This window comes from Ranitomeya imitator, chromosome 2 (assembly GCF_032444005.1).
Source record: "Ranitomeya imitator isolate aRanImi1 chromosome 2, aRanImi1.pri, whole genome shotgun sequence".
Lineage (NCBI taxonomy): Eukaryota > Metazoa > Chordata > Amphibia > Anura > Dendrobatidae > Ranitomeya > Ranitomeya imitator.
In genome coordinates, this window is record NC_091283.1 from 77,827,438 (window position 1) to 77,899,526 (window position 72,089).

Below are 72,089 nucleotides of genomic sequence, written 5' to 3' on the forward strand. Positions count from 1 at the left end.
CAGAGATGCGGCCACCAAAGTAGCGCGGCTGCCACGCGTGGGGCCAATAAGGCGCCAACCAGGCCAAGGCAGCCTGGGGAAAAACTGCGCAGCACTGAACTAGGACTGCTCCAGTGACCACCCCGGATTAGTGGAGGCTCTCAGGCGGAACAGCATGGGGGGGGTATGTGGAATACTCACCTAAAATATCCCACGCCGTTCTGACTAACCTCAATCCGGGGAAGAAATCAGACGTCCAGGGAGCTGATGGACGACCTCGTCTCCTCCAACCGACAGGCTCTGGTGGGCGAGTGGGTGGGGGACGGAGCCAGGACCGGACTTCTGAGCACGCTTGTGTGCTAGGATCTTGGTCCTGGAGAGGGATCTATGAGGATACGGGGTGGCAGTACACGCCGTACTCATAGTCCGTATTGTGGGAGTACAGGTGTGACTGTTCACCCTGTATCCCTCCGGAAACCTGAAAAGAAACGACGCACATTGAGGTAGATAAGGGTCTAATGAAAGACCCGTGTCCACCTCCTACTGACACTAAGCTAAACTGAATATCCTACTTCCTGTCGGTAGGGTGTACACTGCAGAGGAGGAGCTAACTTTTTTATTTGCATAGTGTCAGCCTCCTAGTGGCAGCAGCATACACCCATGGTTCCTGTGTCCCCCAATGAAAGGCGATAGAGAAATTAAGACCACACCTACATCCTTTCAAAGGGATAATTCTTCACTTTGAGACTCCACATGTCAAGGTCAGTCTGCAAAAAGTAGGGGAAAAAAAAAAAGATTTTAGGATGGATTTTCTGCAATATGGATTACTGTGACCCACTATCTTTAGAGAACTTGTTCACATTTAGACCACCTATTTCCACTTCATTTTCCTATTAAATCCGCATTTAGTGCCATAAAGCTATTTTCCCATTTGTCCGTAGAAAAAATAAAATAAAACATGCAAGGTAAAAATAAAAGTTTTGGGTCTGAATACCAGACCCGTCCGTGTGCCTCCTACGGACACCAAGAACTGGTTAGCAGAGAGTCAGCAGGGGGGGTATATATTGCAGGGAAGGAGCAAACTTTCTTTGTATCACTTAGTGTCAGCCTCCTAGTGGCAGCAGCATACACCCATAGTCTGTCCCCCAATGAGGCGAAGGAGAAAAAAAAAAAAAAAAAAAAACATTTAAGCTTTATCAGCATGTATGGAATTTTAGAAGCCAAAGTTGTAATTAACTGCCTCATTTCTTTAACTATTACTAACAGGTTGTAAAATCAGTTCACATTTCATTGAACAGACTGTCACCTTATAAACTCTAAACTCTAGTATAAACCAAGATTTTCAGCTTTTTTTTAGGCTAAAAGTGCTGCTCTCTGCTTATACTCTAGTCACTGTCTCAGGGAGGTCAGTGGCTGTCACATCATTACGCACCTGCTGCCGGCACGGTCTCCGACACCCGCAGCTCTTCATGTGTTCAGCAGTCATGAGGTACCACTCATTAAAGTAATGAATATGGATGTGACTCCACTCCTATAGGTGTGGAGCGCATATTCATTACTTTAATGAGCGGTACCATGTCACCACTGAACACAGGAACAAGCTGCTGGATACCAGAGAAGCAGGGACTTGTAGAGACCACCCCAGAAGGGAGTGTATGAGCCATGCGATATTCACCTGTCCCACTGCCACTCTGTCTTCTGCATCCTCTGGCTGTGACGTTCAGGTCAGAGGGTGCAATGACGTGTTTAGTGCACGCCCTCTGCCTGAGCAGTCACTGCAGAGACAACACATGGCGGTGGGACAGGTCAATATCGCAAGTGCCGAAGGCATATTGTGCTGGTGTCCCTGCCTGCTCAGGACCCCAACACTTAGCCCACAGTGACGAGAGGCGAGCAAGTCTTTTAATTGCAGCAGCATATGGGGCATAATATTCTATGGAGCATCTCCTGGGGCCATCATGCTTTTATGCAGGATTATATAGGGCATATTTTAATATGGAGCATCTTATGGGGCCCATCATGAACTTTATGGAGCATTATATGGGGCTCTTGATTAAATATGGATATTCAGAAACACCTACTGATGTCTCAATTTTAATTTTATTGGTACTTATTTTTATAATTTACCAGTAGCTGCTGCATTTCCCACCTTAGGCTTCTACTAGAGTCAATAAGTTTTCCCAGTTTGTGGCAAAACTAGGGGTCTCTGCTTATACTCTAGTATATACGGTAAGCAGTCATGTAGCAGACACTGTCAAATCCTGTATTGCAGAGGACTGCAATCTGATGAACATGCAACAGTGTCCATAAAAATCCAATTAAAAAAAAGTGATCGCACGACATTTAAATCCAATGAATTGCAAAAAAAAAAAAAAAAACACAACAAACTGCCGCAGTAAAAAATATAGCACATCAGAAATTATGTCAGTTGGGGGATGGGGTAAGGGACACCGCTGTTGAGCAGAAGCTATCAGAAAAGCACCACAGGACAAAGCTGACTGCAGCTTGATGAAAGCCCTTCAGCTGAGTGCTTCTGCCCTTCAGCCATCAGTTGTGAAACAGGTTCCCATCTAGAAGCTGAACTAGGCAGAAACTTTTTTGTAGCAATAGTGCACCAAATAAAAAAAAAAAAAAAATTATAAAATCATACCTTAAGTACTCCAGGATGACACGAGGTCTGTTCACATAACCAGATGCTTTCACATATGTTTAACCTGTAAGAAAACCGTTATAAGTGGGTGTTTAAAGGCCACAGCCCCAAACCAAGCACCCCTATCTGTAGCTTCAAATGACATCCAGGAGCCACTTGTTTGGAAAGGAACATTGGGATGACTTAAACACGTAGCTTCCATTGTGCACATGATTAGCTTAGGCGTTTTTGTAGATCTCCAGTATATTCAAGTTTGAAACGTCAAAAGTTGATGTGTCAAAACATATACATGTGGCAATAAGCTGCTTTTTTGGTTCAATTTTTTTTTTTTTCTATTAAACAAATCTAGGCGGGCGCTGGTGCTTGAACTTCCGAGGCTAAAGGAGAGAGCCAGAGAATTTCACTGCTATATCATTAGTTTAAGTGAAATCTCTCCTATTGAAAAAGCTGGGGTCCATTTCCACACTAATTGATTGGTTACTCCGAGCATTACAGGGTTTGTATTTAGTTATCCAGCAGTGCCTTTCCAGGTTTAATTTCCATAATGTAAAGAACTCTGTACCATGAGACAAATGCAGCGCAAGTTTGACTTAAGACTGAAAAACAAAAAGGTGTTTGTCTTTGCTTACCCTCAGCAGTCTCTCAGGAATATGGTGGTTTACAGTGGAAAGATTCACTTGTTTTAGGTTCTCATGTTCTTTGAGAAGAGACATCATTTGGTTCTTCATTAGCCTTTAGAGTCAATCCTTTAAAAAGTGACACTACAGATTTGCAAACAAATTGAAACAGTAAAAGTACATTTGGTTTGGAAGCTTCTTTGAATGAACGGACTATGTTGTTTAACCGTGTGTCAAATTCATTAGGGTGGGTGTGCAAGGAGTCCGTTTGTTTGTTTGACAATTGTTGGCAAGCTGGGTATGCATTATCCAGGCTTAGTGTATATCTTAAGATCCTTTATATACCCATTTGACATTAGTTTGGAGAAACAGGGTTTGTCGTGTTAGCAGCACTCCTTTACAATTATACAGATGAGCTGCATTATTTCTTATTTTGTAGTTTCCATTGCATCTGGTGTGTGCTCAGATATGGGGGAGGTATGAAATACGCTGAGATGGGGGAGTTTCACTGAAACTTTACTTGTTGAAAAAAAAATTACAACACTAATACACAACTTTCACTACACATTGTACATTTCAGAGAAAGGCTAACAAAATGTGAAGATTAAGCATTTCAACTTCCTCTAATGAACACAAGATTCATGGGAGGATGGGAAAAAAAAAAAACTTACAGGTTAAAAAAAAAAAGTAAAGATAAATAAAAACCAAACAAACTCCTTTATAGTCGTCCGCTGGTGGTAAAGGCAAAGCATATGCCACATGTCATTCAATAAAATGTCTTTGGTCCATTGTTTAGGATTAGTTTTTACTTTAATATCGGCTTCTGCCACCTCCTCTATCAGATCTGCTTCCACCTCGCCCGGCACCACGGGGGACACCGCGACTTGAGCTGCTGTATGAATCACGTGGAGGTGGGTAACCTCTATCCATTGGTGGTGGCATGCCACGTTCCTGTCTGCCAGCTCGTTCCCGTCCACCACTTGAGTAGATATCATTTCTGCTGCTGGAGTAACTGTCTCTTCCTCCGTATCCATCTCGAGTGCTGCTGTAATCATCATAGCGACTGCTGCCACCATATGATGGAGGGGGGCCTCTGGCAGGTGGGGCACTACGTGAGTTACCTGCAGGGTCAATGGTCAGGCAATAGGGCAACTTTGTTACATATCACATAGAAATTTGATATTTGCAGCTTATTTACGTTTGCTTGCAATTTTTTTTTTTAGTAGTTTGACTTTGCATTGTCTGCCTGGTTCAGGAAATTTCTATTGAATAGAACTGAAATGTGAATAATTTAAGGTTGCACATAACTGTAAAGGCACAAATCTCATTTGTCCCCTCCTTCCCCCGCATGTCTCATGTCCTGCACGTCTAACCTTTGTCCATGGCACATATGTGAATAAAGGACTTTTGGATTTATCTTCATGCTGGTGAGTGCTACACTTTTTTCCTTATACTGTACAAATCTCATTTGGGCACTGATCTCCAGAGCTGCAGCTCAGATTGCAGATTCTGCCACATGTTATCCTTTGAGTTGTTTTTGCTTCACAGATTTATTGTAAAAATTTTTTTTTAAATCTTGCTGTAGAGCAAATTGGCCTTCCATGTGGGAGAGTATAATTTGACTGCCCCAAAAGAGACTAGTATTTGTTTGTTCTTAGTTTTATCTTCAGCATGGGGCAATTATGTATCCTGAAAGAGAGCAATGTGCAAAATGACACCTTACCGTAAGGCTCATAAGAGTCTCTGTATGAACCACCACTAGCATGATCCGAATAATCTCTATCTCGACCCCCGTATCCATCACGATCACTAAACAAAGTGAAACAAAGTTAACTTTCCATGTTAAAATATAAAAAAAAAAATTATATAAAATCTGCAAATATTATCTACGTAAACATACCCATATCCTCTGGAGCCATAATCGTCACGGGAGCTCGAGTGGCCATAGTCCCGATATGCATAGTCTCTTGGAGGTGGTGCGTAATCTCTGGAGTCCCTGGAGCTTCCATAATCTCTGCCAGAGTAACTAAACAACAAGTCTCATTACCTGATGTGTGAAGTTTTGTCAGTCTCTAACCCAGGTATAACAAACCCTCTCTTACCCGTCATACCGGTCTTTACCACTGTAGCCATCATCTCTTGGTGACAAGTACACATCTCTACGAGATGGCATAGAGTCTCTACGAGGAGGTCCTCCATAGCCGTCTCTTTCACGTGATAGCTGAGCTACAAAGAACAGAGTTTGTCAATTTTGTTTTACTACAAAAACGTGAAGAAAAATATGTAGTGTCGTGGCCAAAAGTGTCAAAACCGACACGTGAGACCTAAACATCCCCCACAAGATAAGCTTCTCAGAACAAGTTCGGAGCAATTTGCTCAAAGAATGTCCCTACTTCACCCTGTTTAAAACCAACACTAGCCAGCTGGCTGGATAGATGACCCATGTGTCAGGGGAATCTATACAGGGAATATAGGACTTACATGGACTATACAGTATAAGCTGAAACATAAGCACCAAAATATACAGGCAAATGCCCAACTGCTAGGTGGGTGCCAAGTTAAAGCAAATTGGCATCGGGATTTCAACAAGTAAACTACAGGCACTGTCAGATTGGTGTAGTTACATTGATTAAAATGATAACCGGGTTGAAGAAATAGATTCTGTGGTTCTTGTTTAATCTGCGTTCGCAGTTTCCAGTTAATTAGATGCCACATCACTGAACCTTCAGTGACCTGCCTCCCATTTTATTTTACAAAATTGCACCAGCAAGGACCACTGCGGGAGGGTTGCCATATTCTGTAACTACCATTTCCTCTTGTGCCTACTCCTGCACTGGTTTTTAAAACAGTGGGTGTAGTGTGCAGATTGAGAGCATCGCTTGCCGATAGATGCAATGCGCTGCCATTTTGAAGACCAGAATATTAAGTGCACAGATGCAGTATTAAAAAATAGGAGGCAAGTTACTGAAGGTTCAGAGACCTGTTGCGCAAGCACAGGATGATGTGACTAGAAAAACAAAACAAAACTGATATTTGTGTCAGTCTCAAGACTTTTGGCTCCGACTCCACATGCGTTTAGTAATTGTAAAACTAAAATAGAGTAAAAACAGGCACTTCATATACTAATATAAAGTCAAAGTTTGGACATGCATGTAGATAGCCGATGAAAGAACACAATTCAAATAAAAAAAAAAAAAAAAAAAAAAAAAATACATTTTATTAATAAATATTAAAACATAATAAAATTCTCAAAAACAGAGTGCCCAGAAGGGGGAAGAACCAGTCAATCTGTAAATATTAGGTAGGTTACGTAGTAATAAAAGTCCCAAGACCTGATCAGACCTGCTAGCGTACTCTATCAGGTCTTAGGACTTCTATAATACAAACCTACTTCATTTACAGATTGGCTGGTTCTTCCCATTTTGGGAACTGTTTGAGAATTATTATATATTTGTTATTTTAATCTTTATCAATAAATTACGGTTTTAGATTTGAGTTTTGCGTTAGCTTCTTCAGCGATCTACATGCAAGTCCGAACTGTGGGTAAAACAGACAGACAAGCAAATACATACTTCTTCCACCCATGCCACTGCTTCGAACAGGACCAGATGGTGCAGATCTCTTTGGTGGTGGACCTCCACTTCTGGGTGGGGGCCCTCTTTTCAGAGGCATTTGCCCCCTTGATGACCCACCTATGAAAAACCCCAACACACCATGAAAGCTTGTACTACTGTTCACAATGATGAGAAGGTACAAACTGCCCACTTCACAAAGGTCTCAATTATTCAGGTACACTGTACTACTGCTACAGAAATCGGGCCACAAAATAGTTACTTTCAGTTGCAAGCTCATCTCACAATGCAATGCCATACAACCTGTTACACTATTTTGGAAGCAGTGTTTCTGGATAATTCACTAGTTTGGAACGATGGTTACAGCAACAGATCTACAGGTTAGTAGAACATAGACCTGATTCAGCACTCAGTTATGTCCTTATGAGAGAACATTTATAGGGAATTTGTCACTTGATTTATACTGTACAAACCACACGCAGCATGAATCAGCCCGACATGATCGCAGTCCGGTATATTTTATGAAACGCTCAGACATATTTCAAGGACGTTAGAGATTCAGCAGGGAGACTATGGCCAGAATACAGGCTAGTCAGGCACCACCCTCCACCAGCTTCTCCAGATGCAGCTGTTGAGAGGACTATAGTGAGACCCATCAGCTCTAGCAGCAAATTGATTTTTTTTTTTTTTTTTTTAACATAAATTTTTATTTACAAATTGTGTCAAGCATTACATCTTATTGACATTAAATTCTTAATAATTAACACAACGTTATGGGGATTAGGGAAGGGAAGAGGATAGGGGAAATGGTGACATTACAATAACTATCCAATCACATTCTCTATATGCAAATCTGCAAAGTCATTTAAGGATTTTTTTTAAGCCAATAAACTTTAAAATGCTAAGTGTTTGAGAAAAAACTACCAGATTGCAATCATGCAGCCAGGTTCTGAATCATGATGCATGGTGTAATCCAGGGACAGCACACAATAGACTCAATACAAAATGTTTAAGTGGATAAACCCCTCTTCATCCTAAAGGTACCTTCACACATAACGAGATCGTTAACGATATCATTGCAACGTCACTTTTTGTGACGTAGCAACGATCCCGCTAACGATCTAGTTATGTGTGACAGCAACCAACGATCAGGCCCCTGCTGGGAGATTGTTGGGGAATGATCAGGACTTTTTTTTGGTCGCTGATCACCCACTGTCATCGCTGTATCGGCGTGTGCGACGCCGATCCAGCGATGTTCACTTGTAACCAGGGTAAATATCGGGTTACTAAGCGCAGGGCCGCACTTAGTAACCAGATATTTACTCTGGTTACCATTGTAAAAGAAAAAAAAAAAAAAAAAACAGTACATACTCACATTACAATGTCTGTCACGTTCCTCGGCGTCAGCTTCCCTGCAATGACTGTCAGCGCCGGCCATAAAGCAGAGCACAGCGGTGACGTCACCGCTGTGCTATGGCTCTGCTTTACGGCCAGCGCTGACAGTCATTGCAGGGAAGCTGACGGCGGGGGACGTGACAGACATCGGAATGTGAGTATGTAGTGTTTTTTTTTTTTTTACTTTTACAATGGTAACCAGGGTAAATATCGGGTTACTAAGCGCGGCCCTGCACTTAGTAACCCGATGTTTACCCTGGTTACATGGGGACTTCGGCATCGTTGAAGACAGTTTCAACGATGCCGGAGTCTTTCCCCTGATCGTTGGTCGCTGGAGAGAGCCGTCTGTGTGACAGCTCCCCAGCGACCACACAACGACTTACCAACGATAGACTTACCAGGTCGTATCGCTGGCAAGTCGTTTAGTGTAACGGTACCTTTAACCCCTTCATGACCATGGGATTTTTCATTTTTCCGTGTTCGTTTTTCACTCCCCTCCTTCCCAGAGACATAACTTTTTTATTTTTCCGTCAATTTGGCCATGTGAGGGCTTATTTTTTGCGGGACGAGTTGTACTTTTGAACGACATCATTGGTTTTAGCATGTCGTGTACTAGAAAACGGGAAAAAAATTCCAAGTGCGGTGAAATTGCAAAAAAAGTGCAATCCCACACTTGTTTTTTGTTTGGCTTTTTTGCTAGGTTCAATAAATGCTAAAACTGACTTGACATTATGATTCTCCAGGTCAGTACGAGTTCATAGACACCAAACATGACTAGGTTATTTTTGATCTAGGTGGTGAAAAAAAAATTCCAAACTTTGCTAAAAAAAAAAAAAAAAAAAAAAAAATTGCGCCATTTTCCGATATTCGTAGCGTCTCCATTTTTCGTGATCTGGGGTCGGTTGAGGGCTTATTTTTTGCGTGCTGAGATGACGTTTTTAACGATAGCATTTTGGTGCAGATACGTTCTTTTGATCGCCCGTTATTGCATTTTAATGCAATGTCGCGGCGACCTAAAAAACGTAATTCTGGCGTTTCGAATTTTTTTCTCGCTACGCCATTTAGCGATCAGGTTAATGCTTTTTTTTAATTGATAGATCGGGCGATTCTGAGCGCGGCGATACCAAATATGTGTAGATTTGATTTTTTTTATTGATTTATTTTGATTGGGGCGAAAGGGGGGCGATTTAAAAATTTTTTTTTATTTTTTTCACATTTTTTTACTTTTGCCATGCTTCAATAGCCTTTATTGGAGGCTAGAAGCAGGCACAACGCGATCGCCTCTGCTACATAGCAGCGATCTGCTGATCGCTGCTATGTAGCAGAAATGGAGGTGTGCTGTGAGCGCCGACCACAGGGTGGCGCTCACAGCCACCGCTCATCAGTAACCATAGAGGTCTCAAGGACCTCTATGGTTACAATGGAGACGCATCGCCGACCCCCGATCATGTGACGGGGGTCGGCGATGACGTCATTTCCGGCCGGATGCGGTAGTTAAATGCCGCTGTCTGCGATTGACAGCGGCATTTAACTAGTTAATAGGTGCGGGCAGATCGCGATTCTGCCCGCACCTATTGCGGGCACATGTCAGCTGTTCAAAACAGCTGACATGTCCCGGCTTTGATGCGGGCTCACCGCGGAGCCCTGCATCAAAGCAGGGGTTCTGACCTCGGACGTACTATCCCGTCCGAGGTCAGAAAGGGGTTAAAGGCAAAGTGTAATCCCTATGCCCCCAGCAGTTATCACTGCATATGTAAACACCCTGCTAAACAGTCACTATTACACAAACAGCTCTTTAGAAAAAGCACTTCTAGAGTGAGTGAATTAGATTAGGAGGGCCACATATTTAAAGGGAACCTGTCACCCCAAAAATTGTGGGTGAGGTAAGCCCACCGGCATCAGGGGCTTATCTGCAGCATTCTGTAATGCTGTAGATAAGCCCCCGATGTTACCTGAAAGGAGAAAAAGACGTTCTATTATACTCACTCAGGGGCGGTCCCGCTGCTGGTCAGGTCGGATGGGCATCTCTGGTCCGCTCCGGCACCTCCCTTCTTCATTCCAAGACGTCCTCTTCTGATCTTCAGCCACGGCTCCGGCGCACTTTGCTCTGCCCTGTTGAGGGCAGACAAAGTACTGCAGTGCGCAGGTGCCAGGCCTCTGACCTTTCCAGCGCCTGCGCACTGCAGTACTATCCTCTGCCCTCAACAGGGCAGAGCAAAGTACGCCTGCGCCGGAGCTGAAGATCAGAAGAGGACGTCTTGTAATGAAGATAGGAGGCGCCGCATCCGACCTGACCAGCAGCGGGACCGCCCCTGGGTGAGTATAATATAACGTCTTTTTCTCCTCTTTCAGGTAACATCGGGGGCTTATCTACAGCATTACAGAATGCTGCAGATAAGCCCCTGATGCCGGTGGGCTTACCTCACCCACGATTTTCGGGGTGACAGGTTCCCTTTAAGATCTCCACTACGCCAACAATGCTAACGTTTCCACCTTGTAAAATAAGAGCTACGCTCACCTCCACTGTCAGCACGGGCTCATCCAGGGAATACCAGATCACCACCCCATCCCGGCACCCAAATGGTGCCATTTTCACTCTCCCCGCCTTTGGGCAAATCCCATACATCTAGAGGAAGTGAGGGAGCAGCCACAACTCTTACATGAGGAAACATAGGATTGAGAATGGATTGTCCAAGTAGTGGACAACCTCTTAAGATCTCAGATTAAGAAGCTTTTGGCATTTATATTTCAAGTACATTCAACAAGGACTAGCCAACCATGTGGAGGGGGGGAGCAGCATTTTCACACACCGTATACATTTTAGTCTTGCATTAGAAAGCAGTCAAGTAATTATAGTATAGGCATGGCTTTAGTATTTTAGCCAAGAGTTACCTCTAGACCCTCTAAGACCTCTGGGAGCACCTCTGCTTTTAGGTGGAAGGGGTCCTCTCCTACTGTCTGCACCAAACGATGGCTTAATGGCTTGTTCAACCTTAATTGGCTTTCCATCTAAAGCCTAGAGGGGGAAGAAAAAAAAGGAAGATCAGAAAGGACCAAATGCAGCCATGCACACAATTAGGGCAAAATCCTATTAACAGCAGTGTCCTTGGGAAAGATGGGAGGAGAGCATAAACTGCTGAAATCTGGATCTGCTCAGATAAAGATTTAAACCGAAATGTGTCAGTAAGCACAAATGTCAGGTGGGAAAACCAAAGATAGTGAGCCACCAATGAGGCTGGTGCTGGTCGAAAAAGCAACTGCTCAGAAACTGTCAAGCTCAAAGCACTTGAAGGAGGCAGTCATCAGGATTTTACTATTATCTGAGAGCAGCATAATAAAGGGAAGTTCCAGATTCCAGCAATGTGTCACTACTGTTCTGAGTGAGGACTTATTTTTTTGCGTAACGAGCAGACTTGATTTTATTTGGAGTAGATACAATGTTTTGATTGTCTGTTATTACATTTTAATGCAATGCTACAGAGAAGAAAAAACCAAAACATTTTGGCCGTTTGATTTTTCTTGTTCTGCCATCTACTGATCAGATTAATTCTTAACAAATTGACAGATTGGGTCATTCTGAATAAGTAGTGCATTTATTGTTTTATTTTGAATGGGGCGATTAGAACTTTTATATTTTTAATTTTTTTTTTTTACTTCACACTTGCTTCAATAGTCTCCAGGGGAAAGCTGAAACCTTGCTCTAAGGCTACGTTCACATTAGCGTTGCGTCGGGCGCAGCCGCGGCGCCGCATGCGTCCCTATATTTAACATGGAGGCGCATGGACATGCAAAGTGTTTTGACTTTACCCAAGTCAGACTTGTCTTACAAAGCACATGCAGTATGGCAAAGCCCACCCATCAATATCAGAATTTTAGGGCACAAAAGTCAGTAATTTCAGGTGAAGATGCACACCAGTCTTGTAAAATGCAGAAAATCCATCAAGAATGCACGAGTCAAAGAGAATGTTACCATATGAAAAGGCACCACCTTTCAGCCGATATACAGCATACTAATATGCTGTGTATGTGCCCCAAATCAGGCCTGCAAGAAAAACACTACTATAATGCTCACCTACGGGGTGGTCCGATGGGCGTTTCCATCTTGGTCCACTGCATTTTTTGCAATGCTGTGTTGTGTGCATGACTTGTCCTACATCATCCAGTGTCCAGCATAACGCGCTCCTGTGCAGGTGTACTTCTCTGCCCTGACCTGCCTGTGCCAAAGGGCAATGCCAGGGACACACTGGATAACATAGGACATATCCACGTGAAGCACAGGACGACGGCATCGCAAGAAGAGAGGAAGCACCGGACCAAGACAGCAACGCCCATCAGACCACACAATCCCGTAGTGGCATACACCAAAAGCTTTTTCTTGCATGTTTTGCAGGCTGGAGAGGGTACATGCATCATATTAGCATGCTATATATATCAGGGCTGATTAGTACTGGCCTCACCTCATTTGGGACAAACCTGGCGACAGGCTCCCTTTAATGAATTTGGCACATCTTACAACAGCAGTGTCCACAGCACAGTCATTAGCAGGAATTCACATGGGCCAAGCACTTGGCGCATAAAAGATAGCAAGTGAATCCCTGTAAAGTGATGTAGAGAATCAGCACATTACCAGAGCTCACCTCTGGGACCTTACAGGGGTTGTCCACTAATGGGTATCCCCAACTGGCAAGTAAAACGAAAACGGATACCAGTCTCACACAGTGGTGTCATTCCTGCACGGACTGATGCTATTCTCAGCAGGACAGAGCTGCAGCTTTCATTATTCCATCAGAGCGGACACCTGATGTTGTCATGTGCCCATCACAGGCCATCCCTACTCTGTGTGAACTAGAGAATAGCAGCACTGATGCTGCAGGAAAAGTGCATCTACTTTTTTTTTATGGGGCACTGAAGTGACTAAGGGTTGTCCAGTAGTACACAATCCCTGTAATAAAACCTGCAAAGCAGATAACTATCCCAATTTTAGATACATATGCCTTTAGGATATGAATCTCACAAGCACCGCAGAAGCCCAGGCATTAGCAGATTGCAATTGATTTATCTACCTTTCCATTCAGTTCCCTCGCTGCGTCCTTGGCATCTGCTGGGCTCTCAAATGTGACAAAGGCAAAACCTCTGGACTTGTTTGTCTCCCGATCTTTCATCAGAAGAACTGGTGGGGAGAGAATGCTTTGTTATTCATGCTTTTAGGAAGGCCCCATTTATAGATCACCACTAGAAACGCTCAGAGCTTCTTAGAGGACAAAAGGCTTTATCAGCTCAAAACTTGATCACAGCCAAAAGAGTTCATCACAGCGCTTTCAGTCCCATCGAATACCACATGTGGAATAACTCACCTTCTACAATGCGGCCATATTTCCCGAACACCCCTTCCAGAGCCTTGTCTGTGGTCTCAGTGTTCAGACCACCAATGAAGAGCTTGCCGGGGCGATCTGCTTCAAACATTTTCTAGCCTAATATAAGTATTACAAATCAGTCAAGTTAACAAAGTCATACAGGTGAAATTCTGCAGCAGGTATCTGTGCAATTGTTTAGTTACAAACACTTATATCAAAAGCTTGTAGAGCTGTGATAAAAGGGTCCTTGTGTGAAAGCCTGAACAGAGGCCTAGGAGCTAGAAGAGACCTCTATCCAGTCTCTTTAAGGGCTGGCTTCTCCCATTGTGCTGATCAGTATCACAGATGCTGCTCTTTTTTGGGTACATGCCCATGATCTGGAACAGCAGCGGTTTGGACGCAGCTCACTTGCACTGGAATTATAGTAATCCCATGCCCACGGTGCTTCTATTTGATGCTGTGTGGTTTTACAAGACGCAGCATGTCCCAGTCTCCTTAAGCTGCTTTCACACTAGTGTCGGCCCGACGTGCGTTGTGAAAATAATGCCCGACGTGGGCAGCGGGAGCAGTCTTACGCTTCCCCATTGTAAGGTCTCGGGAGAAGGGGGAGGAGTTTCGGCCACGCACGCGCAGTCCAAAATAACAGACAACGCACAAAAAAAGTTGGGCTTTCACACTAGCGTCGGAATCTCCCCGTCGCAATGCGTCGGGCAGAGACTCCGACGCTAGCGTTTAACGCATTGCACAATGGAGGCAGCGGATGCATTTCTCCAGCGCATCCGCTGCCCCATTGTGAGATGCGGGGAGGTGAGGGCGGAGTTCCGGCCGCGCATGCGCAGTCAGAAAAAGCGGTCCGTCAGGAGCAAAAAAAGTTATATGTAGCGTTTTTTGCTCCCGACGGTCCGCCAAAGCACGACGCATCCGTCGCTCGACGGATGCGACATGTGGCAATCCATCGCAAATGCGTCGTCAATACAAGTCTATGGGGAAAAAACGCATCCTGCAAGCACTTTTGCAGGATGCGTTTTTTCTGCAAAACGACGCATTGTGACGGATTGCAGAATACGCTAGTGTGAAAGTAGTGTGGCCATACGACGCAATGTGTCACTAATGTTAGTCTATGGGGAAAAAAAAAACGCATCCTGCAGACAACTTTGCAGGATGCGTTTTTTTTCTCCTAAACAACGCATTGCGACGTACAGCCAATAGAATGCGTTGGATGCAGTAAATCCACACGGTTCCGTGAACACATACGTATATACCGGTGTGATAAGAATGCAACAAATAGAGGTTGAATCCAAAGCGCTGCTGCTTCCTGATGAAGGAAATGTAGCCTTGCACACGGAGGTGAAGGGTTAATCGCACCCCGTAACCAGTCACGTGACTGCACGCCGCAGGGCACCATGAGTGCCAGGCTCGGGTGTAGCGCCCATAATTCTCACCTAAATTATGCATTTACTGCCCAACCTAACAATTAGGAGTCCAGAAATGTAACAGCCTGACAGGCCGCAGAACAGAGAGGATATCTGCACGGAGGCGCAGGCTGACAGAAAATGCCGCAAAATGGCGGCTGCGGGGCTGGTGGGCGGCTAGACTGGCGGGAAAAGGCCTCAGGCGGGCGGAGGCGTCACACCGTGACAGAAATTAGCGGTAAAGGCTCCCGAGATGCCCCAGTCCGGTACACCGCCATCCGACCCAAGCACATGGTCCACCAGGTCTCACAGAACGGGGAAGCTGCGCTAAGATGGTCACCACGCGCCGTCACAAAATGGCGGCTGTAGCCCTCAGACTCGTGCGCCGCGCTCACTGAGGCGGGAAGAGGCGCAGCCGCGCACACGAGAACAAGGGGAAGCTTCTAGAGCGAATATGAGCCCTAAACCAGCGCCGAGCGAGGCCCCGCGATATCACTCACCGATGTGCAACCAGTCCTCACGCTGCTTCCGAAAGAAAATGACCGCGGACAAAGACAGCGCCCCTTTTATATAGCTCTGACGTCACCAAGTCAAAGCGAGGCAGCAGTGCCCGTATGTTCCGAGAGCCGAATAGCAGAAGGTCACGTATAGTGACGTGACAGTCTGGAGTACAGCGCCGAGATTCGTTTATCGTAAAGTGGTGGAAATTGCTGTAAAAGTGTCGTTCTATGCGGGAAGAGTGCAGGGGACGCCATGTTATTGGTGGAACGGCTGGCAATAGCTGAAATAACAAATCCCCAATGAGTGAGCTCCAGTAATGTTATGTACAAGGTCTCATGTGGCTGTATGATCACATTGGTGTCATCTGGTTAAAACGTGGTCGTGATTTATTGGACACTGTAATGGTGGGGAATGGTGGCTGCCCATTGGGATAGTAATGTTATGTACAGAGAGACTGCGGGGCTGGTAACCAGGACGGTCTCCAGTAGGCAGCCATGCTGGTCTATGAGAGTGAAGATATGGCGGAACAAGCACTGGATGGAAGTGGCGCCACATTCTAAAGCTACTTTCACATTCCCATCGGGCACTCCCCGTCACAATGCGTAGTTTTGTTAAAAAACTCATCCTGCAAATTTGCCCGCAGGATGCGGTTTTTTTTCCCATAGACTTGTATTGCCGACGGATCGTGTAAACACGTTGCGTCCGTCGTGCACTGGTTGCGTCGAGTTTTGGTGTTCTGTGTTCAAGGGAACGTTTTTCTGTGCGTTGTATCCTGTATTTCCGTCTGCGCATGTGACGGGCAACTAGCGACGGAAATGTGAAAGTAGCCTTTGTCTATATTCACACTTTGTGGATTTTGCTGCGGATCCGCAGTGGATTTGACCGCTGCGGATCCGCAGCAGTTTCCCATGAGTTTACAGAACAATGTAAACCTATGGGAAACAAAAAACGCAGTGCACATGCTGCAGAAAAATCCGCGCGGAAACGCTGTGGATTACATTCCGCAGCATGTCACTTCTTTTCTGCTTCTTTTCTGCTCCAATAGAAAACTGCAGATGAAAATCCGCAGAAGAAAACGCAGTAAAAACCGCGATAAATCCGCAGTAAAAACCGCGATGGGTTTTCACTGCGGATTTTAGAATTCTGCTGCGGAAAAATCCGCAGTGGAATCTGCAAAGTGTGAACATAGCCTAACACGTCAGACACAGTGAGAGAGAAAGGCCTCTCTGTGCCATATGGGGCAGGTTAGGCCACACCCACTTGTCAGATAAAGAGCAGAACTTGACCTAGCTCACATTCACACCTTCAGTATTTGTAAACCAAAACCAGGAGTGGGTGATAAATCCAGAAGTGGTGACGTGTTTCTATTATACTTTTCCTCTAATTAACATTAGTATTTGTAAGAACAAATACTGACCAAAATACTGAATGTTTGAATGTGGCCTTAGGCTACTTTCACACTTCCGTTGGTACGGGCTTGTCGCTATGCGTCGGGCCGACGTACCGACGGACGTTGTGAAATAACTGCAATAAGTGGGCAGCGGGTGCAGTTTTTCAATGCATCCGCTGCCCATTCTGCAGTTCGGGGAAGAGGGGGCGGAGTTTCGGCCACGCATGCGCGGTCAAAAATGGCAGACACGTCGCACAAAAAAAGTTACATTGAATGTTTTTTTGTGCGTCGCGTCCGCTAAAACACGACGGATCCATCACACGATGGATGCGACGTGTGCCCATCCGTCGCTAATACAAGTGTATGGGCAAAAAACGCATCCTGCAAGCACATTTGCAGGATCCGTTTTTTGCCCATAACGGATTGCGGTGGAGGACAAAAGACAGAAGTGTGAAAGTAGCCTTAGCCCGGGCGCCCACGATCCAGAAGTGGCAGCACTTTGGACGCACCGCATGTCCGTCTCCGCGGGTGTACATGGGATTTCTTGAAATCCCATCCACTATGCTGTAACATCTGGACGCTGCACAAGTATACAGCGTCCAACCTGCAGCGTTTTCTGCTCATGTGTACATACCCTTAGGTTATGTGCCCACATAGCGGATTTGCCTCTGGAATTTTTTGTGCGGATTCTGCATCTCTTGGCAGAAAACGCAGGTGCGGATTTGATGCGTTTTTTATGTGGATTTACTGCGGATTTCATGCGTTTTTACCCCTGCGGATTTCTATAATGGAATGGGTACAAAAACGCTGCAGATCCGCAGAAATAAATGACATGCTCCTTCTTTTAATCCGTAGCGTTTTCCGTGGAGATTTTTCCGCACCATTAGCACAGCATTTTTTTTCCCATTGATTTACATTGTACTGTAAATCACTTGTGGATCTGCAGTGTTTCTGCGTGGAAAAAAACGCTGCGGATCCGCAGGAAATCTGCAACGTGTGCACATAGCTTTAGTGTTGGTGCACATCGATTTTCAGGAGCCAGACCATCGTCCACGCCAGTAATCTGGAGTTGTGAGAACCTCCTCTGACCTCCCGGCATCCGCAGCTCTTCCTGTCATTAGCCGGCCTGATGCACATGTGTTTGGTCACATCATCCCGTCTTACCAAATGAAGAGCCGCAGCTGCCGGGAGGTCGGAGGAGGTTCTCACAAGTCCAGATTAGGCTTCTTTCACACTAGCGTCGGAATCTCCCCGTCGTAATGCGACGTGTGGCAATCCGTCGCAAATGCGTCGTCAATGCAAGTCTATGGGGAAAAAACACATCCTGCAAGCACTTTTGCAGGATGCGTTTTTTCTGCAAAACGACGCATTGTGACGGATTGCAGAAAACGCTAGTGTGAAAGTAGCCTTACTGATGTGGACGTTGGTCAGGCTCCTGCAAATCGATTTGCACAAACCTTAGTCTTCATAAATGTGGTGCAAGTTATAATGGACACTTTTTAACTATCTTAATTTTTTTTGCTATTTTTATAGGACAGTACAGTTTGCTGCACCTTGTTAGTTGAAAAAAAAACTGTGCACAGTCCCATAAGGGTAAGTTTTTGGAGAGTCTTCCACAAAGAGGTTTCAGAAACCTCATAGTGGAAAATAAGTAGTGACTAGTGTTGAGCGACTTTTACTTTTATAGGATCGGGTCGGGTTTCACGAAACCCGACTTTTTCAAAAGTCGGGTCGAGTGAAATCGGCCGATCCTATAAAAAAGTCGGGGTCGGACGAAACTCGAAACCCAATGCAGTGCATTGGGTTTCCAATGGTTCCCAGGGTCTGATGGAAAGGAAACTCTCCTTCAGGCCCTGCGATCCATATTTAAGTGTAAAATAAAGAATTAAAATAAAAAATATCGCTATACTTACCCTCTGACGCGCCCTGGTACTAACCGGGAACCTTCCTTCCTTCGAATCAGCGCTTCCAGGACCTGCGGTGACGTTGCGGCTTGTGATTGGTCGCGCGACCAATCACAAGCCGCGACGTCACCGCAGGTCCTGGAAGCGCTGATTTGAAGGAAAGAGGGTTCCCGGTTAGTACCAGGGCGCGTCAGAGGGTAAGTATAGCGATATTTTTTATTTTAATTCTTTATTTTACACTTAAATCTGAATTCCGATACCAATTCCCGATATCTTAAACATATCGGGAATCGGTATCGGAATTCCGATTCCAGATTCAGAAGATCGCCGAGTTCATGGCCGACCCCACACAGGGTCGGGTCGGGTTTCATGAAACCCGACTTTGCCAAAAGTCGGCGACTTCTGAAAATTGCCGACCCGTTTCGCTCAACCCTAGTAGTGACATCTCTTCTTTGAGACTGATGCCATCATGGAATCAGCTTTAAACTTGATTTTGTGTAAATTCTTAAAAAAAAAACAACAGATTTTCCCCCTCCTAAAATCTTTTTACCTAACCTGAATCATCTTGGCACCCTGACATTAAATAGGTAACCCACGATACACGTAGAAATGTGTTTGGACAATGACCTTGTGTGTAAATGTCTGTTCAGTTCGTTTGCATAATGTATTTCTATTGACGATCGCTAATGAGAGAATCTGCTGGTGGAAATGGGCCTGAATTCACACACAGCAGACTTGTTGCCAAAAATGACAAATTGTGTGAACTACCGTACTCAAACTATGTCATGTGTCCGCTGCAGTCAATCAGCGATTGTTTGGGCTGGCGGTATACACCGAATAAATATAAAGATAATAAAAGGTGCATTCGCAGCCTGGGGTCCACCGTGCAGAAATGAAACCTGCTGCTAGATAATGGCGGCACTATATGGCGGTACTACGCTGGACTAAACTCGGGTTCCGTCACCCGGTATGAACTGATGCGAACTCTGTTGCTTCACAGAGATGCAGGGAAACAAAGGAAACGCTGTGCCCTGTTAGCAGTCACAGGGTGCAGCAGATGGACGCTAGTGGGATCCCTGAAATTCACCCCCACTATGCTGGTGATTGATCTCGCTCTACCCTCGGTGGCTTTTGAGCTCGTGCCTGAGGACGCCCTGAGTCAGATGCTGAGATCAAGCGGGAGTTCCCACCCTACACTGACCGGTTGTCAGGACTAATTAAAGATTACTGCACAGAGTGTATGCAGCACCACTCTGGCGGACGCCACTATCCACCCTTACAACGGTTAGAAAAGCGCTTTAATAGCGCATGGCGCTACACTGGCAGTCGCTGCTGGTTAGGCGCAGTAAGGATCGTGCTTTTGTGTTAAGGATAGCACTGTCAGGCGCTAGGTAGCTCCAACATTCACGAACATTCAACTCTAGGAATAGGAATGATTAAGGCGCAATCACGAGAACAGGCATACAACCACATACACGATTACAAGTCTATACTAGCGCATGGCCGAGCTTCCATGTGAGCCTTTTATAGATGTAGCCTTCCGGGACCTTCCTAGTGGTCCAATCAGAGCTGCTACAGGACCAGAGCATGTGACCTCCGACCTCCAGTGAGAGGTCGTCCCACGGTCATGCTCAGTAAATGAAAAGCAGGACTTAGTCCCTGGAACGTCTGCTCGCCGCTGGTTACAAAGGCTGAACCTGGGGCAGCAGCCGTAACCAGCCGCACAGTATCAGCTTGAGCCAGACGCTGGGACCAACGTCTCTGCTGAGCAGACTCCACTGTGGCTGGGGAAGAATGGGAGACCGCAGAGGACATGGTTCGAGATTCCCCCTGTGCAGCGGCGGAAACTCGACACCTAACAGTGATTGCCCAAATGGAATATATTGATGCGCTGATTGGCTGCAGCAGACACATCAAACACCAGGAATAGCAGTGCCAAGGTCGCTGGAATGGCTCCACTGTAGGAGATGAGGTATTCTAATTAGGCAGGAATGCTGAAGACCAGCAGAGCGCAGACTTGGCCATTTCATGGGATCAAAACTAAGAATGAATGACGCAGCAGTGCGGATGATTGACCACCACCCTATTCTGTGGATCGCTGGGGGCCTCAGTGGTCAGACTCCCCAAACCACCCCCCAATGATTGGAAAGATGTCCAATGGATAAGGAATAACTTTGAAACCTGAGCATATCCCTTTAATACACTTTTAGGCCATGTTCCCACATAGCATAAACTACATTTTTTTATTGTGCAGAAAATCCACAAAGGGAAGTTGATTTCATTAAAACTCATACCCGCCATGCTTTTAATGATGCTAAATTTATAAGGGAAGCCTAACGAAAAGTCACTTAAAATTTCAATTGTGTTTTTAAGTGTGAACTTCCTAAAATGTTTGCAAAATCCATAATCAAAAAAACGCACCAACAAGATGGAAACACATTAAAATAAACGCAATCGGAGTAAATGGATATTATGTATTTTGCTATGGACAAATGACTGAGGAAAACATGTAAAGAAAACCCAGCGGAAAAAACGCAGCATTTCCACATGTGGGAACGTGGCCTTAGGCCGGGATCACACACGCGAGAAACACGTCCGTGTCTCGCATGTGAAATCCAAGCTCTGGCGCCGCCACTGTGGAGCGGAGCGTGCGGCCGCATAGGAACATATGGAGCCGCACGCTCCGCTCCCAAGTGCCGGCGCCAGAGCTTGGATTTCACATGCGAGACACGGACGTGTTTCTCGCATGTGTGATCCCGGCCTTACAAGGGCATTCGGAGAAGTTTTCTCGTCTAAACCTTCCTTTAGCTTCATTATGTTTGTAGATCTTCCTTCTGTTTTGCTCTGGGTGTAGCCACAGTTCACACCCTGAATACAAATGTGGGTGAGAAAATAATTTTGATTCAATTGTGACACTTGACAGTATGTTGGAGCGCAGCCCAAAGAAACCTGATAGAACCTGATACGGAAACAGCACATATTTTAAACCTATACATCTACATTTAGGTAGAAGCTTAACAGTGGCCCTCATTAGGATGTGTAGTTGGTTTTGTCTTTTCCGAGCCATAAAGCTGGACAATATCTGCCCTATGAAAGATCTGTAAGGTCATGTAAATCTAGGGTACCTTCATTATGCCCCAGGTGGTACTAGTGGGCAACAGTGAAAATGCCATCTTTTATGCACCACATAGTAATGGTCATCTTCTTTCTGCCTCAGCACAGTAGTGCTGCTCTTTTTAGCGGCCTACAAATGTCATCATTGTGCCCATTGCAAAGTCATATTGCCCCCGAAGTGCTCTCCAGACGGTAAAACTGCACCATAGAAAAAATAATGTCTCCTTTGGGGACCCAAGAAAGTAACAATGTGCCTTTGTACACTCTAGATAGACAGTAAGAATGTGCCCAGTGGGTCCATATGAAGTACCTATATAATTTCCTGAGTGCCCTGATATAGAGTAAAAAATGTCAAACGTGACATCTAAAAAGTACAAATGATCTAAGTGCAAAGTAATATTGCTCCCTATGTGCCCCTTTATAAACTTCCCCTTCAGTGACCCCCTAACAAATATTAAATGGGTCGTCTACTACTTAGATATTAATGAAAAAAGCTTAGGATGGGTCATCGATATCAGATAGGTGGGGGGTCGAAATCTGTCAGCCCAATCGGTCAGCTGTTACCAGCTTTGGCCGGATGTAATCGGTGCACGAAGCAGAGCAGCTCGGGTTCATTTTGAAGATTATAATTCTCTCCTAAAAAGTAAAAATGCGGCCAGTGCCCCCTTGTAATGTAAGGGTGTGTGCACACGCTGCGGATTACTCTGCGGATTTTTCCAGACTGATTTTAGTAAATCCGCAGGTAAGCCGCACTGCGGATTTCCTGCGGAATTACCGCCATTTTTTTCCTGGATTTTGTGTGGATTTCATCTGCGGTTTTACACCTGCGGATTCCCATTATGGAGCAGGTGTAAACCGCTGCAGAATCCGCACAAAGAATTGACATGCTGCGGAATAAACAACGCTATGTTTCCGCGTGTTTTTTTTTCTGCAGCATGTGCACTGCGGATTTTGTTTTCCATAGGTTTAAATGGTACTGTAAACTCATGGAAATCTGCTGCGAATCTGCAACGTGTGCACATAGCCTTAGACTGTGCGGCCTCTTAAAAAAAGACCTGCTAAAAATTAATAATGGCCAAATTGACCACTAATAAGTGGAAATGTATGGAGTGCCCCCTAAAAGTAATATTCTCAACTTGAGTGCCCACTTAACAAATAAAAATGCCTAGCTACTTATAAAATATTAAAGGATTTGTCCACTTTTTTATTATTGATGACCTATACTCAATATGGGGTCATCAACATCAGATCGGTGGGGGTCTAACACCAATACAATTCTCAGCAGTGGCCATTAACCAGTGTGAAGGAGCGGTGCTGTTCTGCTTCGTACTTTACACTCAGCTGCTGGAGCTGATGACATCTAATTGGTAGGGGTGACATGTCAGACCCCACTGATTTAATATTGATGACCGGTCATCTTTATCAGAGTAGTGAACGCCCCTTTTAATCCACTGGTAAAAAAATGATACTCGTCTATAGTCCCTGATGAGAAGAGCAGAGTTCTCTTCTATTCAGTTAGCATCCAAGCACTGGTAGATACCCTGCAGTCATTGATCTGACACTGTGCGTGCCCCACCGGTCCTGCATGCCATGGGTTTAAACTGACGACAGCCCCCTAGAGTGTGAGAGTGCATGCCAGTGCAGGGAGCTCATGGTTTTTCCTTTTATCAAGTTGAGAGTGATACTTTCCCAGGGATTCGGTAAGTTGAGAGTGATACTTTCGGGTAGTTGAGAGCCCCTCTGCCACTATCTATACTTTTGCTACTAATGCTCATCGTGGTAGCAACAGAGCCAGGTACTATATTTTACATGAATTTTTTGGACACAAGTCAAAGCAGTAGAGGATTTACATTAATGTAATTGCACAATGTCATAAAGAATTTGCTTGGCTCGGGGTGCTAATACACGTTCACAGGCGAACCACGATTGCTACATGCGGATTACTGCTAATTGCCATCCAGAATTTCTTAATTTCATCCTATTGACAATAACAGGCCCAAAGCAGCACTTAGCAGAAAATAACATGCACATTGAATGAATGAAAACCTGCTGGACCTTATTAACCAATTAGCTAATATGTATAAGTAAAGGTGCAGATGAGCATATTTTCAAACCAAGTGCAATCCAACAAAACATTGAATTGCACTCAGACCAATGTTATGCTAGACATATGGCCAATATTTTCCTGTCCAAGGAGAAAATCAGGGCATGCTCTATGATTATCCGATATTCAGATCACACTCAGCCATGTAAGTCTATGAGTCCGTGGAAACATCAGCCTGCGCTCGGATGACATCTCAGTTCTGTTTTCTGCGCACTCACAGAATGGAGAAGATGCAGGCATTTTTTATCCTTCTCCTGAGCTGAAAGAATGAGACTATATTATGCTTACTCTGATCAGACTAATCAAAATGTCATTTGCATAATCAATCCAATTCTCTCAGGGGAGAAAACACAGGACCATCTGCTCCTGCCCTAAGGCTGTCCCGACTCTCATGCAGTTGCAGATTTCGCGAATAAGAGAGATTGGGAATGTTGTAAAGCAATGGGCCTGATTCTTTGTTCTTGTCGGAGATAAGTTGTCACCAAAAGTGTCTAGCAGAATTGTGTTCCCCTCTCTCCATCTGGCAAAGTCAGGAGTAAGGCTAGTTTCACATTTGCGGTAGAATCCGCAGCATTTAATCCGCAACCTGAAACGCACGATAAACCACATGCAAACGCAGCGGTTTAAAAAAACGCGGCGTTTTCATGCTTTTTCATGTGTTTTGCATGCGTTTGCGTTTTCTGTTCGCATGATGTAAAATTTAACAGGAGAAAAATCTATATAGACAGACACCGCCAATGGGACTACAGTGGGTGTGTATTATGGGATATCTATATATAGACCCTCGGACTGCTGAAATAGATTTTGCTACTGTATCCTGTGTCATGATGGATCTTCGCATGGAGAGCTTTTATTTCAACTTGGATTTAAGCATCAAGCTGTTTCTTGCCTGTGTGTTTGCTTGGAAGCAACAAAGAAATAGAGAACGACAGAGAAGAAACGACGTAGGTGTTTTTGGAGACAACCCATTATTGAACTCCAGGAGAGCCGTGGAGCCTACCACACGCTATATGTCGAGCATAACGCCAACCTGGACAAATTCCTGGAATAAACTAGGATGTCTCAAGAGTCTTTTTGGGATTTGCTTGGTCGTGTCCAAAGAGCCATCCGGACACAGGACACCGAGCTCCGTAGAGCGATTCCTGCAGAGGAACGTCTCCTGGTTACATTAAGGTACGTAATAATTCTAAACAAATGCCAGTCATAATTATTGTTGGTCTGCCATGTATTATTTGTATTTTCCTTTATGTCTTTAGCTAAACACCAGCATAAATAGAATTTATTGTAATTTTATTTTTATTTTATTTCAGATTTCTGGCTACCGGAGAGAACTTATAATCCACTTCCAGTAACGGCTTGGAATTTCCACCTTGTCTGGAATAGTTGCTGACACCTGCCGGGCTTTGTGGAACGTTCTCCGGGATGAATTTATCCCCCTACCCACCGCGGACATGTGGATTGAAATTGCAGAAAAATTCTGGAGTGTGTGTGATTTCCCCAACTGTTTGGGAGCAGTGGATGGAAAGCACATACGCATTATCAAATCCGCCAGAACTGGATCGGAGTACTTCAACTACAAAAAATATTTTTCTGTTGTGCTCATGGCAATAGCAGATGCGGACTGTCACTTCATCGCCGTGGACATTGGAGCTTTTGGCTGTGGCAATGACTCAAAGACTTTCAAGAACTCTGATATGGGCCGACGTGTGTATGGCAAAAATTTTAAATTTTCCCCTGCCACAAACTCTCCCCAACACTCAAGGCCCACCGATGCCATTTGTTATGGTTGGGGATGAGGCCTTTCAGATGTGTGAAAACCTACTGAAGCCATATTCCAGTTGGGATTTGAGCCACACTAAAAGGATTTATAACTACAGACTAACCAGGGCCCGAAGAACAGTAGAGTGTACCTTTGGGATTCTTGTCTCAAAATGGCGCATTCTTGGGACAGCCATTAATCTAAAAATGGAGACAGTCGATGAGGTGGTCAAAGCCTGTGTGGTTCTCCACAATTACATTATGGCTAAGGAGCGACCCAACATTGAACTGGATGAACCAGTTGCAAACGCATTGCCAGATTACCAGCATCACCCACTGCAGTCAACTGTTGAAGTTGGCCACATGTGGGACCAATTTGGTGCCTATTTTGATTCTGATTTTGACGTGTGGCGTGGCAAGATAATATTGTGTAAAATGTGCTGTTGGGTTTGGGTCTGTACAAGTTATGTTTTAAATGTTACTAATATTTTTGCTTATTAAATCACGTGTTTTGATCTCTTTACCGAGTCTCCTATGTATTTCCTCTAAAATCCACTTACCGTATATACTCGAGTATAAGCCGACCCAAGTATAAGCCGACCCCCCCCCCCCTAATTTGCCACAAAAAACTGGGAAAACTTAATGACTCGAGTATAAGCCTAGGGTGGGAAATGCAGCAGCTACCGGTAAATGTCAAAAGTAAAAATAGATGCCAATAAAAGCAAAATTAATTGAAACATCAGTAGGTTAAGTGTTTTTGAATATCCATATTGAATCAGGAGCCCCATATAATGCTCCATAAAGTTTATGATGGCCCCATAACATGCTCCATATTAAAATATGTCCCATATAATCCTGCATAAATGTTAATAATGGCCCCATAAGGCTACTTTCACACTTCCGTCGTTTGGCCTCCGTCGCAATGCGTCGTTTTGGAGAAAAACCGCATCCTGCAAACTTGCCCGCAGGATGCGTTTTTTTGTCCATAGACTTGCATTAGCGACGCATTGCGACGTATGGCCACACGTCGCATCCGTCGTGCAATGGATGCGTCGTGTTTTGGCGGACCGTCGGCACAAAAAACGTTCAATGTAACCGAAAATCCGCCGAAAATCCGCCCCCTCCTCCCCGCTCATCACAATGGGCAGCGGATGCATTGTAAAACTGCATCCGCTGCCCACGTTGTGCTAAATTTAGCACAACGTACGTCGGGCCGACGGTTTGCGTCGGCCCCGTACCAACGGAAGTGTGAAAGTAGACTTAGATGCTCCAGACACATTTGCCCAATATAATGCTGCACAAATGTTGATTATGGCCCCATAAGATGCTCCATACAGACACTTGCCCCATATAATGCTCCACAAACGTTAATTATGGCCCCATAAGATGCTTCATAAAGATATTTGCCCCATATAGTGCTGCATAAACGTTATGGCCCCATAAGATACTCCATACAGACATTTGCCCCATATAATACTGTACAAACGTTAATTATGGCCCCATAAGATGCTCCATAAAGATATTTGCCCCATATAGTGCTGCACAAACGTTGATAATGGCCCCATACAGACACTTGCCCCATATAGTGCTGCACAAACGTTGATTATGGCCCCATACATACACTTGCCCCATATAGTGCTGCACAAACATTGATTATGGCCCCATACCTACCCTTGCCCCATATAGTGCTGCACAAACGTTGATTATGGCCCCATACCTACCCTTGCCCCATATAGTGCTGCACAAACGTGGATTATGGCTCCATACAGATGCAGTACCCCAGAGACCTGGTCGTTGCAGTAATGTTGCTCTGCCACTAAAGGGAGTGATGGTATGTCTGATGGCACTAAAGGAGTTCACCTGACCAGGTATCACAGTCACACACTACATTTCACACTCCGGCCACCAGGGGGAGCAAAAGGTTCTATCTACTAGGCCACTTCTCACACTTTGGTAAAACTGGGGGTTGGATAGGAAGTTAATCAGAAGCTGACTGGGTTTTGTCCAGGCAACATCCCGTGGCAGGGGGTGTTGCGGGGAAGATTCAGAGGGGTCCCTGTCAGGTGTGGGAACCTGGCAGTGACTCAGCGACAAGGACAGATCGTTACAGAGCCGCGCCTGCCCTACCTTGCGGCGGCATCTAAAGAAAGGACACAAAGCGAAGTATATTGTGGAGAAGTGAGAAACGAGATCAAAGCACAAAGGAGAGCCAGTAGGAGTCGTGCCCCGAGATCGGCAAAATCCTACTGAGGCGCGTAGCCGGTGGCCAGAACGCCGAGGAAGTAACGGACTCCAAGCATTACTTCAAACAAAGGCAGGGCAGTTGATTATAGGTTGGCTGTCTAACATACATTACCTAAGCAATCAGGGGGCAACCGTGGAGAGGGGCGTCTCTAGGGTCCCAGAATAGCTCCGAGCCTACCCGTCATACGGGTGCAACCTAGCCATAACAAACTAGGGGATGAAGCAGAACATCAGAACAGAAACAACAGTTGTGAGGACTATCCCGAATGCTCAGCAGGGAAGGACTACAACACACAGGCGCTAGTGGTAGGCACTGATTTCCACCTGCAAAGGGAACTCTGGATGTGCCTTCGGACCGGCCGGTCTTAGCCAGCCCTGTTAACAGTGCTCAGGATTGAGGATCCTGAAGTCACCAGTAAAGAGGTAAAGAGACTGCAACCCTGTGTCCTCGTTATTAACTGCGCCTCACACCATCGCCACCTACACCACTGGGAAGCCCTGGGGATTCACTTCACCTGTGGGAAGGTATACCATCTAGCTGCCATCACATCACCCCAGCAGACCCCAAGCAGCGTCGGTCACCCTGACCGAACACCACAGGTGGCGTCACAAACGCCTAACAACTTTCACTACCCTTTCATTGGGCGCCCCTTAGCAGGGTTACAGACCGGGTCCAGCCACCGTGACAACCCTAGAACTGAGCCAGAGAGGACCGGTACTAAGCAACCCGCGGCCCTGCGTCTGAGGGCGCTCCACAGACACTTGCCCCATATAGTGCTACACAAACGTTGATTATGGCCCCATACAGGCACTTGCCCCATATAGTGCTGCACAAATGTTACGGCCCCATAAGATGCTCCATACAAACATTTGCCCCATTTGCTGTTGCTGCGATAAAAAAAAATCACATACTCACCTCTCGTCGCTCAGGCCCCCTGGCACATTCAATATTCACCTGACTTCGTTCCGGGGCCGCTCCATCTTCAGCGTCTTCTGCACTGACGTTCAGGCAGAGGGCACGCACTAACCACGTCACCGTGCCCTCTGACCTGAGCGTCACTGCAGAAGACGCTGAAGATGGAGCGGTGGCTGGAACAAGGAGAGGTGAATATCGTGCAGCGCTGTGCTCCCCCTCCCCGTTATACTCACCTGCTCCTGGCGTGGTGCAGTCCCTGCTTCCCCAGCTTCTTCCTGTACTGAGCGGTCACCGTTACCACTCATTACAATAATGAATATGCGGCTCCACCCCTATGGGAGGTGGAGCAGCATATTCATTACTGTAATGAGCGGTACCATGTGACCGCTTAGTACAGGAAGAAGCTGGGGCGCCGCGGAGCCAGGGACCTGCAGGGATTGGACCAGGAGCAGGTGAGTGTAATTAGACAGCACCCGCTCCCCCTCCCCTGCAGACCCCTGGGTGTGACTCGAGTATAAGCCGAGAGGGGGACTTTGAGCCCCAAAAAATGGGCTGAAAATCTTGGCATATACTCGAGTATATACGGTAGGTTGCTAGTGGTAAGGTAGTTGACGTCATTACATCCTGATTCTGTTCTGCAGTATCTACACTGTGTTCCAAATTATTATGCAAATTGGATTTAAGTGTCAAAGATTTAATTGTTTTGTTTTTCAAAAACTCATGGATGGTATTGTGTCTCAGGGCTCAATGGATCACTGAAATCAATCTTAAACACATGTGACAATTCGTTTTCCAGGTGCTTCTAATTAAAGGAAAACTACTTAAAAATGATGTTCCACATTATTAAGCAGGCCACAGGTTTCAAGTAATATGGGAACTAAAAAGGATCTCTCTGCTGCTGAAAAGCATTAAATAGTGCAATGTCTTGGACAAGGTATGAAAACATTAGATATTCCATGAAAACTTAAGAGTGATCATCATACTGTGAAGAGATTTGTGACTGAAACAGAGCACAGACAGAGTTCATGCAGATAAAGGCATAATGAGGAAGGTTTCTGCCAGGCAAATTTATGGGATTAAGAGAGCAGCTGCCAAAATAGCATTAAAAAGCAGCAAACAGTTATTTGAAGCTGCTGGTGCCTCTTGAGTCCCTCGAACCTCAAGGTGTAGGATCCTTCAAAGGCTTGCTGTGGTGCATAAACCTAATATTCAGCCACCCTTAAACAGTGGTCACAAGCAGAAATGGTTAAAGTGGGCCCAGACATACATGAACACTAATTTCCAAATAGTCTTGTTTACTGATGAGTGTCAAGCAACCCTGGATGGTCCTGATGGATAGAGTAGTGGATGGTTGGTGGATTGCCATCATGTCCCAACAAGGCTGCGACATCAGCAAGGAGGTGGAGTCACATTTTGGGCCGGAATCATGCGGAAACGGCTGGTAGGACGCTTTAAGGTTCCTGAAGGTGTGAAAATGACCTCTGCAAAGTATTTAGAGTTTCTGACTGACAACTTTCTTCCATGGTCTAGAAAACAGAAACGTGCCTTCAGGAGCAAAATCATCTTCATGCATGACAATGCACCATCTCATGCTGCAAAGAATACCTCTGAGTCATTGCCTGCTATGGGCATAAAAGGAGATAAACTCATGGTGTGGCCACCATCTTCACCTGACCTCAACCATACAGAGAACCTTTGGAGTATCATCAAGCAAAAGATCTATGAGGGTGGGAGGCAGTTCACATCAAAACAGCGGCTCTGGGTGGCTATTCTGACTTCATGCAAAGAAATACAAGCAGAAACTCTCCAAAAACTCACAAGTTCAATGGATGCAAGAATTGTGAAGGTGATATCAAAGAAGGGGTTCTATGTTAACATGTAACTTGGCCTGTTAGGATGTTTTGGAGTTAAATAGCTGTTTTGTTCAGTGAATGTGACCTCCTAATGCTGCAAATTCCACAAATGAGCATTGTCAGTTTTTTAAAACATATCAAATGTATAGAAATTCTACTGTGCCTAATAATTTGGAACAGTGCATTTTGAGTTTTTATTTATTTTGGAGATTATACTGTTATTCTTCAATAAAATTCAATGTATAAGCTAACGGGTGATGACTTTTATTAGACTGACTGTCATTTGCACCAATCATTTAGGAAAATCCGAGAAAAAATAGAATTATTCTTACCGTTAATTCGGTTTCTAGGAACCTTCCACGATGGCATATGGAGGTTGTCTCTTTGCCCTAATGGGGAACAGGAAACACAGAGAGGTTTAAAAGGACCTCCCACTTCCCACCTGCCAGTGACTTACAACTGAAACCATAGCACCGGTTTACCTTCTGAATCCCAGAACTAGTCCAGGAATATGTGTCGGGTGGGAAATTAGTGCCGTCGTGGAAGGTTTCTAGAAACCGAATTAACGGTAAGAATAATTCTATTTTCTCTAGTCACCTTCCACGACGGCATATGGAGGAATACCAACTAATTAAGCACTAGGGAGGGACAACGACCTGGAGGACTTTACGGACGAAGATTAAGTCCTTATTGGACAATACATCTAATCTGTAATGTTTAGAGAAAGTATGAAGTGAAGACCACGTTGCTGCCCTGCAGATCTGCTCTGGAGATGCACCTGCTCTTTCTGCTCAGGAAACTGACGTAGATCTTGTTGAATGGGCCTTGATCCCTACTGGAGGAATTTTGTTTTGAGCAAGGTAGGCTTCCGTTATGGCTTTTTTAATCCACGTAGCAATGGTACTTTTAGCTACTTTTTTCCCCTTATTTTGCCCTGAGAGATGGACAAAGAGGTTATGATCGATTCTGAGAGCACGGGTCTGATCTAAGTATTGCAGCAGAATACGTCGGACATCCAGAGTGTTGAATCTTCTTTCTTCCAAGTTTGCAGGATTATGGCAAAAGGTCAGTAGAACAATCTCTTGGGAATGATGAAAATCAGAGACTACCTTCGGAAGAAAAGAAGGATCTAGACGAAGTACTATTGAGTCATCTCTCACTAGAAGATACGGCTCTCTTATAGATAAGGCCTGCAGTTCACCCACTCTTCTAGCCGAAGTTATGGCTACCAAAAACACAGTTTTATAGGCAAGATTTTGAGGAGAGCAGGAGGACAAAGGTTGAAAAGGCGGACCTGTAAGACCTTGGAGCACCACATTGAGATCCCATGGGGGAACTATGATCTGTTTTCTAGGATTCATCCTAGTTGCTAATGTTAAAAACCTTTTGATCCAGCGATGACCTGCTAGATCTTGATCAAAAAAAGAGCTAAGCGCAGAGACCTGGACTTTGAGAGTACTGGGTCTAAGACCCATCTCCAAGTCTTTTTGTAAAAAATCTAATATGTTGGGTATATTTGGCTTGAGAGGGTCTGGAAGGTTAGGCAAACAAAACGACAAAAACTTTTTCCAGATTTTGTTGTAGATGGCGTTGGTTACTGGCTTTCTCGATTTTTGGAGAGTAGCTATGACAGGGTCCGATAATCCTTTTGCTTTCAAAACCTGGGCTTCCGTAACCATGCCGCTAAGTTCCATTTCTGAGGGTCTGCGTGTAGAATGGGACTCAGAGAGGAGATTGTTTTTTAGTGGTAACATTACTGGTCCATCCACTTGTAGTTGGATGATCAAGTTGAACCAACTTCTTTTGGGCCAAAAAGGAGCTATCAGGATAGTCGGAGTCCCTTCTATCTGTATCTTCCGTAGAACCTTTGCAAGAATTGGGATTGGTGGAAATGCATAGGCTAGCTGGAAATGCCAATCTTGGACTAGGGCATCCACTCCTCTGGGATTGCCTCTTGGGTTCAAGGAAAAAAAGTTTTCGACTTCTGCGTTCTGGTGAGAGGCAAAGAGGTCGACCTCTGGAAGACCCCACTTTTGTACTAACATATTGAACGTTTGAATATCCAGGTTCCATTCGCCATGATGAATGTCCTGGCGACTCAGGTAATCTGCTTGAATATTTGCAGTCCCTTTTAGGTGAATTGCCGTCAGGGACAGTAAGTGGTTTTCGGCCCAATAAAAAATTCGAGCGGAGATCTTTTTCAAACTGAGGAATTTTGTACTGCCCTGGTGCTTGATGTGGGCTACCGTGGTCATATTGTTTGAATAAATCTGGACATGCTGACCAGAAATCTGACGGCTTGCAGCCAACAGGGCCTCTTCCACAGCTTTGAGCTCTCTGAAATTTGACGATTTCTCGCCGATTGACTGGTTCCAAAGACCTTGGTAAGGAACATGGTTTATTATGGCTCCCCAGCCCCTCCTGCTGGCATCTGTCTTGATCGTGGTTAGCGGAAGCTGAATCCAGCTCACACCCTTCAGGAGGTTTCTGGAATTCATCCACCATGTTAAGGATGCTTTCACTCGCCCGGGTGTGTGGATCCTTTTTGTTAGAGTGCCAGGTCGACCATCCCACTTGTCTAGAATGTGGGTTTGGAGAATTCTTGAGTGAGCTTGAGCCCAAGCCACCGATTGTATGCAGGCTGTCATGGAGCCTAAGAGAGACATTCCTTCTCGAAGAGTAGGAAATCTCATCTCCTTGAATCTTCTGATTTTTTTCTACTAATGGTAGCCTGTGATCGTCTGGGAGAAAGGACATCTGTTTTGCCGAGTCCAGAACCACACCCAAGAACTTTCTGTTTTTTTGAGGGTTGAAGCCGAGATGTCTTCATATTTGGAATCCAACCCAGAGACCTCAATATCTCCAAAGTGGTTGACACATGGGACATCAGGGTCATCTCGGTGGGAGCTACTATCAGGAGATCGTCCAGGCAGGGCACTATACAGACACCTTGATTCCGGATAAATGACACTGCCTCTGCCATGATTTTGGAGAATACTCTTGGTGCTGAGGAAATGCCGAAGGGAAGGACTCCAAACTGATAGTGCTCCACTCGATGACTCCCCTGTATCGCAAACCTGAGATATTTTCTGTGTCTCGGGTGGATAGGAATGTGAAAATATGCATCCTTTAAGTCGATGGTTGCCATAAAGGAGTGATGTCCTATCAGAGGAATTGCAGATCTTACAGACTCCCTCTTGAACTTGCGATATTTCACATGTTGGTTTAGACCTTTTAGGTTTATAATAATTCGTACATCCCCTGAGGGTTTGGGTACCAAGAACAGCCGGGAATAATGTCCTTTTCCCTGTTCCAGTTGTGGAACTGGGGAGATCACATTTGATTTCATAAGATCTCTGAGACCCAATGTCAACAAACTGTGATCTCTTGATGTCGGAAGGGTAGTAACTTTTAGTCCCCGAGGTGGGGAAGAAATTAACTCTATCAATAGGCCCTCCTTGATAACATTGAGGACCCAGTGGGAACTGGTGATATTTTTCCACTGACCCACATATTTTGAGAGTCTCCCCCCTACCGGGTCGGAGTCATTGTTTGTCCTGTTGGGACTGCTGCTGCTGCTGGGGGACAAAAATATTTTTCCCTCTACCCTTTGCGTAACTCCACCTGCCGGTTTTGCCTTTCTTCTTGATTGAGGGGGCTGAGACTGTGGGGCACGAAAAAAACGTTTCCTAGGTTGTTTTTGCTCCGGGAGTGCCTTTTTCTTGTCGGTAGCCTTGTCAAGAATATCGTCTAAGGCCAGACCGAAAAAAAAATCTCCCTTAAAGGGTATGGCACACAACTTGGCCTTTGAGGTGATATCACCGCTCCATATTTTAAGCCAGAGGGCTCTTCTAGCAGAGTTGGAAAGTACAAGAGATCTGGCAGCCACTCTAACAGATTCTAGAGAAGCGTCAGCCAGAAACCCAGAGGCTTTATGCAGGATGGGAAGTGAATCGAATATCTCGCCTCTTGGGGTACCCTGAGATATATGAGACTAATTTTTCTAACCAGCAGGAGAGGGCCCTGGCAACACAAGTGGAAGCGACATTGGCCTTAAGGACAGACGTAGAAGTTTCCCAAGATTTTTTTAGGAGGCTTTCAATCTTCCTGTCCATGGGATCCTTTAATTGTGAAGAATCCTCAAAGGGGAGTGCTGTTCTTTTGGCGACTCTAGCCACCTGCACATCAACCTTTGGAATGTCCAATTTGATCACTTCACCCTCTAGAGGAAATCTATGCTTCATTTCTGAAGGGGTACTGAGGCGTTTCTCAGGCTGTTCCCATTCCTGATCAATTATACTAACAATGTTAGCGTGCACTGGGAACCCCACTCTTCTCCGATCTGAGCCCAACAAACATCTGATCCTGTATGTACTGTGGTTCAGATTCCTCTTCTAGGCCAATAGTATTACGGACAGCAGATACTAGATCCTCAATGTAATCTGAGGAAAAGAGGTATTTCCTGACCTCAGCTTTAGGCGATGCAGGATCTTCCCAGCCCACAGATGAAGTTTGAGAGAGGTCTGAATCAGAATCTGATTCAACCACCTGAATTTTTCTCTTTTTAGCTGGGGAATGTGGTGGCGGTGGCGGAGGTGGAGGAGTAAAAGCTGCTAACGAAGATTGCACCTCCTGTTTGACTAAGGAGCGAAATTCATCCAGCAGAGATGGTTGCTCAGCTTTTACAATCCTGTCAGTACATGGCTGGCAGAGCTTTTTATCCCAGTTAAGAGGGAATTTAGCAGAACAGACTGGGCACTTCTTTTTAGTGCTAAGTGAACTATATCAGTACAGGTAATAACCCTATAGTGTGAATAAAAAGTGACCATATAGAAAGGCTACCAATGACAATAAATGCCTATGGTCGTAAAATGACAAAGCTAACCACTAAAGGCCTAATGAATAGTATGCCATATAGTGTAAAATCACTAAGTCTAAAACTAGATGCCTAAAGGCAATCGTGAATATGGGATATAAAGTCCCTAAGTGATCCCTACTACCAAAATAAACAATAAAATACTATAAAGAAAAAAACCTATGAATAAATGTTCCCCCACTACACCCAAAGCCAATGAATATGGGGCTAGAAGAACCAAGGTTATGGTAATAACACTAAAATGCAGAATAATCCCCCAACGCATGTGTTATCCCCCAACATTTTAGTGTTATTACTATAACCTTGGTTCTTCTAGCCCCATATTTATTGGCTTTGGTATACTATTCATTAGGCCTTTAGTGGTTAGCTTTGTCATTTTACGACCATAGGCATATATTGTCATTGGTAGCCTTTCTATATGGTCACTTTTTATCCCCTTAGCGACCGCCGATACGCCTTTTAACGGCGGCCGCTAAGGGTACTTAAACCACAGCGCCGTTAATTAACGGCGCTGTGGAAAAAGTGAATAGCGCCCCCCAGAGTCGGATTTTCTCCGGGGTCTCGGCTGCCGGGGGTAGCCGAGACCCCAGAGAACATGATTCGGGGTTTTTTTAACCGACCCCGCATTTGCGATCGCCGGTAATTAACCGTTTACCGGCGATCGCAAAAAAAAAACGCGATCTCTTTTTAAATTTCTCTGTCCTCCGATGTGATCGCACATCGGAGGACAGAGAAAAGGGGTCCCAGGTAGCCCCCCAATACTCACCTACCCCCCCCGATGCTCCTCGTGTCTCCCGGTGGGCGCCGCATCTTCAAAATGGCGGGCGCATGCGCAGTGCGCCCGCCGGCACCGGGAGAATCTTTGGGGTCTCGGCTGCCGGGGGTAGCCGAGACCCCAAAGAACATGATCGGGGTCGGTTTTACCGACGACCGCAAAAAAAAAAAAAAAAAAAGTAAAGTGTAATTCTCTGTCCTCTGATGTGATCGCACATCAGAGGACAGAGAAATAGGGGGATTCGGGGACCCTAGCATACTCACCTGTGTCCCTGGGTCCTCCTGCTGCTCCTCCTGGCTGCCGGGGAAAAGAAAATGCCTGGCGCATGCGCAGTGCGCCCGCCATCTGTCTCCATCTGCTGGCCGGCAGGAGAACAGCAGTTGGGGCTAAAATTAGGGTTAGGGCTAGGGTTAGGGCTAGGGTTAGGGGTAGGAGTAGGGTTAGGGCTAGGGTTAGGGTTAAGGGTAGGGTTAGGGCTAAGGTTAGGGCTAGGGCTAAATTTAGGGTTAGGGTTGGGGCTAAATTTAGGGTTAGGCTTCTTTCACACTTACGTCGGTACGGGGCCGTCGCAATGCGTCGGCCCGACATACCGACGCACGTTGTGAAAATTGTGCACAACGTGGGCAGCGGATGTAGTTTTCCAACGCATCCGCTGCCCAATCTATGTCCTGGGGAGGAGGGGGCGGAGTTACGGCCACGCATGCGCGGTCAGAAATGTCGGATGCGACGTACAAAAAAACGTTTCATTGAACGTTTTTTTTGTGCAGACGGTCCGCCAAAACACAACTGATCCAGTGCACGACGGACGCGACGTGTGGCCATCCGTCACGATCCGTCGGCAATACAAGTCTATGGGCAAAAAACGCATCCTGCGGGCACATTTGCAGGATCCGTTTCTTGTCCAAAACTACGGATTGCAACAGATGCCAAATGACGCAAGTGTGAAAGTAGCCTTAGGGCTAGGGTTAGGGTTGGGGCTAAAGTTAGGGTTAGAGTTGGGATTAGGGTTAGGGTTTGGATTAGGGTTAGGGTTGGCATTAGGGTTACGCTTGGGATTAGGGTTAAGGATGTGATTAGGGGTGTATTGGGATTAGGGTTAGGTTTGAGGTTAGGGTTGAGACTAGGATTAGGGGTGTGTTGGATTTAGGGTTATGGTTAGGGTTGACATTAGGGTTGTTTTGGGGTAAGGGTTGTGATTATCGTTAGGGTTAGTGATTAGGATTATGGATCAGGTTGGGATTAGGGTTAGGGGTGTGTTGGAGTTGGGTTGGAGCTAGAATTGGGCGTTTTCCACTGTTTAGGTACATCAGGGGGTCTCTAAACACGACAGCCAATTTTGCACTCAAAAAGTCAAATGGTGCTCCCTCCCTTCTGAGCTCTGCCGTGCGCCCAAACAGTGGGTTACCCCTACATATGGGGCATCAGCGTACTCGGGATAAATTGGACAACAACTTCTGGGGTCCAATTTCTCTTGTTACCCTTGTGAAAATAAAAACTTGGGGGCTACAAAATCTATTTTTGTGGAAAAAAAAATATTTTTTATTTTCACGACTCTGCATTCTAAACTTCTGTGAAGCACTTGGGCATTCAAAGTTCTCACCACAAATCTAGATAAGTTCCTTGGGGGGTCTAGTTTCCAAAATGGGGTCACTTGTGGAGGGTTTCTACTGGTTAGGTACATCAGGGGCTCTGCAAACGCAACATAATGCTCGCAGACCATTCTATCAAAGTCTGCATTCCAAAACGGCGCTCCTTCCTTCCGAGCTCTGCCGTGCGCCTAAACAGTGGTTTACCCCTACATATGGGGTACCAGCATACTCTGGAGAAATTGGACAACAACTTTTGGGGTCCAATTTTTCTTGTTACCCTTGTGAAAATAAAAACTTGGGGGCTAAAAAATCTTTTTTTGTGGAAAAAAAAATATTTTTTATTTTCACGACTCTGCATTATAAACTTCTGTGAAGCACTCGGGCATTCAAAGTTCTCACCACACATCTAGATAAGTTCCATGGGGGGTCTAGTTTCCAAAATGGTGTCACTTGTGGGGGATTTCTACTGTTTAGGCACATCAGGGGCTCTCCAAACGCGACATGGCGTCCGATCTTAATTCCAGCCAATTCTACATTGAAAAAGTAAAACGGCACTCCTTCTCTTCCAAGCTCTGCCGTGCGCCCAAGCAGTGGTTTACCCCCACATATTGGGTATCGACGTACTCAGGAGAAATTGCACAACAACTTTTGTGGTCTAATTTCTCCTGTTACCCTTGTGAAAATAAGAATTTGTGGGCGAAAAGATCATTTTTGTGTAAACAAAAACGATTTTTTATTTTCACGGCTCTACGTTATAAACCTCTGTGAAGCACTTGGGGGTTCAAAGTGCTCACCACACATCTAGATAAGTTCCTTAAGGGGTCTAGTTTCCAAAATGGTGTCACTTGAGGGGTTTCCACTGTTTAGGCACATCAGGGGCTCTCTAAAGGTGACATGGCGTCCCATCTCAATTCCAGCCAATTCTGCATTGAAAAAGTCAAACGGCGCTCCTTCACTTCTAAGTTCTGCGGTGCGTCCAAAAAGTGGTTTACCCCCACATTTGGGGTATTGGCGTATTCAGGAGAAATTGCATAACAAAATTTATGGTTACATTTCTGTTTTTACACATGTGAAAATAAAAAAAATGGTTCTGAATTAAGATGTTTGCAAAAAAAAGTTAAATGTTCATTTTTTCCTTCCACATTGTTTCAGTTCCTGTGAAGCACGTAAAGGGTTAATAAACTTCTTGAATGTGGTTTTGAGCACCTTGAGGGGTGTAGTTTTTAGAATGGTGTCACACTTGGTTATTTTCTATCATATAGACCCCTCAAAATGACTTCAAATGTGATGTGGTCCCTAAAAAAAAAATGGTGTAAAAATGAGAAATTGCTGGTCAACTTTTAACCCTTATAACTCCCTAACAAAAAAAAATTTTGTTTCCAAAATTGTGCTGATGTAAAGTAGACATGTGGGAAATGTTATTTATTAACTATTTTTCGTAACATATCTCTCTGATTTAAGGGCATAAAAATACAAAGTTTGAAAATTGCAAAATGTTAAAATTTTTTGCCATATTTCCGTTTTTTTTCATAAATAATCGCAAGTAATATCGAAGAAATGTTACCACTAACATGAAGTACAATATGTCACGAAAAAACAATCTCAGAATCAGCTGGATCCATTGAAGCGTTCCAGAGTTATAACCTCATAAAGTGACAGTGGTCAGAATTGCAAAAATTGGCTCGGTCATTAAGTACCAAATTGGCTCTGTCACTAAGGGGTTATTCACACTATAGGGTTATTACCTGTACTGATATAGTTCACTTAGCACATAGCACTTTACACAGTATCCATCAGGATATTTTTGCACTTTAGTTTGTCCATGGGGAGTGCGTATGAACTGATGGTGGACCCGAGGGATAGACGGCTGGCGGTGTCTTGGGGTTTGGTGGCCCGGTCGTACATTGGACGATCGGATGCTGCCGGCCCCTTTACCGCTGTCCGACTCCCCGCCCCCCTTTTTTTTTCGGGTGCCTCACATCTCGGCATGCGCCGACATTCCCATGGACAAAGATTATATGGCGGCACCTATAGGTCTTTTTTTGAGGGCGTTCTGGTTTTCGCTCCCCACCTTTTTGTACGTTAAACCGGCGCTTGCGCAGAATATTGATATCCATGGAGGTTTTCTGTACGTTTCTCAGTACAGGTAGTCCCCCCGCTATGCTTCCGGCCTCCGTACATTTCGGGCGCCTGCGCAGTATACTTACATAGTTAGAGGATGTCCGTACACCACCTCACATAGGAAGTCACTCTGTAGTACTTCCGGTCTCCGTACATTTTGTGCGCAGTACCGGGTGCATGCCTTGTATGGCATTCCTCCTTCTCAGCTGTTGGCGGTTTTCACTAATATGGCCCAATGAACAACGGACTTTACTATATATATTCCGGCTAGCCCCCTGCCCTGACACGCCTCCAGAAGAAGCGAACGCGAAACGCGCGTCGGGGCTGAGGGACGCCAGGGCACCCACCCAGGACGCACAGCAAGGTATTTTATCTACATTACCCACCGCATGTATACCATATAGGATCAAGTCGCCATTGCTTTAGCTCCTATACCTGTTGGTTAACCCAAATATGGGGATTTTCTCTACCTGCATGCACTTGTGCATGGCGTTTTTTATAACTCTCATACTATGGGGACTTCAGCATTGGCTCAGGTTATTTGATGTGGATGGCTAATTCTTATTGTTTATGCTGGTGCTTATCCTGGTTTTGAGTTTGCCTATGGCAGTATAGTCCCTTTTTGTGGATTTTGCACCTTTCATTGGCATGTGGTAAAATGTATTTTTACATATTTTATATTTGACTTCAATAAAATTGTTATTTTATATACCAAGTACCCTAGTGGAGATCAATTTTTATCCTGTTGGTCACACTGCCTGTGAGGAATATATTGTTAGTTGGTACTTTACCCTCTGTTCGGAAGGGATGTGTTTAGTATTTTGTGAGCAACTATTGGTGAATACGTGAAATAGATTACGTAGACTGAAAAGAAAATGGAGGTTATACAAGGCAGTATTCTACTCACCAGGTCAGGTGTCATAAATAATGAGTTTTTTCACACATCACCTGTTGAGTATAGTTCTGCTTTGTATTACCACCATTGTCTCTTCAGTCTGCGACACAGATTAAGCAGACTGAATAGATTATGGAGAAAATACAAGTAATATTTTTTTGCCAGCTCATAGCTCTATACCAAACACACAAAGCTGCAGTGTTGTACTTACTAACTACTGGAGCTATGAGGTGGCAAAAAAAATGAAGTGTACGGCGCAGTGTTTTATTCGGCAACATTATTGGGCGCAAAAAACATTAACATTTATTTTTAACCAAAGAAAAAAAAATTAACTGTGCCTGCTTGGGGTAGAGTGACGGAACTGGGGGGTGTGTAGCTGTGAGGCCTGGCTAACTGTGGACGAAGCAGGGGTTGCAGGAGAAGGGGCAATTAAAGTAGTGGGGTCTGGGAGTTCGGGGATGGTGCATGACACATGAGAGGGCAGAGACACACTGGAAGGGTGAGACAAACCAGACATTACAGACACACTGGGAGGTGAGGGGGAAGGAATTGAGATAGTCCTTTGCTTTTTATTTTTGTTCCCTTTTGGGGATCTATAATAGATAAATAACTTGGTGCTCAACTTTGTAAACGGTAATCATTTTTTATTACTTAGGTAGCAGTCCAAATTAAACGTATCGGTCAAACATTAGACCTTCTTCAGTAAACTGCGTTACAAATACATGACAGAATACAAACAGTTATAAGTATACAAAACAATAACCGGTAAAGAAAAAATAGGAATGAAATAAGATAAACCTCACAATCGATGTGTGGTATGTGATGGATTAGAAGGTAGGAGAGGTAAGGTAAAGGAACATCTTCTTACATACCCGACTGCTTATATGATGAATATATAAGATGTCTCTGGATATAGAGTAGGTCCTAGGGTGTAATTTCAAGCGGACCTGTCTGGGAAAATAGTTTCCCGGGTAGGAAAAAGGAATAATTTCACATCTGGGCCTAAAGTTCCAGATTTGAACTAAACCATGGCTAGTATAGGTAGCTAAATGTGAATTAAGCCTAAGGCTATGTATCCACTGTGGTATCAAAAGATGGGTTGATAATAAGTGTAATAGCATAAGAAAGGACTGTATCCCATATAATATGGCCTCAAAACGCTAGGGTATCCAATATTAATGGTGTAAGTGTCTAGTAAATGAAGTGCATTTGGATACCTTGTGGAATGGGCGCACTTGGAAAAACCGCAGCCCGTGTATAATAAGCAAGTGGTGTGCCTCAACGCGGTGTCATCACCGTTTACAAAGTTGAGTGCCAAGTTATTTATCTATTATATGTCTACTGGTGTGGGAAACCTATCTTGTGCACCGACATAGCTGTGCCACGATATACTTCCCTTTTTGGGATCGACGCAAAAGTCTAAGGAGCCTCTGTGGGCTCATTTCTTGCGGCCTGGTAATGGTGGCCAACCTGTCAGGGTCCGTGTGCCACTGCTGCTGCATGGTTGTGGTGGTGGGGAAGGCCGTGCCAGGGGCCGGCTGCTGCTGCATAGTGGTGCGAAAGGCCATTCCAGGGTCCTGCTGCTGCATGGTTGTGGTGGTGGGGAAGGCCGTGCCAGGGTCCGGCTGCTGCTGCACGGTGGTGCGGAAGGCCATGCCAGGGTCCTGCAGCTGCATGGTGGTGGCAGTGTAGGATGTCCAAGTAGGAGGAGCAGTTGGCATGGTGGTAGCGGTGGGCTGTCCAACAGCACTCGGCATGGTGGTGGTGCTGTAGTGGTGTCCGGCAGTGCTTGGGAATGTTGGTGGCCGTGCAGTAGTATGCAGCAGAAATCGGCATTGAGGTCAAGCATGACAGTGTTGGCACAGGTGGAAATGCCACCACTGGCTGCTGAAAATACCGACTCTGCTGCATAGCCTGCACGTAAGCAGCATTGCAGGCCTGCATGACACTAAGTTGGAGATCAGGAGTAAGGTGTTCCGACATGCCCTTCTCTATTTCATTAAAAAAATGATGTGCTGGCCTCAGGAGGTCAGCTTTCACTTGGTCAAGGCTTTTGGTGACTTCCTGGATTAGTGTATTCATATGGTTTATGGAATTATCCAGTCGGTCACCCATCGCCTTGAGTCCATCATGAAAGACCGAGCTCAAGTGCAAAAACTCAGGCATGAGTGACCTGTCCGAGGCCCTCTGCCGCTGCCGGGAAGAGCCCCCCAAAAAAGAGGCAGAGGACTGGGACAGGGGAACACCTGATGGACCAGCTTCCAGGTCTCCAGTCTGTGTTGCAGGCCCACTTACTGCAGCGCTGCTGGATGGCTGGGACGGGTCCGTGGCTGTCTGATGAAGGACCGCTCTAGAACCAGGGTCAAGAGTGCTGCTCCATGTGCTGTGAAAAAAAAAAAAACATTAGTACCAAACATTTACAATAGTAAAAGCACCAACTCCTGTGGAAAAGAATACAGATTAGGCAATACAACACAACTCAATACATCACAAAAAATACTTAACGTTCTCTGGGCAAGGACCGGTCTCAAAAATGCAAGGATGCAGTGATATTTATATTTTCGGATCCTTGCTCCAGAACCACTAGGAACCCGGCTGTCTTGACGAAGGTCCTTGTTGAAGCGATCCTTCATCGAACGCCAACGTGTTTTAACTTTGAGCACTGTTGAAAAATATAAAGAATGATTAGACAATGCACTTTTGACCGTGATCACACAACTGTGTGTGATGAGAGAAACTCTCAGGCCGGCGTCACACACAGCGTAAAACAATACGGTCCGTATATTACGGCCGTAATACGCTGAAAAGTCCCGAAAATAGTGGTCCGTAGCTCCTCCGTAGGCAGGGTGTGTCAGCGTTTTTTGCGCATGGCATCCTCCGTATGTAATCCGTATGGCATCCGTACTGCGTGGTTTTCTCGCAGGCTTGCAAAACCAACATACCGTTATAGAAGTGATCCATGTATCCCAAAAATAAAAGAAAATATATATATACTGTCTATATATATATCAGTAGACACATATGTATATATATTAATATTTATTCCAGCGCTATACAGCTTGAAAGCCGGTAATTCAATTACCGGCTTTTTCTTTCTCCTTCCTAAAACCCGACATGATTTGAGACATGGTTTACATACAGTAAACCATGTCTTCTCTCCATTTTTTTTGCAGATTCCACACTACTAATGTCAGTACAGTGTATCTGCAAAATTTGGCCGTTCTAGCTCTTAAAATAAAGGGTTAAATGGCGGAAAAAATTGGCGTGGGCTCCCGCGCAATTTTCTCCGCCAGAGTAGTAAAGCCAGTGACTGAGGGCAGATATTAATAGCCTGGAGAGGGTCCACGGTTATTGGCCCTCCCCCCTGGCTAAAAATATCTGCCCCCAGAACAGGCACATCTGGAAGATGCGCCTATTCTGGCACTTGGCCACTCTCTTCCCATTCCCGTGTAGCGGTGGGATATGGGGTAATGAAGGGTTAATGCCACCTTGCTATTGTAAGGTGACATTAAGCCTAATTAATAATGGAGAGGCGTCAATTATGACACCTATCCATTATTAATCCAATTGTAGTAAAGGGTTAAATAAAACACAAACGCATTATTTAAAATTATTTTAATGAAATAAAAACAATGGTTGTTGGAGTATGTTATTCTACGCCCAATCCACTCACTGAAGACCCTCGTTCTGTGAAAGAAAAAACATAATAAACCAACAATATACTTACCCTCCGCAGATCTGTAACGTCCAACGATGTAAATCCTTCTGAAGGGGTTAAAACATTTTGCAGCAAGGAGCTTTGCTAATGCAATGCTACTCCTCGCTGCAAAACCCCGGGGAATGAGTCTAAATATAGATCAATGATCTATATTTAGCTTCATTTGCGGTGAGGCGCCCTCTGCTGGATGATCATAGATCGTGGGAACTTTCCTAGAAAGCCTGGGAGCTTTCTAGGTAAGTTCCCACGATCTATGAACATCCAGCAGAGGGCGCCTCACCGCAAATGAAGCTAAATATAGATCATTGATCTATATTTAGACTCATTCCCCGGGGTTTTGCAGCGAGGAGTAGCATTGCATTAGCAAAGCTCCTTGCTGCAAAATGTTTTAACCCCTTCAGAAGGATTTACATCGTTGGACGTTACAGATCTGCGGAGGGTAAGTATATTGTTGGTTTATTATGTTTTTTCTTTCACAGAACGAGGGTCTTCAGTGAGTGGATTGGGCGTAGAATAAAATACTCCAACAACCATTGTTTTTATTTCATTAAAATAATTTTAAATAATGTGTTTGTGTTTTATTTAACCCTTTACTACAATTGGATTAATAATGGATAGGTGTCATAATTGACGCCTCTCCATTATTAATTAGGCTTAATGTCACCTTACAATAGCAAGGTGGCATTAACCCTTCATTACCCCATATCCCACCGCTACACGGGAATGGGAAGAGAGTGGCCAAGTGCCAGAATAGGCGCATCTTCCAGACGTGCCTGTTCTGGGGTGGCTGGGGGCAGATATTTTTAGCCAGGGGGGGGGCCAATAACCGTGGACCCTCTCCAGGCTATTAATATCTGCCCTCAGTCACTGGCTTTACTACTCTGGCGGAGAAAATTGCGCGGGAGCCCACGCCAATTTTTTCCGCCATTTAACCCTTTATTTTAAGAGCTAGAACGGCCAAATTTTGCAGATACACACTACTGACATTAGTAGTGTGGAATCTGCAAAAAAAATGGAGAGAAGACATGGTTTACTGTATGTAAACCATGTCTCAAATCATGTCGGGTTTTAGGAAGGAGAAAGAAAAAGCCGGTAATTGAATTACCGGCTTTCAAGCTGTATAGCGCTGGAAAAAATATTAATATATATACATATATGTGTCTCACTGACATATATATATATATATATATATATATATATATATACCTATTCTATGTGTACACATTTATTCTACCTATTCTACTGTAAGCTGTCAGTGTGATTTACTGTACACCGCACTGAATTACCGGCTTTTCTCTCTAACAGCGCTGCGTATTTCTCGCAAGTCACACTGCTTGTCCGTGTGTAATCCGTATTTTTCACGCTTCCATAGACTTTCATTGGCGTATTTCTTGCGCAGTACGGTGACAAACGCAGCATGCTGCGATTTTGTACGGCCGTAGAAAGCCGTATAATACTGATCAGTAAAATACGGCAGATAGGAGCAGGGGCATAGAGAATAATTGTGCCGTATTTTTTGCGAGTTTTACGGATGTAGTTTCTGCGCTCTTACGTCCGTAAAACTCGCAAGTGTGACGCCGGCCTCAGGAGTTTCTCTCATCACACACAGTTGTGTGATCCCAGCCAAGGTCAATGCTGCAGCACACCGCATTGCAATACTTACAAAATGCATTTCGGACCCGAGTCGGGGAATTGTCCCAGCCATCCCACATCGGTTTGGCCACCTCATTCCATAGCCGCCGGATCGTCATGTTGTCCGAGTGCTGCGGAACCCGGGTGTCCCACAACGAGATTCGCTCATGGACCAGGGAGATGAGGATATCGTTGTCAATGAGGTCCTCATCCCGTTCTGGAACCTAAAAAATAAATAAAGGCATTAATGTTGGAGACATTAACATAAGGAATAGAAAGAAAACAACAGAGACAGAAAACTGGCATGAATATTCAATGTCAAGGGAAAAAAAAGGAGTCAAGAAGAAAAAGGGAAAGAAAGAGGAAAGTAAAGAAATGAACAGTGAAGAATAGTAAAGTCAGGATACAATAAGCAGTCAGCCAGGTATACTTACACGTTGCCACCCGACTGTCTCCACGCTGCTCCTGCTCAGCCTCTTCCGCAGTGGAAGAACTGCTCTAAAAAAGAAAAAAAAAATTGTCACATCTGTAGATGTGACAGAGAATACTTACCAATCTGAAGAGGTGAGTACTCACTTCGCTTTCATTTCCACCTTGTGCAGGCCCAAGCCGATGCTCCTCAGAAGAACATAACATTCTGATGCATGCAGCAAGAAAAAAAAGACAGAAATTAGGACATAGAGACAGAAAATAGAAAATAAAGACATTGGCTTTGATACATTGTTCGGAGTGTGGTTTTCTCCAAGGTGCTTTCCTGCGTCTGCTCTTGTTCCCAGTCTGCTGAGTAGTGATCTGCAAATGCCCACTCCCTCCTTTTATCAGTTTGTATGTGGGGGGTGGCTAATCAGTGTCTAGACATGTTTTCCTGTGGTACAACGCATGCGTTCATAAACGCAAGCAAACGCATGTGCTTGCGAACGCATGCGTTCACATAGACCGTAATGCGTTTTTTTGCCGCATTCCTTCCTTCTGTCAGCTCCTCCACGTTATGCCAGTGACCCTGCCCTATGTCATGGGTTTATTAGTCAATGCACGCTGCACTTCAAACTCTTGGCTCATCAGTTTGTCTCAGATCGGGCCAAAGTGGCTTTCAACATGTTCCATCTCAATGGCGAAGCTCTGGTGTGGCTCAATCCGCTTGTGTCAAACCTTCAGTCATTTCTTGACGCCTTTTATAAGGTCTTTGATGAACCCAGCTGTGTCTCTTCCAAAGCATATTCTCTCCTCAGACTATGCCAGGGAAACCTCACAGTGGGCCAGTATGTTGTTCGTTTCTGTACACTGTCGCCTGAACTTGCCTGCAATAATGAGGCTCTGGTGGCCACCTACTGGGAGGGCCTTTCTGGGCAAATCAAGGATGAGCTGGCCGGTCATAATATACCCACCTCACTGGATGACCCGGTGTCTCTGGCAACTCGAATCGACATCATGTTTCAGGAGCGTTCCAAGGAGGTAACCTGTGAGAGAAGACCTGCGGGCTAGGCTACTGCCTTTCAAAGGCTGAGTCTCATCTTTGGTATCCTCCAGAGTCCATGCAAATTAATCAGGTGAAGATGGCCAAAATTTATCAGGATTCCTTTCAGGCCAAGGGAAGGTGCTTCTACCGTGGCAGTCCTGAGCATGTAATCTGCTCCTGTCCACAGAAATTGGGAAACTCCAGTACCTAAGGTCAGTTAGAGAGGCCACAGTGGGCGGGAAACACTCCTCTCCATTGTTGACTCTGATGGTATCCGTTTTCTGGGACAACCATTTTGTCGAGTTGGCCTACTTGGACTCTGGTTCCGTTGGTGGTTTCATTGGTGGATAGAAAACCTCTTCCAGAGATCATCCTTGTTGTTACTTAGCCTGTGAAACTTTGAGTGGGAATGCTACCCTAGGAGAAGATTCCTCTCTACATGCTGTCGGATCTGTCTCACACTCTGCTTCTAGGTCTGCCAATGTTGCGGAGACACAAGCTGGTCTTGAACTTTAAATCTCAGTTGGGGACAGGAGTGCCAAGAGACTTGTCTACTCCCTATTCGTCCTGCTCGACCTCCGGCTTCTCCTTCTAATTTACGTGGCTTGCCTGCTTCTTACCGGACGTATAAATAATAATAATCTTTATTTTTATATAGCACTAACGTATTCCGCAGCACTTTACAGACATTATCATCGCTGTCCCCAATGGGGCTCACAATCTAAATTCCCTATCAGTATGTCTTTGGAATGTGGGAAAAAAACGGAGTACCTGGAGGACACCCACGCAAACATGGGGAGAACATACAAACTCCTTGCAGATGTTGTCCTTGGTGGGATTTGAACCCAGGACTCCAGCGCTGCAAGACTGCAGTGCTAACCACTGAGCCAACGTGCTTGCAACATCTTTGATGGCTGAGACGCTACCACCTCATTGGCCGTATGACTACCCTATCAATCTTTATGGTGCTTCTCCTCGACAAGGTCGCATCTACCCCCAGTCACAGGCAGGGATTTATCCAGACGTCTTCCTCCCCGGCTGGAGCAGGATTCTTTTTTTTTTTTTTTTTTTTTTTAAGAAAAAGAACTGTTCTCTTCGACCCTGTATTGATAATAGGGGACTCAACCAAATTACGATCAAAAATAAATATCCCCTGCCTTTCATCATCAAATTGTTTGATTGTCTCAAAGGTTACAGAGTCTTCCGGGGGGGGGGGGGGTGTATAACATGATCCGAATACACCAGGGAGGTGAATGGAAGACCGCATTTAATAACCGCGATGGCCATTAGGAGTATCTTCTAATGCCGTTTGGACTCTGTAGTGCCTCTGCAGACTTTCAAGAACTAGTGAACGACATCTTCCAGGATCTTCTCTACATGTGTGTGGTAGTTTACTTGGACGAAATTTTGGAGTTCTCTGCTGATGTTCCATCCCACCACAGGGATGTTCGCCAGTTTCTGCAGAAATTAAGGAAGAACAGTTTTCAGCCAAGTATGAAAAGTGCATCTTCGAGCAGACTTCTCTTCCATTTGCTAGGTACATCATCTCTGAGATCGACCTGAAAATGGACCCCGAGAAGGTGTCCGCTGTCTTGAAATGGCCCTGTCCTGACAGTCTGTAAGCTATCCAGTGGTTTCTCAGATTCGCAAACCACCGCCAGTTCATTCCGCAATTCTTCCTCTCGGACTGCTCCTATCTTAACCTAGACCTGCAAGAGGGGGGGGGGGGGGCAACCCTATGATAAGGACTCCCAAGGCAGAGAACGCCTTTGTGTCTTTAAAATATGCCTTCTCCTCAGCTCTGATGCATCAACGGGACAATAATAAGCAGTTCTACTTGAAAGTGGATGCTTCTTCCTCGGGGGTTGAGCCTCTCTTACCCAGGAGTCTCCTTCTAGCTGTATGGTGACCTGTGGCTTCTTTTCCAAGATCTTCTCAGGTCCAGGATGCAATTACTCAATTGGTGACTGAGAACTGTTAGCTATTAAACTAGCTCTGGAGGAGTGGAGGTTCCTGCTTGAAGGAGCGATGCACCCGGTGATCATTTACACAGGCCAGATTATAGTGGTCAGTCTGCAGTCTGCACAGCGGCTGAATCCACGGTGGTCTCTGTTCTTCGCCCGCTTCTACTTTATTCTTTATTTTCGGCCGGCTGATAAGAACATCAAGGCAGACATGCTCTCCAAATCTTTTCTGTCTTCCGACCAGGAGGAGGAGTCTCTACAAATCATTGAGACCTCCAAAATAATTACGGTCATTCTGTTGGATTTGTCCCGGATTCCATCCAGAAAGACTTGCGTTTTTGAACCAGATAGGAAGCGGGTCCTCCTGTGAGGTAATTCGTCTAAGTTGGCTGGCCATGCTTGACAGAAGAAAAAGGCTCCCATTTGCTGACATTATTGGTGGCCAACACTATGCAAAGATATTGCGGATTTAGTCTCTGTCTGTCCCTCTTGTGCCCAGAACAAGACTCCTAATCGGCTACCTTATGTACCATCTTGCAGCATATTGCAATGAATTTCATCACTGATCTTCCTGTATCAGCAGAGTGTACAGTTATCTGGGTCTTTTCCAGTCTCTATACCAGCCGGACCCCGCCTGCACCTGCCGTGCCAGTCTGTATATCAGCTTGACCCACCTGCCAGCCTGTTTATCAGCCGGCCGCTCCTGCACCTGCCGTACCAGTCTGTATATCAGACGGTTTCTCCAGCACTTGCAGTGCCAATCTGTATACCAGCCGCACCAGTCCGCGGTGTGGACAATAACGGCGCTGTGGAAAAAGTGAATAGCCCCCCCAGAGTCGGATTTTCTCCGGGGTCTCGGCTGCCGGGGGTAGCCGAGACCCCAGAGAACATGATTCGGGGGTTTTTTAACCGACCCCGCATTTGCGATCGCCGGTAATTAACCGTTTACCGGCGATCGCAAAAAAACAAACAAACGCGATCTCTTTTTAATTTCTCTGTCCTCCGATGTGATCGCACATCAGAGGACAGAGAAAAGGGGTCCCAGGTAGCCCCCCAATACTTACCTGTCTCCCCCGATGCTCCTCGTGTCTCCCGGTGGGCGCCGCCATCTTCAAAATGGCGGGCGCATGCGCAGTGCGCCCGCCGGCCAGCACCGGGAGAATCTTTGGGGTCTCGGCTGCCGGGGGTAGCCGAGACCCCAAAGAACATGATCGGGGTCGGTTTTACCGACCCGTTTTGCGATCGCCGGTAATTAACTGTTTACCGGCGACCGCAAAAAAAAAAAAAAAAAAAAAGGGTAATTCTCTGTCCTCTGATGTGATCGCACATCAGAGGACAGAGAAATAGGGGGATTCGGGGACCCTAGCATACTCACCTGTGTCCCTGGGTCCTCCTGCTGCTCCTCCTGGCTGCCGGGGAAAAGAAAATGGCGGGCGCATGCGCACTGCGCCTGCCATCTGTCTCCATCTGCTGGCCGGCAGGAGAACAGCAGTTGGGGCTAAAATTAGGGTTAGGGCTAGGGTTAGCGGTGGGGTTAGGGCTAGGGTTAGGGCTGGGGCTAAATTTAGGGTTAGGCTTCTTTCACACTTACGTCGGTACGGGGCCGTCGCAATGCGTCGGCCCGACATACCGACGCACATTGTGAAAATTGTGCACAATGTGGGCAGCGGATGTAGCTTTTCAACGCAGCCGCTGCCCAATCTATGTCCTGGGGAGGAGGGGGCGGAGTTACGGCAACGCATGCGCGGTCGGAAATGGCGGATGCGACGTACAAAAAAACGTTTCATTGGACTTTTTTTGTGCCGACGGTCCGCCAAAACACAACTGATCCAGTGCACGACGGACGCGACGTGTGGCCATCCGTCACGATCCGTCGGCAATACAAGCCTATGGGCAAAAAACGCATCCTGCGGGCACATTTGCAGGATCCATTTCTTGTCCAAAACTACGGATTGCGACGGATGCCAAACGACGCAAGTGGGAAAGTAGCCTTAGGGCTAGGGTTAGGGTTGGGGCTAAAGTTAGGGCTGGGGTTGGGGCTAAAGTTAGGGTTAGAGTTGGGATTAGGGTTGGTATTAGGGTTAGGGTTGGCATTAGGGTTACGCTTGGGATTAGGGTTAAGGTTAGGGTTGTGATTAGGGGTGTATTGGGATTAGGGTTAGGTTAGGGTTGAGATTAGGATTAGGGGTGTGTTGGATTTAGGGTTTTGATTAGGGTTATGGTTAGGGTTGACATTAGGGTTGTTTTGGGGTAAGGGTTGTGATTATCGTTAGGGTTAGTGATTAGGATTATTGATCAGGTTGGGATTAGGGTTAGGGGTGTGTTGGAGTTGGGTTGGAGCTAGAATTGGGGGGTTTCCACTGTTTAGGTACATCAGGGGGTCTCCAAACACGACAGCCAATTTAGAGCTCAAAAAGTCAAATGGTGCTCCCTCCCTTCTGAGCTCTGCCGTGCGCCCAAACAGTGGGTTACCCCTACATATGGGGCATCAGCGTACTCAGGATAAATTGGACAACAACTTCTGGGGTCCAATTTCTCTTGTTACCCTTGTGAAAATAAAAACTTGGGGGCTACAAAATCTTTTTTGTGGAAAATATATATATATTTTTTTATGACTGATTTGTGGAAAAAAAAATATTTTTTATTTTCACGACTCTGCATTATAAACTTCTGTGAAGCACTTGGGCATTCAAAGTTCTCACCACACATCTAGATAAGTTCCTTGGGGGGTCTAGTTTCCAAAATGGTGTCACTTGTGGGGGGTTTCTACTGTTTAGGCACATCAGGGGCTCTCCAAACGCGACATGGCGTCCGATCTTAATTCCAGCCAATTCTACATTGAAAAAGTAAAACGGCACTCCTTCTCTTCCAAGCTCTGCGGTGCGCCCAAGCAGTGGTTTACCCCCACATATTGGGTATCGACGTACTCAGGAGAAATTGCACAACAACTTTAGTGGTCTAATTTCTCCTGTTACCCTTGTGAAAATAAAAATTTGTGGGCAAAAAATCATATTTGTAGAAAAAATGCGATTTTTTTTCACGGCTCTACGTTATAAACTTCTGTGAAGCACATGGGGGTTCAAAGTGCTCACCACACATCTAGATAAGTTCCTTAAGGGGTCTAGTTTCCAAAATGGTGTCACTTGTGGGGGTTTCCACTGTTTAGGCACATCAGGGGCTCTCCAAACGCAACATGGCGTCCAATCTCAATTCCAGCCAATTATACATTGAAAAAGTAAAACGACACTCCTTCCTTCTCTTCCAAGCTCTGCGGTGCGCCCAAACAGTGGTTTACCCCCACATATTGGGTATCGACGTATTCAGGAGAAATTGCACAACAGCTTTTGTGGTCTAATTTCTCCTGTTACCCTTGTGAAAATAAGAATTTGTGGGCGAAAAGATCATTTTTGTGTAAACAAAAGCGATTTTTTATTTTCACGGCTCTACGTTATAAACTTCTGTGAAGGACTTGGGGGTTCAAAGTGCTCACCACACATCTAGATAAGTTCCTTAAGGGGTCTAGTTTCCAAAATGGTGTCACTTGTGGGGAGTTTCCACTGTTTAGGCGCATCAGGGGCTCTGCAAACGCGACATGGCGTCCCATCTCAATTCCAGCCAATTCTGCATTGAAAAAGTCAAACGGCGCTCCTTCACTTCTAAGTTCTGCGGTGCATCCAAAAAGTGGTTTACCCCCACATATGGGATATTGGCGTATTCAGGAGAAATTGCATAACAAAATTTATGGTTACATTTCTGTTTTTACACATGTGAAAATAAAAAAAATGGTTCTGAATTAAGATGTTTGCAAAAAAAAGTTAAATGTTCATTTTTTCCCTTCCACATTGTTTCAGTTCCTGTGAAGCACGTAAAGGGTTAATAAACTTCTTGAATGTGATTTTGAGAACCTTGAGGGGTGCAGTTTTTAGAATGGTGTCACACTTCGTTATTTTCTATCATATAGACCCCTCAAAATGACTTCAAATGTGATGTGGTCCCTAAAAAAAAATGGTGTTGTAAAAATGAGAAATTGCTGGTCAACTTTTAACCCTTATAACTCCCTAACAAAAAAAAATTTTGTTTCCAAAATTGTGCTGATGTAAAGTAGACATGTGGGAAATGTTATTTATTAACTATTTTTCGTGACATATCTCTCTGATTTAAGGGCATAAAAATACAAAGTTTGAAAATTGCAAAATTTTAAAAATTTTCGCCATATTTCCGTTTTTTTCATAAATAATCGCAAGTAATATCAAAGAAATGTTACCACTAACATGAAGTACAATATGTCACGAAAAAACAGTCTCAGAATCAGCGGGATCCGTTGAAGCGTTCCAGAGTTATAACCTCATAAAGTGACAGTGGTCAGAATTGCAAAAATTGGCTCGGTCATTAAGTACCAAATTGGCTCTGTCACTAAGGGGTTAATGTCCCCAGGCACACCCTTGAGGTGGAGATATTGTGAGTAGGCATCCTGCCCATATCTCACCTATTCACAAAAACCTAAACCCTTGTAATGGCTGGTTAACCCCTTCAGCACATAGCATGCTGGAAACTCATGGGTTTCACATCTCCGAAGAAGGCAATCTTCATGACACATATCTAACCTTACATACAGCACCAGTGACCCTGTCACATAATTGTTGTTGCACTGTTCGATATACGTTGCCAATCGCAGTATGCAGAGATTCTTTTTCTCATGCCAACTGGGCATGAAAATAAACGATAACCGGCACTACTCCACAGTATAACAATGGAATGAGTGCTATGCGATGAAACATTGGAGTTATATGCTGACTTCTCACCAATGTGAATGAGCCCTTAGGGGAACAGACCTGGAGAACCCAGACCGGTGTCGGCCTCCTATGTGACACTTCCAGACTGCATGGTAGGAGCCAACTTGTTCTTTGTTTTTACCTCCAGTTCCGGTCTTCCCCATTCAAGTAACCAAATAATGTGTATTTCTGTTTCATACAGTGATGCTGTGTAGCCGGGATATGTCCTCACTTTATGCTTCTGAGATACAGTTGTCCCAGTATGTTGGTGGCCTGATCACCTCTGTACGGGGAGCGTGGCCTCACGAAAGACATCTCTCATAGTATGAATACTCTAAACTTGGTGAGGGCTAATGCCGCCAACAGCTGCCAAACCACTGGCACAATTGGTACTAACTGCCGTACGTAACATCACGCCATGGGAACCATGTGGTGTCCTTGGGCTGTCAGCACACTATGGCTCAGGATGGCATGAGCCTTGGCGCTGACACCGCACTCGGACAGCCGAGACTGGTGGTAGCTCTGATCCCGGCCATTAGTCTCTGGACGCAGGGAGGCGGCCCCGAGTCACCCCACTCTCCCATGCACAGGGGCCAGGTACTGATGGATGAATAATGGCTCCCAAGTTTGTCATTTCGGTGGCAGAAAAACCCATGCTGCGTTGTGCCAGGTTGCACAGGAAGTGGTTACCGATTAGCAGCAGCGGTACAGATATCACAAGTGGCAACCCAAGATTTGCTGGCCACACCTGGAGCAGCTCATGTCTGCAGGTGAACTTCTCTTCTATCACCCATGTGATGTGGCATTGCCATGGTGCCATCCCTGGCTGCGCTCCCTGTAGTCTCCATGTTGTCCCCTCCCCACCATGCCAGCACTGCAGCTCCTATCATCACTGGCTGCGCTCCCTGTAGTCTCCATGTTGTCTCCTTCCCACCATGCCAGCACTGCAGCTCCTATCATCCCTGGCTGTGCTCCCTGTAGTCTACATGTTGTCTCCTTCCCACCATGCCAGCACTGCAGCTCCTATCATCCCTGGCTGTGCTCCCTGTAGTCTCCATGTTGTCCCCTCCACACCATGCCAGCACTGCAGCTCCTATCATCACTGGCTGCGCTCCCTGTAGTCTACATGTTGTCTCCTTCCCACCATGCCAGCACTGCAGCTCCTATCATCCCTGGATGTGCTCCCTGTAGTCTCCATGTTGTCCCCTCCCCACCATGCCAGCACTGCAGCTCCTATGATCTCTGGCTGCTCTACCTGTAGTCTCCATGTTGTCCCCTCCCCACCATGCCAGCACTGCAGCTCCTATGATCTCTGGCTGCTCTACCTGTAGTCTACATGTTGTCTCCTTCCCACCATGCCAGCACTGCAGCTCCTATCATCCCTGGCTGCGCTCCCTGTAGTCTCCATGTTGTCCCCTCCCCACCATGCCAGCACTGCAGCTCCTATCATCCCTGGCTGCGCTCCCTGTAGTCTCCATGTTGTCCCCTCCCCACCATACCAGCACAGCAGCTCCTATCATCCCTGGCTGTGCTCCCTGTAGTCTACATGTTGTCTCCTTCCCACCATGCCAGCACTGCAGCTCCTATCATCCCTGGCTGCGCTCCCTGTAGTCTCCATGTTGTCCCCTCCCCACCATGCCAGCACTGCAGCTCCTATCATCCCTGGCTGCGCTCCCTGTAGTCTCCATGTTGTCCCCTCCCCACCATGCCAGCACAGCAGCTCCTATCATCCCTGGCTGCACTCCCTGTAGTCTCCATGTTGTCCCCTCCCCACCATGCCAGCACAGCAGCTCCTATCATCCCTGGCTGCGCTCCCTGTAGTCTCCATGTTGTCCCCTCCCCACCATGCCAGCACTGCAGCTCCTATCATCCCTGGCTGTGCTCCCTGTAGTCTCCATGTTGTCCCCTCCCCACCATGCCAGCACTGCAGCTCCTATCATCCCTGGATGTGCTCCCTGTAGTCTCCATGTTGTCCCCTCCCCACCATGCCAGCACTGCAGCTCCTATCATCCCTGGCTGTGCTCCCTGTAGTCTCCATGTTGTCCCCTCCCCACCATGCCAGCACTGCAGCTCCTATCATCCCTGGATGTGCTCCCTGTAGTCTCCATGTTGTCCCCTCCCCACCATGCCAGCACTGCAGCTCCTATCATCCCTGGCTGCGCTCCCTGTAGTCTCCATGTTGTCCCCTTCCCACCATGCCAGCACAGCAGCTCCTATCATCCCTGGCTGCGCTCCCTGTAGTCTCCATGTTGTCCCCTCCCCACCATGCCAGCACAGCAGCTCCTATGATCTCTGGCTGCGCTCCCTGTAGTCTCCATGTTGTCCCCTTCCCACCATGCCAGCACAGCAGCTCCTATGATCTCTGGCTGCGCTCCCTGTAGTCTCCATGTTGTCCCCTCCCCACCATGCCAGCACAGCAGCTCCTATGATCTCTGGCTGCGCTCCCTGTAGTCTCCATGTTGTCCCCTCCCCACCATGCCAGCACTGCAGCTCCTATCATCCCTGGCTGCGCTCCCTGTAGTCTCCATGTTGTCCCCTTCCCACCATGCCAGCACAGCAGCTCCTATCATCCCTGGCTGCACTCCCTGTAGTCTCCATGTTGTCCCCTCCCCACCATGCCAGCACAGCAGCTCCCATCATCCCTGGCTGCGCTCCCTGTAGTCTCCATGTTGTCCCCTCCCCACCATGTCAGCACAGCAGCTCCTATCATCCCTGGCTGCGCTCCCTGTAGTCTCCATGTTGTCCCCTCCCCACCATGCCAGCACAGCAGCTCCTATCATCCCTGGATGTGCTCCCTGTAGTCTCCATGTTGTCCCCTCCACACCATGCCAGCACTGCAGCTCCTATCATCCCTGGCTGCGTTCCCTGTAGTCTCCATGTTGTCCCCTCCCCACCATGTCAGCACTGCAGCTCCTATCATCCCTGGCTGCGTTCCCTGTAGTCTCCATGTTGTCCCCTCCCCACCATGTCAGCACTGCAGCTCCTATCATCCCTGGCTGCGTTCCCTGTAGTCTCTATGTTGTCCCCTCCCCACCATGCCAGCACAGCAGCTCCTATCATCCCTGGGTGCGCTCCCTGTAGTCTCCATGTTGTCCCCTCCCCACCATGCCAGAACTGCAGCTCCTATCATCCCTGGCTGCGCTCACTGTAGTCTCCATGTTGTCCCCTCCCCACCATGCCAGCACTGCAGCTCCTATGATCTCTGGCTGCGCTCCCTGTAGTCTCCATGTTGTCCCCTCCCCACCATGCCAGCACTGCAGCTCCTATCATCCCTGGCTGCACTCCCTGTAGTCTCCATGTTGTCCCCTCCTCACCATGCCAGCACTGCAGCTCCTATCATCCCTGGCTGCGCTCCCTGTAGTCTCCATGTTGTCCCCTCCCCACCATGCCAGCACAGCAGCTCCTATCATTCCTGGCTGCGCTCCCTGTAGTCTCCATGTTGTCTCCTTCCCACCATGCCAGCACAGCAGCTCCTATCATCCCTGGCTGTGCTCCCTGTAGTCTCCATGTTGTCCCCTCCCCTCCATGCCAGCACTGCAGCTCCTATCATCCCTGGCTGTGCTCCCTGTAGTCTCCATGTTGTCCCCTCCCCACCATGCCAGCACTGCAGCTCCTATCATCTCTGGCTGTGCTCCCTGTAGTCTCCATGTTGTCCCCTCCCCACCATGCTAGCACTGCAGCTCCTATCATCCCTGGCTGCGCTCCCTGTAGTCTCCATGTTGTCCCCTCCCCACCATGCCAGCACAGCAGCTCCTATCATCCCTGGCTGCGCTCCCTGTAGTCTCCATGTTGTCCTCTTCCCACCATGCCAGCACAGCAGCTCCTATCATCCCTGGCTGCGCTCCCTGTAGTCTCCATGTTGTTCCCTCCCCACCATGCCAGCACAGCAGCTCCTATCATCCCTGGCTGCGCTCCCTGTAGTCTCCATGTTGTCCCCTCCCCACCATGCCAGCACAGCAGCTCCTATCATCCCTGGCTGCGCTCCCTGTAGTCTCCATGTTGTCCCCTCCTCACCATGCCAGCACTGCAGCTCCTATCATTCCTGGCTGCGCTCCCTGTAGTCTCCATGTTGTCCCCTCCCCACCATGCCAGCACTGCAGCTCCTATCATCCCTGGCTGCGCTCCCTGTAGTCTCCATGTTGTCCCCTCCCCACCATGCCAGCACAGCAGCTCCTATCATTCCTGGCTGCGCTCCCTGTAGTCTCCATGTTGTCTCCTTCCCACCATGCCAGCACTGCAGCTCCTATCATCCCTGGCTGTGCTCCCTGTAGTCTCCATGTTGTCCCCTCCCCACCATGCCAGCACTGCAGCTCCTATCATTCCTGGCTGCGCTCCCTGTAGTCTCCATGTTGTCTCCTTCCCACCATGCCAGCACTGCAGCTCCTATCATCCCTGGCTGTGCTCCCTGTAGTCTCCATGTTTTCCCCTCCCCACCATGCCAGCACTGCAGCTCCTATCATCCCTGGCTGTGCTCCCTGTAGTCTCCATGTTGTCCCCTCCCCACCATGCCAGCACAGCAGCTCCTATCATCCCTGGCTGCGCTCCCTGTAGTCTCCATGTTGTCCCCTCCCCACCATGCCAGCACAGCAGCTCCTATCACCCCTGGCTGCGCTCCCTGTAGTCTCCATGTTGTCCTCTCTCCACCATGCCAGCACTGGAGCTCCTATCATCCCTGGCAGCGCTCCCTGTAGTCTCCATGTTGTCCCCTCCCCACCATGCCAGCACAGCAGCTTCTATCATCCCTGGCAGCTCTCCCTGTAGTCTCCATGTTGTCCCCTCCCCACCATGCCAGCACAGCAGCTCCTATGATCTCTGGCTGCGCTCCCTGTAGTCTCCATGTTGTCCCCTCCCCACCATGCCAGCACTGCAGCTCCTATCATTCCTGGCTGCGCTCCCTGTAGTCTCCACGTTGTTCCCTCCCCACCATGCCAGCACAGCAGCTCCTATCATCCCTGGCTGCGCTCCCTGTAGTCTCCATGTTGTCCCCTCCCCACCATGCCAGCACAGCAGCTCCTATCATCCCTGGCTGCGCTCCCTGTAGTCTCCATTTTGTCCCCTCCCCACCATGCCAGCACTGCAGCTCCTATCATCTCTGGCTGCGCTCCCTGTAGTCTCCATGTTGTCCCCTCCCCACCATGCCAGCACAGCAGCTCCTATGATCTCTGGCTGCGCTCCCTGTAGTCTCCATGTTGTCCCCTCCCCACCATGCCAGCACTGCAGCTCCTATCATTCCTGGCTGCGCTCCCTGTAGTCTCCACGTTGTTCCCTCCCCACCATGCCAGCACAGCAGCTCCTATCATCCCTGGCTGCGCTCCCTGTAGTCTCCATGTTGTCCCCTCCCCACCATGCCAGCACAGCAGCTCCTATCATCCCTGGCTGCGCTCCCTGTAGTCTCCATTTTGTCCCCTCCCCACCATGCCAGCACTGCAGCTCCTCTCACCCCTGGCTGCGCTCCCTGTAGTCTCCATGTTGTCCCCTCCCCACCATGCCAGCACTGCAGCTCCTATCACCTCTGGCTGCGCTCCCTGTAGTCTCCATGTTGTCCCCTCCCCACCATGCCAGCACTGCAGCTCCTATCATTCCTGGCTGCGCTCCCTGTAGTCTCCATGTTGTCTCCTTCCCACCATGCCAGCACAGCAGCTCCTATCATCCCTGGCTGCGCTCCCTGTAGTCTCCATGTTGTCCCCTCCCCACCATGCCAGCACAGCAGCTCCTATCATCTCTGGCTGTGCTCCCTGTAGTCTCCATGTTGTCCCCTCCCCACCATGCCAGCACTGCAGCTCCTATCATCCCTGGCTGTGCTCCCTGTAGTCTCCATGTTGTCCCCTCCCCACCATGCCAGCACTGCAGCTCCTATCATCTCTGGCTGTGCTCCCTGTAGTCTCCATGTTGTCTCCTTCCCACCATGCCAGCACAGCAGCTCCTATCATCCCTGGCTGCGCTCCCTGTAGTCTCCATGTTGTCTCCTTCCCACCATGCCAGCACAGCAGCTCCTATCATCCCTGGCTGCGCTCCCTGTAGTCTCCATGTTGTCCCCTCCCCACCATGCCAGCACTGCAGCTCCTATCATTCCTGGCTGCGCTCCCTGTAGTCTCCATGTTGTCTCCTTCCCACCATGCCAGCACAGCAGCTCCTATCATCCCTGGCTGCGCTCCCTGTAGTCTCCATGTTGTCCCCTCCCCACCATGCCAGCACAGCAGCTCCTATCATCTCTGGCTGTGCTCCCTGTAGTCTCCATGTTGTCCCCTCCCCACCATGCCAGCACTGCAGCTCCTATCATCCCTGGCTGCGCTCCCTGTAGTCTCCATGTTGTCCCCTCCCCACCATGCCAGCACAGCAGCTCCTATCACCCCTGGCTGTGCTCCCTGTAGTCTCCATGTTGTCCTCTCTCCACCATGCCAGCACTGGAGCTCCTATCATCCCTGGCAGCGCTCCCTGTAGTCTCCATGTTGTCCCCTCCCCACCATGCCAGCACAGCAGCTTCTATCATCCCTGGCAGCGCTCCCTGTAGTCTCCATGTTGTCCCCTCCCCACCATGCCAGCACAGCAGCTCCTATGATCTCTGGCTGCGCTCCCTGTAGTCTCCATGTTGTCCCCTCCCCACCATGCCAGCACTGCAGCTCCTATCATTCCTGGCTGCGCTCCCTGTAGTCTCCATGTTGTCTCCTTCCCACCATGCCAGCACAGCAGCTCCTATCATTCCTGGCTGCGCTCCCTGTAGTCTCCATGTTGTCTCCTTCCCACCATGCCAGCACAGCAGCTCCTATCATCCCTGGCTGCGCTCCCTGTAGTCTCCATGTTGTCCCCTCCCCACCATGCCAGCACTGCAGCTCCTATCATTCCTGGCTGCGCTCCCTGTAGTCTCCATGTTGTCCCCTCCCCACCATGCCAGCACTGCAGCTCCTATCAATCTTGGCTGCGCTCCCTGTAGTCTCCATGTTGTCCCCTCCCCACCATGCCAGCACAGCAGCTCCTATCATCCCTGGCTGCGCTCCTTGTAGTCTCCATGTTCTCCCCTCCCCACCATGCCAGCACATCAGCTCCTATCATCCCTGGCTGCGCTCCCTGTAGTCTCCATGTTGTCCCCTCCCCACCATGCCAGCACAGCAGCTCCTATCATCCCTGGCTGCGCTCCCTGTAGTCTCCATGTTGTCCCCTCCCCACCATGCCAGCACAGCAGCTCCTATCATCTCTGGCTGCGCTCCCTGTAGTCTCCATGTTGTCCCCTCCCCACCATGCCAGCACAGCAGCTCATATCATCCCTGGTTGTGTTGTTATGAACAGGTAATTCAGAACCACAATGGACCTTGAAGTTCAGAGCACACAAAGTGACCTGACAATTACCAAAAACATAGGACGAGCTCTGAGACGTGGGAACTCTGCTGACCGCAATCCCTAATCCTATCACACCACACTAGAGGTAGCCGTGGATTGCGCCTAACGCTCCCTATGCAACTCGGCACAGCCTGAGAAACTAACTAGCCCTGAAGATAGAAAAATAAGCCTACCTTGCCTCAGAGAAATTCCCCAAAGGAAAAGGCAGCCCCCCACATATAATGACTGTGAGTAAAGATGAAAATACAAACACAGAGATGAAATAGATTTAGCAAAGTGAGGCCCGACTTACTGAAAAGACCGAGGATAGGAAAGATAGCTTTGCAGTCAACACAAAAACCTACAAACAACCACGCAGAGGGGCAAAAAGACCATCCGCACCGACTAACGGTACGGAGGTGCTCCCTCTGCGTCTCAGAGCTTCCAGCAAGCAAGAAAAACCAATATAGCAAGCTGGACAGAAAATATAGCAAACAAAAGTAACACAAGCAGAACTTAGCTTATGCAGGATAGACAGGCCACAGGAACGATCCAGGAGGAAGCAAGACCAATATTAGAACATTGACTGGAGGCCAGGATCAAAGCACCAGGTGGAGTTAAATAGAGCAGCACCTAACGACTTAACCTCATCACCTGAGGAAGGAAACTCAGAAGCCGCAGTACCACTCTCATCCACCAAAGGAAGCTCATAGACAGAACCAGCCAAAGTACCACTCACGACCACAGGAGGGAGCTTGGCCACAGAATTCAGAACACTGTGCTCCCTGTAGTCTCCATGTTGTCCCCTCCCCACCATGCCAGCACTGCAGCTCCTATCATCCCTGGCTGCGCTCCCTGTAGTCTCCATGTTGTCCCCTCCACACCATGCCAGCACAGCAGCTCCTATCATCTCTGGCTGCGCTCCCTGTAGTCTCCATGTTGTCCCCTTCCCACCATGCCAGCACAGCAGCTCCTATCATCCCTGGCTGCGCTCCCTGTAGTCTCCATGTTGTCCCCTCTCCACCATGCCAGCACAGCAGCTCCTATCATCCCTGGCTGCGCTCCCTGTAGTCTCCATGTTGTCCCCTCCACACCATGCCAGCACAGCAGCTCCTATCATCTCTGGCTGCGCTCCCTGTAGTCTCCATGTTGTCCCCTCCACACCATGCCAGCACAGCAGCTCCTATCATCTCTGGCTGCGCTCCCTGTAGTCTCCATGTTGTCCCCTCCCCACCATGCCAGCACAGCAGCTCCTATCATCCCTGGCTGCGCTCCCTGTAGTCTCCATGTTGTCCCCTCCCCACCATGCCAGCACTGCAGCTCCTATCATCCCTGCCTGCGCTCCCTGTAGTCTCCATGTTGTCTCCTTCCCACCATGCCAGCACAGCAGCTCCTATCATCCCTGGCTGCGCTCCCTGTAGTCTCCATGTTGTCCCCTCCCCACCATGCCAGCACAGCAGCTCCTATCATCCCTGGCTGCGCTCCCTGTAGTCTACATGTTGTCCCCTCCCCACCATGCCAGCACTGCAGCTCCTATCATTCCTGGCTGCGCTCCCTGTAGTCTCCATGTTGTCCCCTCCCCACCATGCCAGCACTGCAGCTCCTATCATCCCTGGCTGCACTCCCTGTAGTCTCCATGTTGTCCCCTCCCCACCATGCCAGCACTGCAGCTCCTATCATCTCTGGCTGCGCTCCCTGTAGTCTCCATGTTGTCTCCTTCCCACCATGCCAGCACAGCAGCTCCTATCATCCCTGCCTGCGCTCCCTGTAGTCTCCATGTTGTCCCCTCCCCACCATGCCAGCACTGCAGCTCCTATCATCTCTGGCTGCGCTCACTGTAGTCCTCATGTTGTCCCCTTCCCACCATGCCAGCACCGCAGCTCCTATCATCACTGGCTGCGCTCCCTGTAGTCTCCATGTTGTCCCCTCCCCACCATGGCAGCACAGCAGCTCCTATCATCCCTGGCTGCGCTCCCTGTAGTCTCCATGTTGTCCCCTCCCCACCATGCCAGCACTGCAGCTCCTATCATCACTGGCTGCGCTCCCTGTAGTCTCCATGTTGTCCCCTCCCCACCATGCCAGCACTGCAGCTCCTATCATCCTTGGCTGCGCTCACTGTAGTCTCCATGTTGTTCCACCATGCCAGCACAGCAGCTCCTATCATTCCTGGCTGCACTCCCTGTAGTCTCCATGTTGTCTCCTTCCCACCATGCCAGCACAGCAGCTCCTATCATCACTGGCTGTGCTCCCTGTAGTCTCCATGTTGTCCCCTCCCCACCATGCCAGCACTGCAGCTATCATCCCTGGCTGCGCTCCCTGTAGTCTCCATGTTGTCCCCTCCTCACCATGCCAGCACAGCAGCTCCTATCATCCCTGGCTGCGCTCCCTGTAGTCTCCATGTTGTCCCCTCCCCACCATGCCAGCACTGCAGCTCCTCTCATCTGTGGCAGCGCTCCCTGTAGTCTCCATGTTGTCCCCTCCCCACCATGCCAGCACTGCAGCTCCTATCATCCCTGGCTGCACTCCCTGTAGTCTCCATGTTGTCCCCTTCCCACCATGCCAGCACTGCAGCTCCTATCATCCCTGGCTGCGCTCCCTGTAGTCTCCATGTTGTCCCCTCCCCACCATGCCAGCAGTGCAGCTCCTCTCATCTCTGGCAGCGCTCCCTGTAGTCTCCATGTTGTCCCCTCCCCACCATGCCAGCACTGCAGCTCCTATCATCCCTGGCTGCGATCCCTGTAGTCTCCATGTTGTCCCCTCCCCACCATGCCAGCACTGCAGCTCCTATCATCCCTGGCTGCGCTCCCTGTAGTCTCCATGTTGTCCCCTCCCCACCATGCCAGCACTGCAGCTCCTATCATCCCTGGCTGCGATCCCTGTAGTCTCCATGTTGTCCCCTCCCCACCATGCCAGCACTGCAGCTCCTATCATCCCTGGCTGCGCTCCCTGTAGTCTCCATGTTGTCCTCTCCCCACCATGCCAGCACTGCAGCTCCTATCATCCCTGGCTGCGCTCCCTGTAGTCTCCATGTTGTCCCCTCCCCACCATGCCAGCACTACAGCTCCTATCATCCCTGGCTGCGCTCCCTGTAGTCTCCATGTTGTCCTCTCCCCACCATGCCAGCACTGCAGCTCCTATCATCCCTGGCTGCGCTCCCTGTAGTCTCCATGTTGTCCCCTCCCCACCATGCCAGCACAGCAGCTCCTATCATCCCTGGCTGCGCTCCCTGTAGTCTCCATGTTGTCCTCTCCCCACCATGCCAGCACTGCAGCTCCTATCATCCCTGGCTGCGCTCCCTGTAGTCTCCATGTTGTCCCCTCCCCACCATGCCAGCACAGCAGCTCATATCATCACTGGCTGCGCTCCCTGTAGTCTCCATGTTGTCCCCTCCCCACCATGCCAGCACTGCAGCTCCTATCATCCCTGGCTGCGCTCCCTGTAGTCTCCATGTTGTCTCCTCCCCACCATGTCAGCACTGCAGCTCCTATCATCCCTGGCTGCGCTCCCTGTAGTCTCCATGTTGTCTCCTTCCCACCATGCCAGCACTGCAGCTCCTATCATTCCTGGCTGCGCTCCCTGTAGTCTCCATGTTGTCCCCTCCCCACCATGCCAGCACTGCAGCTCCTATCATCCCTGGCTGCGCTCCCTGTAGTCTCCATGTTGTCTCCTTCCCACCATGCCAGCACTGCAGCTCCTATCATCCCTGGATGTGCTCCCTGTAGTCTCCATGTTGTCCCCTCCCCACCATGCCAGCACTGCAGCTCCTATCATCCCTGGCTGCGCTCCCTGTAGTCTCCATGTTGTCTCCTTCCCACCATGCCAGCACTGCAGCTCCTATCATCCCTGGCTGCGCTCCCTGTAGTCTCCATGTTGTCTCCTTCCCACCATGCCAGCACTGCAGCTCCTATCATTCCTGGCTGCGCTCCCTGTAGTCTCCATGTTGTCCCCTCCCCACCATGCCAGCACTGCAGCTCCTATCATCCCTGGCTGCGCTCCCTGTAGTCTCCATGTTGTCCCCTCCCCACCATGCCAGCACAGCAGCTCCTATCATCCCTGGCTGCGCTCCCTGTAGTCTCCATGTTGTCCCCTCCCCACCATGCCAGCACTGCAGCTCCTATCATCCCTGACTGCGCTCCCTGTAGTCTCCATGTCGTCTCCTTCCCACCATGCCAGCACAGCAGCTCCTATCATCTCTGGCTGTGCTCCCTGTAGTCTCCATGTTGTCCCCTCCCCACCATGCCAGCACTGCAGCTCCTATCATCCCTGGCAGCGCTTCCTGTAGTCTCCATGTTGTCCCCTCCCCACCATGCCAGCACAGCAGCTTCTATCATCCCTGGCAGCGCTCCCTGTAGTCTCCATGTTGTCTCCTTCCCACCATGCCAGCACAGCAGCTCCTATCATTCCTGGCTGCGCTCCCTGTAGTCTCCATGTTGTCTCCTTCCCACCATGCCAGCACAGCAGCTCCTATCATCCCTGGCTGCGCTCCCTGTAGTCTCCATGTTGTCCCCTCCCCACCATGCCAGCACTGCAGGTCCTATCATTCCTGGCTGCGCTCCCTGTAGTCTCCATGTTGTCTCCTTCCCACCATGCCAGCACTGCAGCTCCTATCATTCCTGGCTGCGCTCCCTGTAGTCTCCATGTTGTCTCCTTCCCACCATGCCAGCACAGCAGCTCCTATCATTCCTGGCTGCGCTCCCTGTAGTCTCCATGTTGTCTCCTTCCCACCATGCCAGCACAGCAGCTCCTATCATCCCTGGCTGAGCTCCCTGTAGTCTCCATGTTGTCCCCTCCCCACCATGCCAGCACTGCAGCTCCTATCATTCCTGGCTGCGCTCCCTGTAGTCTCCATGTTGTCCCCTCCCCACCATGCCAGCACTGCAGCTCCTATCAATCTTGGCTGCGCTCCCTGTAGTCTCCATGTTGTCCCCTCCCCACCATGCCAGCACAGCAGCTCCTATCATCCCTGGCTGCGCTCCTTGTAGTCTCCATGTTCTCCCCTCCCCACCATGCCAGCACATCAGCTCCTATCATCCCTGGCTGCGCTCCCTGTAGTCTCCATGTTGTCCCCTCCCCACCATGCCAGCACAGCAGCTCCTATCATCCCTGGCTGCGCTCCCTGTAGTCTCCATGTTGTCCCCTCCCCACCATGCCAGCACAGCAGCTCCTATCATCCCTGGCTGCGCTCCCTGTAGTCTCCATGTTGTCCCCTCCCCACCATGCCAGCACAGCAGCTCATATCATCCCTGGTTGTGTTGTTATGAACAGGTAATTCAATGGACCTTGAAGTTCAGAGCACACAAAGTGACCTGACAATTACCAAAAACATAGGACGAGCTCTGAGACGTGGGAACTCTGCTGACCGCAATCCCTAATCCTATCACACCACACTAGAGGTAGCCGTGGATTGCGCCTAACGCTCCCTATGCAACTCGGCACAGCCTGAGAAACTAACTAGCCCTGAAGATAGAAAAATAAGCCTACCTTGCCTCAGAGAAATTCCCCAAAGGAAAAGGCAGCCCCCCACATATAATGACTGTGAGTAAAGATGAAAATACAAACACAGAGATGAAATAGATTTAGCAAAGTGAGGCCCGACTTACTGAAAAGACCGAGGATAGGAAAGATAGCTTTGCAGTCAACACAAAAACCTACAAACAACCACGCAGAGGGGCAAAAAGACCATCCGCACCGACTAACGGTACGGAGGTGCTCCCTCTGCGTCTCAGAGCTTCCAGCAAGCAAGAAAAACCAATATAGCAAGCTGGACAGAAAATATAGCAAACAAAAGTAACACAAGCAGAACTTAGCTTATGCAGGATAGACAGGCCACAGGAACGATCCAGGAGGAAGCAAGACCAATATTAGAACATTGACTGGAGGCCAGGATCAAAGCACCAGGTGGAGTTAAATAGAGCAGCACCTAACGACTTAACCTCATCACCTGAGGAAGGAAACTCAGAAGCCGCAGTACCACTCTCATCCACCAAAGGAAGCTCATAGACAGAACCAGCCAAAGTACCACTCACGACCACAGGAGGGAGCTTGGCCACAGAATTCAGAACACTGTGCTCCCTGTAGTCTCCATGTTGTCCCCTCCCCACCATGCCAGCACTGCAGCTCCTATCATCCCTGGCTGCGCTCCCTGTAGTCTCCATGTTGTCCCCTCCACACCATGCCAGCACAGCAGCTCCTATCATCTCTGGCTGCGCTAACTGTAGTCTCCATGTTGTCCCCTTCCCACCATGCCAGCACAGCAGCTCCTATCATCCCTGGCTGCGCTCCCTGTAGTCTCCATGTTGTCCCCTCCCCACCATGCCAGCACAGCAGCTCCTATCATCCCTGGCTGCGCTCCTTGTAGTCTCCATGTTCTCCCCTCCCCACCATGCCAGCACATCAGCTCCTATCATCCCTGGCTGCGCTCCCTGTAGTCTCCATGTTGTCCCCTCCCCACCATGCCAGCACAGCAGCTCCTATCATCCCTGGCTGCGCTCCCTGTAGTCTCCATGTTGTCCCCTCCCCACCATGCCAGCACAGCAGCTCCTATCATCCCTGGCTGCGCTCCCTGTAGTCTCCATGTTGTCCCCTCCCCACCATGCCAGCACAGCAGCTCATATCATCCCTGGTTGTGTTGTTATGAACAGGTAATTCAATGGACCTTGAAGTTCAGAGCACACAAAGTGACCTGACAATTACCAAAAACATAGGACGAGCTCTGAGACGTGGGAACTCTGCTGACCGCAATCCCTAATCCTATCACACCACACTAGAGGTAGCCGTGGATTGCGCCTAACGCTCCCTATGCAACTCGGCACAGCCTGAGAAACTAACTAGCCCTGAAGATAGAAAAATAAGCCTACCTTGCCTCAGAGAAATTCCCCAAAGGAAAAGGCAGCCCCCCACATATAATGACTGTGAGTAAAGATGAAAATACACACACAGAGATGAAATAGATTTAGCAAAGTGAGGCCCGACTTACTGAAAAGACCGAGGATAGGAAAGATAGCTTTGCAGTCAACACAAAAACCTACAAACAACCACGCAGAGGGGCAAAAAGACCATCCGCACCGACTAACGGTACGGAGGTGCTCCCTCTGCGTCTCAGAGCTTCCAGCAAGCAAGAAAAACCAATATAGCAAGCTGGACAGAAAATATAGCAAACAAAAGTAACACAAGCAGAACTTAGCTTATGCAGGATAGACAGGCCACAGGAACGATCCAGGAGGAAGCAAGACCAATATTAGAACATTGACTGGAGGCCAGGATCAAAGCACCAGGTGGAGTTAAATAGAGCAGCACCTAACGACTTAACCTCATCACCTGAGGAAGGAAACTCAGAAGCCGCAGTACCACTCTCATCCACCAAAGGAAGCTCATAGACAGAACCAGCCAAAGTACCACTCACGACCACAGGAGGGAGCTTGGCCACAGAATTCAGAACACTGTGCTCCCTGTAGTCTCCATGTTGTCCCCTCCCCACCATGCCAGCACTGCAGCTCCTATCATCCCTGGCTGCGCTCCCTGTAGTCTCCATGTTGTCCCCTCCACACCATGCCAGCACAGCAGCTCCTATCATCTCTGGCTGCGCTAACTGTAGTCTCCATGTTGTCCCCTTCCCACCATGCCAGCACAGCAGCTCCTATCATCCCTGGCTGCGCTCCCTGTAGTCTCCATGTTGTCCCCTCCCCACCATGCCAGCACAGCAGCTCCTATCATCCCTGGCTGCGCTCCCTGTAGTCTCCATGTTGTCCCCTCCACACCATGCCAGCACAGCAGCTCCTATCATCTCTGGCTGCGCTCCCTGTAGTCTCCATGTTGTCCCCTCCACACCATGCCAGCACAGCAGCTCCTATCATCTCTGGCTGCGCTCCCTGTAGTCTCCATGTTGTCCCCTCCCCACCATGCCAGCACAGCAGCTCCTATCATCCCTGGCTGCGCTCCCTGTAGTCTCCATGTTGTCCCCTCCCCACCATGCCAGCACTGCAGCTCCTATCATCCCTGCCTGCGCTCCCTGTAGTTTCCATGTTGTCTCCTTCCCACCATGCCAGCACAGCAGCTCCTATCATCCCTGGCTGCGCTCCCTGTAGTCTACATGTTGTCCCCTCCCCACCATGCCAGCACTGCAGCTCCTATCATTCCTGGCTGCGCTCCCTGTAGTCTCCATGTTGTCCCCTCCCCACCATGCCAGCACTGCAGCTCCTATCATTCCTGGCTGCACTCCCTGTAGTCTCCATGTTGTCCCCTCCCCACCATGCCAGCACTGCAGCTCCTATCATCTCTGGCTGCGCTCCCTGTAGTCTCCATGTTGTCTCCTTCCCACCATGCCAGCACAGCAGCTCCTATCATCCCTGCCTGCGCTCCCTGTAGTCTCCATGTTGTCCCCTCCCCACCATGCCAGCACTGCAGCTCCTATCATCTCTGGCTGCGCTCACTGTAGTCCTCATGTTGTCCCCTTCCCACCATGCCAGCACCGCAGCTCCTATCATCACTGGCTGCGCTCCCTGTAGTCTCCATGTTGTCCCCTCCCCACCATGCCAGCACTGCAGCTCCTATCATCTCTGGCTGCGCTCACTGTAGTCCTCATGTTGTCCCCTTCCCACCATGCCAGCACTGCAGCTCCTATCATCACTGGCTGCGCTCCCTGTAGTCTCCATGTTGTCCCCTCCCCACCATGCCAGCACTGCAGCTCGTATCATCCCTGGCTGCGCTCACTGTAGTCTCCATGTTGTTCCACCATGCCAGCACAGCAGCTCCTATCATTCCTGGCTGCGCTCCCTGTAGTCTCCATGTTGTCCCCTCCCCACCATGCCAGCACTGCAGCTCCTATCATTCCTGGCTGCACTCCCTGTAGTCTCCATGTTGTTCCACCATGCCAGCACCGCAGCTCCTATCATCACTGGCTGCGCTCCCTGTAGTCTCCATGTTGTCCCCTCCCCACCATGCCAGCACAGCAGCTCCTATCATCCCTGGCTGCGCTCCCTGTAGTCTCCATGTTGTCCCCTCCCCACCATGCCAGCACTGCAGCTCCTATCATCACTGGCTGCGCTCCCTGTAGTCTCCATGTTGTCCCCTCCCCACCATGCCAGCACTGCAGCTCCTATCATCCCTGGCTGCGCTCACTGTAGTCTCCATGTTGTTCCACCATGCCAGCACAGCAGCTCCTATCATTCCTGGCTGCACTCCCTGTAGTCTCCATGTTGTCTCCTTCCCACCATGCCAGCACAGCAGCTCCTATCATCCCTGGCTGTGCTCCCTGTAGTCTCCATGTTGTCCCCTCCCCACCATGCCAGCACTGCAGCTCCTATCATCCCTGGCTGCGCTCCCTGTAGTCTCCATGTTGTCTCCTTCCCACCATGCCAGCACAGCAGCTCCTATCATTCCTGGCTGCGCTCCCTGTAGTCTCCATGTTGTCTCCTCCCCACCATGCCAGCACTGCAGCTCCTATCATCCCTGACTGCGCTCCCTGTAGTCTCCATGTTGTCTCCTTCCCACCATGCCAGCACTGCAGCTCCTATCATCCCTGGCTGCGCTCCCTGTAGTCTCCATGTTGTCCCCTCCCCACCATGCCAGCACTGCAGCTCCTCTCATCTCTGGCAGCGCTCCCTGTAGTCTCCATGTTGTCCCCTTCCCACCATGCCAGCACTGCAGCTCCTATCATCCCTGGCTGTGCTCCCTGTAGTCTCCATGTTGTCCCCTCCCCACCATGCCAGCACTGCAGCTCCTATCATCCCTGGCTGCGCTCCCTGTAGTCTCCATGTTGTCTCCTTCCCACCATGCCAGCACAGCAGCTCCTATCATCACTGGCTGTGCTCCCTGTAGTCTCCATGCTGTCCCCTCCCCACCATGCCAGCACAGCAGCTCCTATCATCCCTGGCTGCGCTCCCTGTAGTCTCCATGTTGTCCTCTCCCCACCATGCCAGCACTGCAGCTCCTATCATCCCTGGCTGCGCTCCCTGTAGTCTCCATGTTGTCTCCTTCCCACCATGCCAGCACAGCAGCTCCTATCATTCCTGGCTGCGCTCCCTGTAGTCTCCATGTTGTCTCCTCCCCACCATGCCAGCACTGCAGCTCCTATCATCCCTGACTGCGCTCCCTGTAGTCTCCATGTTGTCTCCTTCCCACCATGCCAGCACTGCAGCTCCTATCATCCCTGGCTGCGCTCCCTGTAGTCTCCATGTTGTCTCCTTCCCACCATGCCAGCACTGCAGCTCCTATCA

The 72,089-nt window shown here is 48.1% G+C and overlaps 1 protein-coding gene and 1 non-coding gene across 2 annotated transcripts; both read right to left on the minus strand.

Annotated features, from left to right (window-relative positions):
* Positions 1-3,746: 3,746 nt before the first annotated feature.
* RBMX (RNA binding motif protein X-linked) lies at positions 3,747-15,624 on the minus strand. Its single transcript, XM_069747007.1, has 9 exons — positions 15,480-15,624; positions 13,568-13,684; positions 13,277-13,383; positions 11,106-11,229; positions 6,819-6,938; positions 5,349-5,472; positions 5,147-5,272; positions 4,970-5,055; positions 3,747-4,367 (listed from the first exon to the last, which is right to left on the minus strand). Exons 2-9 carry the CDS (start codon positions 13,674-13,676, stop codon positions 4,057-4,059), a joined length of 1,107 nt encoding a protein of 368 aa, XP_069603108.1. The 5' UTR covers positions 13,677-13,684; positions 15,480-15,624; the 3' UTR covers positions 3,747-4,056.
* Positions 13,452-13,527, minus strand: LOC138668325 (small nucleolar RNA SNORD61). The gene has a single exon (XR_011319151.1). It is a non-coding gene; the product is annotated as a small nucleolar RNA SNORD61 (small nucleolar RNA).
* Positions 15,625-72,089: the final 56,465 nt, after the last annotated feature.

Coding starts and splice junctions, on each gene's coding strand:
- RBMX (XM_069747007.1), bottom strand. CDS start 13,676: ATGTTTGAAGCAGATCGCCCCGGCAAGCTCTTCATTGGTGGTCTGAAC. Junction 13,384..13,567: donor ATATGGCCGCATTGTAGAAG/GTGAGTTATTCC, acceptor TCTCCCCACCAG/TTCTTCTGATGAAAGATCGG. Junction 4,368..4,969: donor AGACTCTTATGAGCCTTACG/GTAAGGTGTCAT, acceptor TTGACCCTGCAG/GTAACTCACGTAGTGCCCCA.